The sequence below is a fragment of the Mya arenaria genome, chromosome 5 (genome assembly GCF_026914265.1).
Source record: "Mya arenaria isolate MELC-2E11 chromosome 5, ASM2691426v1".
Taxonomy (NCBI): Eukaryota; Metazoa; Mollusca; class Bivalvia; order Myida; family Myidae; genus Mya; species Mya arenaria.
Genome location: NC_069126.1, coordinates 21,246,630 through 21,318,718, shown reverse-complemented (window position 1 = coordinate 21,318,718; position 72,089 = coordinate 21,246,630). Strand labels below are relative to the sequence as shown.

Genomic DNA, 72,089 nt, shown 5'->3' with positions numbered 1-72,089 from the left:
TGGCAAGGTTCGCGTACATAAGTCGGTTCTGGAACCCGGTTTGAACAGGTTTAAAAGTGTGGTTTACTCAAGGGCCATCAACACTCGACAACCAGACCAGTTTGAACCGGTTCAGTCAGTTACAAGAGCTTTAAGTGCGCACCAAAGTTGCGCACATTAGCCAAGTTTGCGTACGTTGGTGCCAAATAAAACAGGTTTTGGAAACCGGTTGGAACCGGTTGAAATCGTGGTTCACTCGAGGGCCACCCACATCCGACAACCGAACCGGTTTGAACCGGTTCAGTGGAGCTCGAGGGCGTACAAGTGCGTACCAAAGAGCTCTATTTTGGGACCCAAACACGCAACCTTGGTGCTCCATGTCATCAATAAATACTACAAAAGATTGAAACCGGTTTTGTTGTCGAGTGTGGAAGGCCCTCGAGTGAACCACACTTTTAAACCGGTTCAAACCTGTTTCCAAAACCGATTTTATTGGTCACCATTGCCGCTCGTGTAAGATAGGTTAATCCCGACCCTCGCGCAGGGTGTTCAGCGAAAACTCGGTAAACCTCGTTGCCGCAAAACACTCTACGTTCGGATTGGAATGAACCTATCTTACACTCTCGGCCATGGAAGAAACTTATAATATTTAGGCTTACTCATTAATACCTAGACAATGTTTTTTAACTGGTTGTTATCATTAATAATTTATCGCGAAAAGCATAACTAAATAATGTTTTATTCAATTATCACAGCTATGAAAGCCTTTTTTTATGAAAGTATCTTTTAAAAAATATATCTTTGGGGGTGTGATCCAAAAATTGAGTTATCTTACTTATTTCAACTTAAATAGAGAACAAACGTGTTAAGAAATATGTAACAAACAGAAAATACATAAATAAAACTAATAGCATATAAATAATGATTGCACAAAAGAATATTACAAACAAGAGTTATAGTATTGTAACTAGAATTGGAAAACATCTCAGTGAGATTACAGAAAATAGTTTTATTTGTTTGTTACAAAAATAACATAACCCAAAATAGTTAAAAAAATATGTTGCAAAATATAAAAAAAAATGTGTTGTTTAGATTTAAATGGAAAAACTGCTTTCAACGATGACTTTCAAAATCTTTCAAATACCTTTAAGCATTTGAAATGATATATGAATTTGACAAACATCATGTTAGCAGTTTAATAAGTTTATTACCTTTGTTGACAGCTTTTAACACCCCCCCCCCCCTCCACCCCCGTTTGATAAAAATGGATATATCGAAATAGCAAACGTAGCACGACGGAAAGTATATTCAAAATTTAGCACACAAAAAGTTAAAATCAAATTTCCATGCCAAGTGACTTTCTTAAAGGCCCATTACATTTTGTAGTGTCAACTTATCAATGTGTTTTAATATACAAATGACTAAGTCTCTTTACCCATTTGAAAAAAAATTAACACACAATATTATAAATGTAATGCATTTATCGCAATTGAAATTAACATTCAACAGAACCGAAAGTATATTTTAGCGCCTATATAGCATATACAAATGAAAGGTCGAGTCAATGATTCTGCTTGATATTTCCATACATTCACACACATTTCTGTTTAATAAAGCCTGGTATGGACGTCGGGGTTTTAAACTACATTATCTGAGACTCTATCATAATTTTATACACACTTTTATTTTTCTCTAAATTATAAAGCCCCAAAACATTCTGGGCCTTTAAAGTATGAACTTGATTACCTATCAAATAAGAATCGAGCCAAATGTCACAACTGACAGCTGAGCTTGTTAAGCACTATTTTATATCTAAACATGCATATTAGGATTAAAAGCCGTAAGTAACTATTCGTATATTGACTGTACCAGCAAATAGAGCAGACGGCAATTTCTTATAAAATATATATATATGAAAGCAATTTGAATGATTAAAATGAAAATTGTATTTTATACACAAAATACCTTAATGAGGCTTATATGTAAATATGACACTGCGATGAATAGAACAAGTTGAGGAAACAGTCAAAATTTATATTACTTTATGTAGACTTATCTGGATTAATGTTTGCAATACAAGAACAAACTTGGCTAACAAATGACATTGGTCACACATAAGACATACAAAAACCCACTATCGACAAACATCGAGAGTAATGGAACGGGTCGATATAATCAATATCATATGCTCCTTCAGGAACACAACTGTCACCCAGGTTTGCAGGGATGAAGTTGGCAGATGAACAGATACCAGGTCTGTTAAAAAAAAAACATTCTTCGATGAACCGAAAGTTCTATATTGGTAAGATAACAAGGTTATTTAGGTTGACAAGTTGGTAATGGATTTTCGGTTATCAGGCATCGAACACTCCATGTTACCGATGAAGCTGTGCAGCTCATGTTGTTTAAAGTTTGTAAACTCCCTGACATAAATAGCTAAGGAGTTTATAGGAGTTGCGTGCCGTCTCACAGTCTTATTGCACATGCAACACAAAAACAATGCAATAAAACTCATGAAATGTTGCATGTAACCTAATTTATTTTCGACATACTACACAAAACATCGAATCGACAGACAAAGAACGAAGATGACATATAACCATCTTTTGAATTAAATAGACAAAAAAGAAAGGCCATTTTCAGAAAATACTTGTGCTGTCCAGTGTTTGTTTAGCATATATGTATTATTTATATGTACGATTGTTACGAGTTGAATTTGTGGAGGTAAGTCGTTGGAGAACGTTCATGGTGGTAAACACGACCATAAATAAGAAATTTCATTACAGTAATCGAGAAATTGATTTTTTACTAGCATAGCTGCAATATGATCCCCTGTTATTGATTCCATGTTTTTGATTTCCTCTTCAATGTCGCGGTTTCCCCAATCATTCGAGAAAAAGATAACAGTTACATGTGTATATGGAAAGTATGATCGGCGAACTTTAAAAGTTAAAAAACATAAACAAACACGATCATAGAATGACAAGACAGCTTCTGTCCGTAAACATTATCTGTAGTGTATTTTGGTAAAGGACGCGTGTAAAATTGTCATTAAAGATGTTGTTAAGCTGTATGTTGTGGTGGACCTGTCAGAATGTGTTGGGCAACGCTGCTTCCATGATATTGGTTAATACAACAACAACTTTTAATGCATTCAGGCAATAATGCCTATAGCATACAAACAGTTTAAGAGCAAACAGGTAAAATTTAGCGGAAGCATAAAAATAAAATGAGAACAAAAAATAAATGATTGTTAGTCAGTAGTAGTGAACTATTTTGCAATTAATAGTAAATCTAGAATGCTTATACAACCCATAAATGAATCAACAATTTCACAGTTTAAGCTTTAAACAATAAGGTGTGAGCTTCGATGCTACAGTTCTATTTTAAATAAAGAAAATCAAAGAAAATCATGTATTTATCACCTTTGAAACTGATAATTGAAAAATCTAAATAATTCCCATCAATGTCTTTGATCGTTATGTTAAACGTATTTGAGGTTAAAACTCTCATTATATCATATTCTGGCGGATCCGTGGTCTAGTGGTAACACACTTGACTATCAATCCAGGGGTCGCGGGTTAGATTCCCCGTCGCATCACTAAACAAAATATTAATCGTCTTCCGGGAGGGCCGTTTAAATGGGGGTCCCGTGTGACAGTAATATACACTATTGCACGTTATTAAAATCAGGGTAGCTTTAACAAGGGTTACATTCTGTCTGTGCCTTTTGCTCCAAAAATCTAAAATGACTAACAGTCTTAAAGGGACTATGCACCAGATTGGGACCAAAAAAGTTTTTTTCTGTAACGAATCTCAGGACAATTATTTAATAAAATGTTTTACTCTTTGATAGCATAATGGTAAAACAATGACCAAAATGTAAAAAAACGAGTCGGAGACCGGGTTCGAACCGTTGTCGCCAAAACTGCAGTCCACTGTTGTATCCACTGTGCTTGGAATATTTAAGATTATTATATACCTAACTTGGTAATATCACGTGATAACATCGACTAGCCAACCACGCACAGTGAATTAATTCTACTAGGTAGATATACCTAGTATTCTTTTTTAATGGAAAAATACGAAAGAACTGTGAAAATAAACTAATTGTTAACTATGTGGTACTTCAGTTAGTAAGTTTCAATGCACTGTACACATCGATACCAAGTTTATGTCAGTTTTCGACAATTTCCTTTTTTTTTTCGCTATTTCATCATACGGGGTACAGCCCCTTTAACGGAGCTCTTGCCGAATGGGCAAGGCCCGAGTGCGAGTATAAATAAGCTTAAACACCACCAACATTATATCATTATATCTATCACTATATTAATTACATGAAAGGTTAAAATCTACTATAACTATTCAAAACATATTTTGAAACTCCACAGAATAGTTTATCATTAAAGTAACCCATTTGAACTTTTTTTCCGTATCCAATTTATATTGCATGTAACTGATATTGAAAGTTGTACCATGCTTTTTTGAAAACCCTGCGGTATACAACATTGTGATACTATCTGTCAATCACAAACGTGCATTCAATTTAGAAAAAGGAAGTTAAATTCAGTCTCGATGTAAACAGGAAATATATCTACTTCTCCACACAATGATAAAGAGTGAACATTTTAAGAACAAATATGGAACTGTTATCGTAGTTTCATCATGCGGTTAAACAAAATGATCACATTTATATCATACAGAAGTTTGAGAAACTGTTTTGAAATTGAATGAAAATGTTGGAAGCAAGAACGTTGTTTCTTTTTCTGCTTCATACATTATTTTGTACAAATTCATGCCTACAGACACATTGTGAAATCAGAGACAGTAGAATATATGTGTGTATAGACGGAATACCATCAGATCCTTGTGGATATACTTATATAATTGTAAATTTTACATCATACCATGAATCGTACACGATAGCAAATGAAACTTTTTTGGGTGATACATGGCTTGAAGTTGAGCGGTTTGAAATAACGAAGTCGCCAGCAATTCATACATCAATTGAGATAAGGCCTCATGCGTTTACAAAACTTGAAAAATTACAACATTTAAGTTTACATTTATTCACATCAGTTGTAAATATATTCAATGACTCGTTCACCGGTCTTATCAGCCTGAGAACACTGGATCTAACAGAATGGCAAAGGTTCGACGATCAGCTACTGCATGATATGTTTTCATCTAACGAATCATTTCCCAAATTACAAACACTTCTTCTTACTAATTCAGGAATTCAGTCCACGGTCTTTAATTTCGACGATGTGTTATTGGAACAATTATTTGTGCGGCCGTTGAAAACATTATATTTGCAAGCAATTAAAGCTAATATTGACCTGTACGTATTTTCGCGAGTTTGTGGAAGTTTAGAATATGTTAATGTGTCAGAATCAATACTTCGGATATATGACAGAGAGAGGGTACAATATGCCGGTGTGTGCGATCATTTAAAGGTTTTAGACGTCAGTGGCATGCATGTTAAGTCGATGTATTGCTTTACAAATGTTTACGAAAATGCACACTTTACTGTAAACGAGTCTCATTTGAAAAACTTTTCACCAATTCGTAATGTGGAAAATGTCACTTACGACCGCTTGTGTACATTTACTAGTAGTGTTAGTTTCATAAGTATAACAGCTGACGTAAACATCACTTTACATGTGAAGTCTATTCGATCTCGTTACAACAGTTTTGACATTTTCGATGTTGCATTGAGCATGAATAATTGTCCTCTTGAGCAGATAGATTTGGCTGAAAACGGAATTTCATTCTTAAGCCCAAAGTTTGTTTCACAATGCACACGTATTACGGAAGTCAATTTGGCTGGAAATCGTTTATCAAAAATGTCAGAATACAACACTACACAATTCATTCAACTGTTCATGCTACTTTCTAATTTGTCAGTTATAAACTTAGCAGGAAATGGTTTGAACGTATTGCATGAAGGTTTGTTCTCAAGTAACAAAATGCTAGCATATCTTGACCTGTCTCAAAATGAGTTTAAAGTATTTGCGCTCTCATTAACAAATCTTAAAAATTTAGCCCTGCTCTCTTTGTCATCGAATAATCTCAACCTGAAATATGCAACAACAAGATTGTATCTTACTGAATACCTGAATAACTCGAAATCAAATAAACTTATGTTAGCCGACAATCCATTTGCATGTTATGATTGTGACGATTTAGAGGGAATTAAATGGCTAGTCCAAAATATGAAATCTATAGTCGACAGTGACAGTGTTCATTGCTCAGCAGATAGTGCAAAAGTTCAATTAGTTAAAAACGAAACGGTTGCTGAGTTGGAAGACATCTGCAAAAGACCATTCCGGCAAAAAATGATCACTATAATACTGTGCTGTTCCTCGTTCCTTGTACTTATTTTGTCTTTATATTTGGCAAAGAAGAGCTTTCAACGTTATAACCAGCACAGAAAGCAAAAGCAAGACGAATGCCGTCTATTACATGAAGCTGAACTAGAAAACGAGACGGCAAGTGTTTTGAAGCAAGAACAACACGCCAATACATTCGCAGTATTTCTAAGTTTTAGTGGTAATGACAAGGATTTTGTCAAAACATTCATCTTTGAATCCCTTAATGAAAAGTTGAAGTCACGTGTGGGGACTGACCGGGATTTAGTATTCTTCAGCGAGATTCATATGGAATTTGGCAAATTAACAAACGTGATAAAGGATGGATTAAGAAAATGTAAATCAATGCTGTTTATTCTCTCAGACTCATCGTGCAGTTATACTGTTTTGTGGCAAAATAGATACTTGTGATGATATTGTTGTTGATATTAAAGTGTAAAATCTCGATATACTCGTGTGAGCTCCAATAGCTATACACTGATCAACTTTTCTCATTGGTCAGTTTTCAATTTTTAATATTTTTGAAGATTGATAAAGCAAATTAAACCGAACTCAATGATGAAGATGACATGGCCGTTTTTATAGCATAAATGACTATTTTGATGTATCCACCAAATATATTGAGTTATAACCCCTTTTGTTCCTAACAGAATTTTTGTTCATTTCAGATAAATTCTTTGTACATTCAAGTACAGAATAGCATATTAGGATAAAAAAAACAGTTTGTCTACCACTAGGGTAGTTTGAACAGAAAACGGTGTCAAGGTATCTTAATGTTAAATTACATCCATTGAAAATAAAAGGAAATTAACCCTTAAATTAGTGTTCAATCAGTCTAAATTTGCAGCCGTTTTAATGATGAAGCATATTTTTAATAATTGCAATCGGAGTCTTAATTCGGCTAAAATGGCGAGGCATTAAAAAGGGAACCAGCAACGACATTGCGGCGGGTCTAGGACTTGCACAGTATTTTTATCGATGGTCTTACGATAATCGTAACCTTTGGATGTTCGATAACCGGATATGTGCACCGTTTTTGAAACTATTTTTTTAGATCAAAACGATGTAAGTCTAGATGATATTTAAACCGTTAGCTTGCTCACCATTTATTTTCATTTTTTCTGCCACGAAAGTTATTTTGAAATGAGTTTGAATCATGGTCAAATCCTCATGTACTGTTTACACTACACATGTTCACATTCAATCTGTTTACTTCCATGATTGGTAAATTTTGTCTACCTGATTTATTGTCTTGTCCCAAGAAGCTAAAAATATTATGAAACTGCTTAGTTGAATCACTTTTCTGCTCTCAGGGTGCCTAGACTTCCTTTTCATGAAATACAATTGATCATTATCTCCTGTAAGGCATAAAGTCAAACTGTTTTACCATATTATATTAATCAACCTGGTTTCACGTTCAAATTCAGGATAGTATATACGATCTGCATGTCTTAAACACACAATTCAGACAATTTTGCCAAATTCATTCTATCCAAGAAAATGCCATTCCCGATTTGTTATTGTTGATAAGTTATCGACTTTCGTTTCCGCTGTGAATGATGAAATTTGCCAGTTCATTTGAAGATTTTACTTCTTGCAAACAACGCTTATATGTTTTTCACAAACAGGTATTAACAATTTTGATCATGAAATTGGATTCATATATTTAATATTTTTTTTGTAACTTTTCAAGAAACTCTACGAAAAAAATAGTCAGTCTCTAAAATTCTAAAAAATATAAAGGTACATTTTTGGCATTTCGGAAAGAAGAGGTGCGATAAATCCGATGAACAACTGATCAATTTGTTTTTGCCTAATTATGCCCCCTTCGAAGGGTATATTGCTTTGCACATGTCGGTCGGTCGGTCGGTCGGTATGTCGGTCCGTCGGTAGACCAAAGCTTGTCCGAGTGATAACTCAACAATTCCTGGACGTATGGTCATTAAACTTGACATGAAGGTTGGGCCTAAAAAGTAGATGACCCCTATTGATTTAAGGGCTCATCGGGTCAAAGGTCAATAACTCAACAAAGCATGCACCCATGGCCCTCAAACTTGACTTGGAGGTTGGGCCTGACCTGTAGATGACCCCTATTGTTTTTGGGGTCATCGGGTCAAAGATCAAGGACACAGTGACCTTGAATGGTTAAGGTTGTCCAAGTGATTACTCGACAATGCCTGCACCCATGGCCCTCAGACTTGACTTGGAGGTTGGACCTGACCAGTATATAACCCCTATTGATTTTAGGGATCAAAGGTCAAGGTCACAGTGACCTTGAAAGCAAACTCGACAATTCCTGGACCTATGGTCATCAAACTTTACATGGAGGTCGCGCCTGACCAGTAGATGACCCCTCTTCACTTTTGGGGTCATCGGGCCAAGGTCAAGGTCACAGTAACTTTTAACGCAAAAAAGTTAACACATTTTCTCCCAGTGATATCTCAACAATGCTTCAAACTTGACTTGGAGTTGAGTCTGACCTGAAGATAACCCCTTATGATTTTAGGGGTCATCGGTCCAAAGGTCAATGTCATAGTGACCTTGAACGAAAAAACCTGTCTGTGCGATAACTTGTCAATGCTTGCACCCATGGCCCTCAAACTTAACATTTAGATTTTTGGTGACCAGCTGATGACTCCTATGCATTTTGAGGTCAAAGGTCATGGTCATAACACACTATATCCTCACACTTTGAATGGTCATAACGTTAAAACTGCATCAACAACATCCAATGTCAGTGACAAATCAGCTGTCATTTCGGTCCATGCATATTTCATTCAATTGTTCATATAATCCTGACAACATAGCGCTCGAGGGGGGAGGGGGGCATAATGTTTGACAAACATATCTTGTTGATAATTGTAGTAAGTAATAGGATAAAGCCATACAGACTTTTTTAACCCCTCAGCATGAACTCGTGTTACACTGACCGTTCCAGTGCGGTTATCATTTATCGGTAAAGCTATTTTGGTGCAACTGTGGTTGGTGTCTGTTTTTTTTGTATTTGGCTATGTGATGTTTATACCTGTATGTCTCCAGTTCATTGTCGTTTTGGCCCCTACGTTGTGACACTAAACAGGGTTTATTATTGATTTTTGACAACTTGGTTTGTTTGCAATGTATTATTGAAGGCTTTCATCCGTACCTGAATTCGTATTTTAACCGTAAACTGTGCCCCGTATCTGAAAGTAACGCGAGCCCTGAGATCCTCGTTATTCGATCGTCAGCTGCTTGTAGGCATTTTACCCTTTACCTCAAATACTACATAGTACACTATTCCATAAGTTAAAGTTATGAATGGATTCCGATCGTAAGCAAATATTATTCACACAAAACATATTAAGATACCTGATTCACGAAAAAAACTCATTTTTCTTCTAAATTTACTAATTAGAAGATAACAATGTATTCATTATTCAACATAACTAACAGTAAGGCCACTACTTTTATATAAATTGGTTTACAAAACCGGCGGGTCTAATTTCCCGAAAAGTACAAAAAAATAAAATGAAATTCACTTTTTTTTCCAAATTATTTTCCCGACCGTATTGATTTTGGTGCGAAACGAAAGAAAAAAACGAATAGATAAGAGTAAGAATGCAGTAGATCTCGACTGGTTTGTTGTTTTTTGTTATTTACAAAATTGGTAATTATTTCACTTTATTGACATTTTCCAATATCGAAATTACTGAAACAATGTTTAGAAAATGTAATGTATTGTTTTTATACAGTGCAATTTTGTGTATTTTAATGCGTAAAATTTGCCTTCTCTTTTTTCAATTTAATATTAGTCAGTTTTTAAGTGTTCTGCATTCACTTTTGCTTTAGCATACCCTTAAAGCTAAACAAATGTCTTGCTGAGTGATATTCAATGTATCTTTGATAAAAAGTGTAGTTTATACATGTAAACATGTTTTATAGTCAATTTCATTGATGTTTTATATGCACAGTATGTAAGATTTAAACTGTGTTTAATAGAACTTTGAAACTTTGAGTGTATTAAAACATGCATTAATACCAATTTAAAATTTGAAAATGTCAAGTAAATGATATAAATTTTCAATGTTTTTATGTTGTTCTCTGATTTTCACCCTTTAAGAGTATGTTTTTTGACTTTTTTCCTATTTTTTTTTTCGACCACCCGGTGGACATTTTTCCAAAAAATTCTTGTAAACCAAAAAAATAAAAAGGAGTGAGCTGAACAAACTACAGAAACAAGCTCAGTAGCAAAAAGTTTAATCATAAGCCCGGTTTAATGACACTGGGTAAACACCAAAGACATAGAACACAAAAACAAAACAGCGTGGTTTTCAGTGCCAAAATACATCACAGCTTTAAATTACAAGATTTATTCATAAAGTGTATCTTCTTTGCAAGAGGTGATACCCATTTCACACACGTCCCAACACAAAGTCAAATTAACTTGCATTGACTTGAAATTGTGTGGAGTTTCTCAATACACAGAGATATTGACATTGTGTCTTTGAAGACATTTATTCGCCGAAACAAACAATTCATGTACATACGTTTTAAACTTTATTAACTCATTGGAATGAATAAATATAGTACAATATAGTAAAAGTTTTATTGACTTCATTTTCATAACGGCTAGAAAACGCCAACGGCAACGACAACATGCACGCACGCACAAACAAGACACCAATTCTACAATACAAACTACAGTGAAGAGCCCAGGTCATAACCTCGTTTAAGACACAAGTATCAATGCAAAGCCCAAAAATAGACTCAATAAGACAAATTATTGTAACAGCTTATAATGTGCCGATGAGAGACGATACTCCAAAATCGATTGAGATGGTTAACATCGGTGACTTTCGATATTAGTTTTGTCTAATCGATCATAGAATAATAATTTAAGAGCTGTTATTCCTTTATTGTTGTACCCTTTCAGTATACATGCGAAAAGCTACACAAACAAGCTCAGTAGCAAAAGTTTAAACATAAACCCGGTTTAATGGCAGAACCAAAACAATTAATTTCACTAAATTTATCGACGATTTCAATACAATTGTAAGTAATGTAGTTAGTCAGCGCTAGATTGATAATTACAAGAGACACATAGAACATGCATAATAAACATGTAGTAATAAAACACTGATAAATATGCAGATTGAAATAATTTGTACATGCATAATACTTGATTAATAATACATCGCTGGTCGGTTTTCAGCCTGCGATTATCAATAGTAAATGAATGTTTAACAATCACATGAAAAAGTATATCAACCAAGTTCAAAGAATTAGAATGTACATACAGGCATACTAACAATTTCTAGTAGAAATATATTAACAACAAATCAATTCAAAATAACGATGCACTTGAAGTATCACATTAGTACAAGTTATAGTTAAACATAAAACCCGACGAAAGAAATAAAAGCAGGAGAACATATAACGTAAGTCGAGCCTTAGCACAAACACTGCTTTTTGAAATTAGAAGTGTTACAATATTGTTAACCTGAACATTAGTTTCTCAAGTTTACCGAATTAATTCTTTATATTTGTGTTCACGCATATCCTATTCGCATTAACCATGTCCCAATAATTAACACTATAAATAAGATGACTCTATAATGTACAAATATTTTTCTCCTTTCATATATTATATACATACATTTGATAACTTTTAATTTCCCGCGTTTGCACGAAGAATAGCCGAGCATACAGCGTCTAATTGGTAAGAGCCCGTCTTATCTTTGGTCAAGATGATTCTTGGGTTGTGTCTAAAATAATCTCTTATTTCAGGATCCATTATATCTTCACGAATATTTTCCTTAACCAATAATATCACAGGTATTGGTATTTGTCGAGCTAACCGGAATTCAAATAAGCAGTCATCATCACCAGGCCTGCTTGATGTTTCAGAAAGAAGAAACAACATTGATTTACATTTTTGCATTCCTATTTTTGTCTGGTCCTTTTTAATACCGGTTCCAGTACGTTCTTCGCCGAGGTATACTAAATTCAAGTCAGTGTCTACACGCGTTTTTAACTTTTCAACCAAGGCTTCATAAAGGTTATCTTTTACAAACTTGTCATCATTTTCACTAAAACTTAGAAATACTGCAAATGTTTTGTCTTTATCGATTTGGTTGAGAAAAGTAATTCCCTCGATTTCTTCCTGTAGCTGACTGTACCTCCGATACCGATGCAAAATCGTCTTTGTCGAATATAAAGAAACGGCAAATAACACGAAACTTGAACTAACAACTATAATTATAATAACCATTCGCCGGTATGGTCTCTTACATATGTCTTCAATTTCAGCAACCGTTTCCTCAGTAACTAGTGTAGAGTTTCCACTTTCTCCTCTGCACTGTACAATATCACTGTCGATTATTGATTTAATGTGTTGGACAATCCATTGTATTCCCTCCAAATCTCCACAATTGGAGCATGTGAATGGATTGTCGGCCAAAAGAAGGTTATTTGATTCCGAGCTATTAAGGTATTCAGAAAGATGAAGTCTTGTTGTCGTATCTTTCAAGTTGAGATAGTTGGATGCCAATGAAAACATCAATAAGTTCTTGAAGTTTGTCAATGAGTTTGAAAATGATCTAAATTCATTGTTAGATAAGTCCAAATATGTCAGCTTTTCGTTACTCGCAAACAAACCTTTCGGTAATATTTTCAAACCATTTCCAGATAAGTTAATAACCGACAGATTTAAAAGTGAGTTGAACAGTTGAATGAATTGTAAAGTGTTGTATTCTGACATTTTTGATAAACGATTTCTAGCCAAATTGACTTCTGTAATACGTGTGCATGGTGAAACTAACTTTGGACTTATGAATGAAATCCCATTTTCAGCAATATCTATCCGCTCAACCGGACAGTCGTTCCATTTTAGCGCGACATCTATTCTATCAAGAGTGTTATACCGTGATCTGAAATATTTGATATTCGAAATTAAGTCTGCAGCAATTGTTATGTTTATTAAACTAACACCACTGGAATATTTACACACACGATCGTAAGTGACATTTTCCACTTGTTTAAATGGTGTAAAATCTCGCAGGTCCTTCTCTGTAACAGCAATGTGTATATTGTAGTAAACATTCGTAAAGCAAAATCCCGACTTGATATGCACCCCACTGAGGTCTATAATCTTTAAGTTTTGACAAACGCCAGCATATTGAAATTGCCTTGTAGCATTTTTCCTTAGTCTTGAATCTGACACATTTATGTATTCTAATCGTTCACAAACTCCGGAAAAAGTGTACAAGTCGAAATAAACTTGGATTGACTGTATAAATAATTGTTTTATCTTCCGAGAAAATAAATTGAACAGAAACTGCTCATTCAAGTTAAAGACCGTCGACTGAACTCCTGATTTTGTAAGAACAAGCGTCTCTAAGTTAGGAAAGGTTTCGTTCGATGAAAACATATTATGCATTAGCTCATCGTCGAACATTTGCCATTCTGTTAGATCCAGTTTTCTCAGGCTGATAAGACCGGTGAACGAGTCATTGAAAATATTAACAACTGATGTGAATAAATGTAGACACAAAGTGTTTAATTTTTCAAGTTTTGTAAATGCTTGAGGCATAATATCAATTGTTGTGTGAATTGTTTTTGCCTTGGTTATTTCCAGGCTCTCAACTTCTTTCCATGTGGCAGCTCTGAATAATTCATTGCTGATTCTAAACAAATCGTGGAATGATGTAAAATTCACAATGATTTCAGTATTTCCACCAGGGTCAGTAGGTAAATCATTCAAACAAACAAGTTTCCCATCGTCCCTTTGTTCACAATTGTTTTGTCTGAGGCGTACACTCCTCAAAGGAAACACCAGTAACACATAAACAAATAATTCTTTTATTTTTAACATCTTCATATTACTTTTAACTAAATAGTTTCCCAAAAGTCTTTGAAACAGTGACGTTATGGCACACAGAAAATATGACTTATTATCACTTTTAGTTTAAAGATTATTCAACTTGGCAAAGAAGTTTAACAAATTTGAACGCTATCACTTGGAGTCCAAATTCCAACTTCCTTCTTTTTAGACTAAATATTCTGAATCCCGGTTTAAATCTGTTATCAATATTTATTTAAAGTTGATGTTCGTCAATCGATGGTCGAAAATAAGATAGCACTATCTATTCCGTTATACATTGAAAAGGTCATGGACAAACCTAGCATTGAAGTCTGCCCAGGGCGTAGCTAGATCAGAATTAGTTTTCCGGCCCAGTTTGACAGGAACTCCACCGCAATATTTCTAATGCAGGATGAGCTTAGGTGCGTTTTCCACTATATCTTGGACTTACAAACATCACACCTAAAATAAATTTTTGAGAACACTCATGTGAAATACTGTTTTATATACATACCTGAAGCACATTTCCCAGACTATTTCGGTATTATGTTGCCATTTAAACCTTTTGCTAACTGAGCTTGTTTCTGTAGTTTTTCGCATAAATATTGAAATGCAATTTCGATTTGTAAAAAATATACCGTATTTGAAAATCGTGTGCTAGTCCGGCGCTATAATGTATACGTGGAGCTACGACAGTGCTGTTTACTTGTTTACCATGTACCATGCTCCATGCTAAATGATAATCTTACACTTAAACACGCTACACACAAAATTAAAGAGAAGGCTGAAATGAAGAAAAAAATGTTTATAATATTACCTATAGCATATACAATTGCATACGCTGTGCTATCAGCCTGTCTAGAATCACATTGCTCAATGACCAACAAACACTAAAATGCTGTTTTCATATCCAACAGCTTAATGCACTTAAACAATTGTTTATCTATATAATAGCATAGTTATGTCCAAGGGTAGATAATCAATCTTAGACATTTAGACAACTGATAACGAACACAAAAACCCGTTGATTGTTGATAATCCGACAAATAAATGCTCAAAGTGACGAAGTTGGGCTATTGTGATTGAACTTTCTCACTTGCGTTTGCTTGTTAAAACTGGCATCAACAGTTTTGCCGACTCTTTATGGCACTTTGTCAGAATGTGTATAAATATATCACTATAAAATACCCGTTTTAGAAATGAATTCTGAATATTTTAAATGAAGAAAAAGGTAAATCTTATCAAAGTATGCATTCACCTGAGGAAACCTAACAAATTAAAACAAATAATAATAAACTAATAGGTTTATATCTAATCTCTCTAAAACTTAGTGACGTGTAAGTAGGAGGTCACTTCGAATTCCCTTCTGTAACATGTTCCTGTACATTTTCATTACAAGGATCATTTGGAAATATTGGTATGCTCACTCATCAAGGCGATATGCTTAACCGGTGGAGCTGCGTGGCCCCTCCATTTCATTTATGGAAGGCTCTTTATGCAACTTATGGCTCCTGTTCTTCACATGAACGCGAAACACAAAACCAACGTTCGTTTTGCAGAGGTCCAAGGCCGATGCCACCCCAGAGCTTGAATCATGCATTTTTGTGTACATGTAAGTGTAAACAACACATGGAAAATGACTTAACATTTAACTTACTGTGAACTAATGTGTTGGTTGTCAATTGTTATACTCTTTTTCGGGGACGTTCAGCCAAATTCCCTTACTACATCATCTTCTTCGGCCTCTCATTCTGCAGCGTCAACTGAGGTAGCTTTACTATAGGTTTTTACTATAGGCAGAGCTTTTACGGTAAACATACATCCTGTATGCTGACTTACTGTGTTTTTACATGGCTCACTTTAACCACTGTATCATCTAATGTAAATTTCCCTTTTCTTATAAACAGGCCAACTGACCCAGAGTTGCAGTTAACGAAAAAAATGTTTATGCTAAACGATGAAACAAGTGTGAAGTTATGGCCATGCTAATTTCTTTTATCGAAATCAATAAATAACATTGCTAGTAAAACACGCGTACTCAAGAAGCCGTCCCACCTTCTCTTATGTGCGAATCTAACACTAATTAAGCAAATTCTGAATTATCTTATTCTATTTACATTATCATGCACCTTCAATACCCTTTTCCACTGGCTCTGATGTTCTGATGTTCTATCACAGCGGGACTTTAATAGTATACTTCATGATGTAATTGACTCAGTAAAAGTTCTGAAGCCGTTAACGGTTATCGTTTTTATTATTCTCTTCACTCCGGTAAAGTAATGGACCGTTCGAAGATGTCTCATGTTTGAGCTTTTCATAATAAGTCTGATTCCAAAGATGTGTGTATATAAGGTCCCATATCCCTGTCCAAGTCCCATAATGATTTAGTGGTGTAAACGTAGTTTTTTACTCCCAGAATGATAAAAAATGCGTTTATCACAATAACAATATGCACAAAACATATTTCAAACTAAAAATATGGTTATTCTCATTCTTACGCATACACTTTACATTTAGTGCTGCCCCTTTTTTATTCAAAACTGCTGCAGATTTGACCGTTAAGAATAAAGTATTGTGTCACAAGACATTATCAACACTATTTCCTACGATGTTGCAAAAATAACTGGCCAGAAAATTCGTTGTGTTGATGAAACAATTAATCTTGATAGAAGTATATTTTGTTTGCATATTCCATTTTGGTAGACTTGAATTATTTAACAGTCAGACCTTCTATCAAGGAATTTAGTAAGGTACCCTTCCATAGTTTAGTGTTTGTCTGCGTTATAAAATGGTTTAAATATTAAGAACAACAACACGAAATAGGCAAATGAAACTAACACATACTTAACGACGATATAGACACCATATTTGTGACGGTATCTACGCCATATTTAAGATGGTATATACACCATATTTGTGACGGTATAAACACCATATTTGTGACGGTATAAAGACCATATTTGTGACGGTATAAACACAATATTTGTGAAAATATTTACACCATATCTGTGAAAATATCTACACCATATCTGTGACGGTATCTATACCATATTTATGACGGTATCTACACACAATTAAATAATGTTAGGCAATCAATTTAAGGAAACTCATAATAAGACTTTAATGATTGCATTTCATTAAACAACAGCATGTAAATGAAATTCATTGTGATTAATAATTAAAATGTGTTCAAAACGTGCAAACTATGTGCCATGTAAAATACTAAATGGGAAATATCAGGACCATATGTCTTCCCCAGAACCTGAGTTGGGGTAAATCTACAATGTGCAATATGTAAACAAAAACGAAGACAAGAATTTCGAGCATATTTTGGCAAATTACAAACCATTTAATTTCAAATATAAAAATTCAAATTATCCAATATACTAATCGTTTTTAACCATTCTTTGATCAAGTGCCGTGTTAGATTTCTTCTGATATATTATGAAAATGAAAGCTTTTACCACAAGACATTGATAATTGGATAATAAAAGTGTTGTGTTAAGTTAAACTTTCAATGAATACGAATATAATAGGCCCGTTCTTGAAGACATTTATATGTCAAGATGTATACGAGAAATACATTTGTTTCCAAAAAAACTGAAAATGAACTCGTAAAGCAATAGGCGAGGTGTTACTAATCGATCATCCACATGCTTACAGTTCGTGTATCGCACGCTTTGGTGGCTAAACAAAACCAATTGAAATTTGTTTGACCAGATTGTACGGATTTAGTTAAAAGTAATTTAAGTAAGATTTTGAACCGTGTATTTATGTCAAAACAGAAGTTGTTTAAATTATAAATTCTGAACCCCGTGACCAAACGTTAAGAAAAAATCAAAATAATGGATCTTTGATTGCATCAACACACTATTTGGAGAGACATGAAGATGATTTACTTTTATTTTTGGTAACTTACAATGTTGTTTGGTACATGTTTACTTGAAGTAGTGTTGTGTATTTAAGAAGATGCGACGTTGTTGTCTTAAGTTAAATATCGGTTTGGCATTGCACCTTGCGCATCTGAACAGAGATATCGATAATTGTTTATCCAATGGGTTTGTCGCTGTTACTTCCAATGAATTATTCCCTTCGAAATCTGGAAATATTTTCGTTTCATGTATAACTCAAAAGATAACCCTCTGCTGTAACATTAAGGAAATCAGTATATTTAATACGTAATGGATATTCCGATATTTGATAAAGAAGTTTAAAAACCCCATTTAAACATAATTTTCATACTACCTGTGTTCGGTGTGTGTTATTTAAGCAATATGAGAATCATTTCTATACATATAGGAAAATAGGTAAATCCCCTCCCTTGCGCGTATTATATTAATGTCAACTTGGTTGAGGTAATAAATCCGTCATATACAATTGAGTCGCAATCACAAATGATCTTTTACGTAGATTTCCTTCTCGGATATAAGAAGCAGACTATCAGCATATGTATAAGTGTCTCGTTATCGTGCATTAATGCATTTTAGAGATGATATATTTGTATGGAAAATATTAATGAGTGTTGACGCTCTTTAAAAAAATATTTGTAGTAGTGTGTCTTCCTGTAAGACCAATGTCCTCTCCTTTATTTACATCTACTTTGCTTTATTAGCTTTTTATGTCCAATATGTCTGAAATTACCATGCTTTGCTTTAGTGTTTTACCAGTTTCATATGATATTTTGTTATACTTGATGTTTAATTTTATAGTTGAGTAATACAGGCCCCGATTTCACGAAACTTCTTAAGCTTAACAGGCTTAAGTAGCTTATTTCAATTACCGAAAACACATACTTAAATTGAATTTTGATGAATAAAAAATGGTGTATTGTGATAATCATAAAAATAAGTTATATTTAAAGTGTAAAAACTCTTAAAGAAGTTAATATTACGCAATTTATTAAAACCCCAAAATAATGAGAGTAGCTTAATCCTGTTATTTGGGTCTTAGATATTTCGAGAAATTGGGGCCAGTATATTTGTTCTAGATGTGCATATATGTTGTAATTGCAAGCGGAGAAAACATCCCGCAATTATCACGATTATTTGACAAGGGAGCAGCACTCCTCACTAGAACTCTCCCTGTTTAAGTGTCGCTGTGAAAAACTAGTATACGGTTTGGTTTGCCGGTTAGCGCAGAGTTTGCGCACTCGCTTCTTACCAAGACGCCCCGGGTTCGATTCCCGGCCTGGGCTCATGTAAGTTTGGTTAGTGGTCACCAAGACAAGTTGGATTTCTCCGGGTACTCCGGTTTCCCACACAACACAAGACCACACGCTCGCGTAACTCGTGCCAACGAGAAAGACTGAGAATAAGATATCATAGCTTTCTTCACAATCGTTGTGAAATACATAATGTTTAAACTAAGGCAATACATTATGATTATGCTACTAACTTTAATGCGAGTTAATTTTGATACTGTTATAAAAATATTACAAATATTAACAAGAGCTTTCTATTACAATGTATCTAACAACATATTTGCATCCTCATTACATTGAACAATTTTTCATTCTTGGTTTGTGTTTTTTTTTTCGTTCTTGGCGATGTTATATTATGTTGTTAATAATTTCTTTTATGTTAATTATGTATACTGACATGCTCTTTGTACAAATCTGGAAATATTCATTTAGATACATACGATATCCGAGATTAAACTACGTAAATATATTGAAATATTTTTACGACTTTGTCAGTCGGGAGTTTCAGTTCTTATCTTCTTACTATTTGCAGTTCGTTCTATTGGCCGTATACCTTCTGCCTCTAAATCCCATTCCCTACAAGTTTCAAGTTAACAAATACAATCCATTTGCATTATGATATAAGAAAAGGTAAAACCTTAAAATGTTAGAAAATGATTATTTAGTTTACAAAAGAGAACAAACCCAAAAACAGAAAATAAATAGACTATTTCTGAAATTTAAATTTGATTTCCGTCAAAAATTGATTTAACTAAAACGTCCGCACCCTTGCGAAACTTTGTCCTATATAACATATTTATGTAGTTTTGAAATAAACATGTTTATCGTTCTATGTGATCTGAAATATGATTGTAAAGAGCTCATAATATTGAACACAAATTAAGAATCCGCAATTAAACATCAACGTATGATAAAAATTGGAAAGGAAAACGTAGAGCTGAGGTTTCTGACGTTTCATTAGCGTTGTTGGAGTTGATTTGTCTCCATTCCTACCCACACATATGCAAAACAGCACATCAACGGATTTTATAAGCTTTACGAAATAATTGATCAACTAATCATAAAGGCGCTCTCATTTATCGTTTGTCAGTACCAAATTGCTGGTTATAGGGAGATATAAACATAATAGCCCTCAGTTTAACTGCGTATTTAGACTACGAAAGAGGAAGTGTTAAAGTTTCTTGACCCCCACCGAGATCGGATTTCAAACTCTCTTCGCTGATTCGCTGGTTTCTTTATCCTGGTGTCTTCTAGTTATGCATGCAATTTACTGACTTCTAAAACCTACACTGTCGGAACACGTACATCACTACGCCTTTTACTCGCTTGTTCAAATATATTTTTAATTTGCAGTGCAGATGGGAATAGCTTGATAGTGGAATTAAAATACCATATCAAGTAACGTAACATTGACATTTATAGGACATAGCTGACAATGAGTTTACAAGATTTATAATCTCATTAACAAAATTGAAAAAAATACCCACCTTATTATTGCCCTTAATTGCATTCATAATCTCAACATGAACGAAACACTTGGTAAAGCTTTTGAGAGCTGGAAATTCATTTGTCCTTCAATTCCATTCTTACTTGAACAAACTTTATTAGACTCTCCAAGTCAAAATCACTTATCTATGGCATATCGTGTGAAAATAAAGTTCAGAATGTTAAAAAAGGCCTAATGGAAATCTTCACCCAATTCTTGATGCGTATTAAGCCGCCCAAACTAATTTTTTTTCTATTTAAGCATGAAATATAGACTCGCGTTATCCTACTATCATTCAATCATGGAATTGAACCTCTGGCTAAAAATACAACCATTCAAGTATAAAATTGAGACCGACACAATTCTACTACCACCCGAGCATGGAATTGAGCCTCACTTTATACTACTATCATTCGAGAATGGAATCGAGCATCATGCAATATTTCTACCATTTAAATATGGAATTAAGGCTCACGCTATACTACTACCATTCGAACATGGAATTGAGCCTCACGCAAATCAACTATCATTCGAGTATGGAACTGGACATCTCGTTATTCTGCTTCCAATCATGCATATAATTTAGCATCATACAATTATACTTCCATATACCACTTTCATACAAGCATGGAGTTTGGCCTCAAGTGATACTACTACCTTTCAAGTATTGTATGGAGCCTGACGCTGTACTACTACAAGGCAAGCATGTAATTGAATCTCATGCCATACTAAATCCATTAAAACATAGAAATGGACATGACGTTATACCATATCCATTCAAGCATGCAGACTCATACTATACATACTATTCTCTTTCGAAAATGAACTTAAACCTTATGGAATACTTCTACCATTTAAGCATGGAATAGAGACTCACGCCATATATTACTACCGCCATAGCACGGAATTGCCATACACGCTATACTACTTCCATTAAAGCATGGAATTTAGACTCGCACTACACTTTCATCATTCAATCATGGAATTTAGACGCACTATACCACTTCCATTCATGCATTAAATTGAGACTCACTCTATTCTACTACTGTTCGATTATGGAATTGAGAATTACGCTATACAAATTCAATTCGAGCCTGGAATTGAGACTTACGCTATATTGCTCTTATTCGAGTATAGAGTTTAGCTTCATGTTAAACTACTACCATTCATGCATGGACTTGTTTTTTTGCGCTATAATATAACCATTCAGATATGGAATCGAGCCTCACGGTATTCTATAGCCCTTTAAGTATGAACTTAAGCCACACGCAATAATACTACAATTCAATGCTGGAACTGAACATGATGCTAATCAAATTCCATTCAGGCATGGACTGTAGCCTTACGGTATTCTGCTACCATTCAAATATTGAATCGAACCTCACGCCATATTTCTTCGATTCAAGCATGGAATCAAATCTCATGTTATACTTCTACCGTTTAAGTATGGAATTAAGACCAACACAATGGTACTTCCATTCAAACACGGATTTAACTTTGCGCTATACTTCTATCATTCAAGCATTGAAATGAGCCTCGCATTTCGTTAAAAAGAAAAAAGAAGACGAAAGCCGTTTATAACATGACGTAATTATGAAACTTGGAACTAGCAGCATACTCTCAGCATATGTATAAATGTCTTGTTATCGTGTATAAGTACATTATAGAGTTGATATATTTGTATGGAAAATATTAAAAAGTGTTACCGCACTTTAAACGATGGGTTTTATAGTATTGTGTCTTTCAGTAAAACCATTGTCTTCTTTATTTTACCTCTACATTACTTTTTTTGATTTTTATGTCACAAAAGCGTCTGAAGCAACCATAATGTGTCGAAGTGTTTATGAGTGATACTGATGTGTTTAGAAAAAAAACCCAATACAGTTGCTTATGATGATGTTGTATTAGATGATAAAATTTATATTAAATTTTGCGTATTGCAGTACATTTAATATGGATTCTCTTTTGAAAGAAAACATATCTATTAATTGCAATCAGAGTAAACATCCCTCAATTGTCCCGAAAAATTGACAATGGAGCTGGTAAGAGCAGATCAGCATTTTTCACTAGAATTCTCCCGGTCTAGGCTTTCGCTGTGAAAAATTCACATCTTAATATTTGTGGATGTACTTGTGACAAAGTTGGATTACTTAAAACTGTAGACAATGATATTTTTATCATTTTGTAAATCTCATTTATTATATTAAAAAATGTTGCTGTTGCAAATGCTTAAAGCACTAGGTATCATATATATATATATTTATATATAAACCATGTTACAATGTTTGAAATAAAGTTTGGAAATTAATATTTTTCAGCATTCGAAATGTCATAGACTATCATCCAAGTGCAGCTGATATCTGCAAAGCAAATGCCCCATTAGAGGATGCAGTGGGTGATTGCGAAGTGCCGAGCACATCTGGTTTCGTGCCCTCCAAAGGTATGGGGTTTTTTATATTGCAGTACAAACATTTTAATAAGAAAAGTTGTGTTATCTACTGTTTCATACAAAGTAATTTGTGCGAGTACTTGTATAACTTAGAAACTAAACCCTTTATGCCTAATGAGTTATCAAGTGAGTACTGTAACTTAGTTGTAACTTTTATGTTTATGATCCTTTATAATTATGTTCTTTAAATATGCACTGACTACTACTTCCACTACTACCTTCTATGCATCCATTTGTTCTCTCTGAGTGCAGATGTTGTTTCTTGTGAATCCTTGATGAAAAAATCTTTAGAACCGGTGTTAAATAGGACAAGTCTGCATTTTACATTAATCTTTAATGTTAAATAATGATAATTTGACATCTTCAATATTACAATCTTGTACAACATTTGTATCAACAAAAGTAATTCTAATTTCCAAAAAACCCTGTTTATTAAACTCATACTTTAGCAATGACTTCATTTAAATAATAGATATCCTCCAGTATACTTGTAAAATGTTTGTTGTTCGGGATCAGGTAAAATGTCGAGACGAAAGAGAAAAAGTGATGCTGGGGACCAGCTGTTTCAGCTTGAAGAAAAGAGGTTAACAGCAGAGACAGCAGCATTTTCTGCCCAAGAGCACTATTGGAGAGAGAAGAACAGAAGGGAGGAGGAGTTGCATCTTGTTACACTAAATCTTCGCAAACATCAACTTAAGGAATTTCAATAATTTAAAATAAATCAGATGTATAAATTCATCCAAATTATAAAAATACTAAAGCACTCTTTCTCCAAAATAAGATTTACCATAATATTTAATAATATTGTTTTAAAGATATACCACAATTAATGATACTGTTTAGATATTACAAAAAGGATGAATATATGTCAAATGTTAAGATATTACAAAAAGGATGAATACATGTCAAACATTGGTTCTAAAGAAGGATACCAAGTTTAATTTGAAAGAAATGAGCATAAAACATACTATTTTTACCTTATGAGACTATAGTAGATCACAATAAATCTTTAAGCATTCACTATTCATTTTTTAAAGAAATGAGCTGCTATCAAATACATGGTTAAAATGTTGTAATCACTATTTAATATTTTCCATAAATGCATGATTAAGTAAGTAGTTAATGGTTTCTCAGTCAAAGAATTTGTTTGTTAAATATAAGTATGTACTGATTTTGAATAAGAGTGTTACTTTAATATTACAAAAAGGATAATTAAATGTCAAAATCAATGGTTATTATGAAGAAAACAGAGTTGTATTTGAATGAATGAGAATAAAAAAAAATGGTATTTGTACCTTATGATACAATAGCAGTCATAATTAAATCTTTTAGCACTCACCAATCATTTAAAACAGTGCTTTCTTCTATTTATAAGATACATGGTTACAATCATGTTATTTGGAAAGATATGTTAGTCTGTTGATGCTGTTGTAATACTTTACCTATACTTATAACAGTCATTGAAGTTAGACTTTCGGATGAACAAGCACGAATTCTTATACTTTTGTTTGGCATCAAATTTTTTAACAAGCCCTGCTATATAAATTTATGAATTTGAGCAAGCCAAAAAAAACTATTTTACAAATGCAGGGCTTATGGACTTGTGTTAATTTCGACCACTATTAAAACTGCAATGTATTTAATAATTTACAAAATATGTAACTTGTTTTGAATACTTATTAAATAACTATGCTTTCTTTTTAAAAAATGGAAAGAAAATTTCATCCTCTAATTGCATCCTCTTTTTTCCTGAGCTCTGTTAAATTTGAATGTTAAATGGGATTTTATATTCATGAGCAATTTTAATTAAGGTTCATTTAAGTTTCTTGCAGTGTCATACAGTGATATTCCTAAAATCAACTACTTACGTTAATAATATACGATAATCTAGTAATCTACTAAGTATAATTGTGTTTTACTTCTTGCTAAAAACAAGTCAGTCGTCCTAACATATATTTTGAAATAAGAACTAGATAAGCACAAAGAATTTCCATTGCTACTCGCTCTGAAGTTGTAAAGATACCTTTCGTGAATTTCAAGTATGTGAGTCACTCCTATAAGATAATTGGATCAAAATTTCACAGAGAATATTTATGGGTATGTAATACATCATGAAGCCTACTCATTTTGATGTAAATTTGATGAAGTATATACATTTTGCCTATGATCTTGTTCTATTGTTGTTACTAGTTTTAAATGTACATTTGCACACTTCATAATAGTTGTTGAGTTTGCAATTATTTGATGCAATAGGCCATACCAAGTTGTTACACTTGTTCATACTTAACATTTACTTCAAAAATTACCCGACTTCATTTACCAAAGTCTGACAGATGACAGTTCTTTAAAATAACTCATCTAGAAATTCATGCTGTGTTCAAATCGCTTTTGTGAAATTGTTTATTGTTTATAACAGTTTAAAAAATTATATCAATTGTTGGCCATGATAAACTGATCTATGTATATGTTTCTACATTTTGTTGATATTACTTCAAAGCTTTCTTTACAATTTCGTTCATATCAGAGGGAGGAATTGCATATATAACAACTTTCATGCAAATTTGTGATATCTTATTCTGTGATACTAAATACTGTCATATATGATATGTATATAAATAAGTCTTTTTACAGATGTTGTTTTGTTTTTATTTCTACTCATATACCATTAAGCAATGCATTCTGTATTCCTTGAATAAGTAATAAATAAAAATCCATCTCAAATAGAAGTTAAAAAAGTATGAAGAGTTATGTTTTTTTTTGTCCCATTTCATTTCAGAATGGCTATTTAAATTTTTCTTAAACTATAAAAGAATTAACATATTAAAACTTATTGAAAGACTACAGAATGTGTCATCCATCCACATGTACCTTCTGATCATAGGTCAAATTTTACACAGACTAAAATAGTTTTTTTAAGGCTATTACAACTACATTTATGACTTGCACCATGTTACATGAGTTCAATACTCAGGAGGTAAAATATTCATGACATCATTTTATTTTTGCACATGTTTTATAATGAATACAGTTTTCACTCCATATGTGGCAGAGACAAGAATTAAGTAATGGTTCAAGACAAATGCATAAAACATTTATTTTTTAACTTCAATATAAAAATCTTCAATCAAACTCTGTCAGCAGTGTTATATAACTGTTTTTCCCCAAATTGGCTTGTTCATTCTGTGGGAGTGCAGCTTTAAAGTTTCAATGTAATACATCAAGAATTAGATGAGAAAATGGTGCTATTGGCACCAGCGTGAGAATGATAACATTTCCATATCTACAGAGACAAGCTTTAACTTAACAAGAGATGTTTGTCAAACATTATGACCTTTGTCATGATGACCCCTCAAATCAATATAAATCTTGTACTGGTCAGGCCCAGCCTCCATGTCAAGTGTGATGGCCATAGGTCTAGGCATTGTTGATTAATCACTCGGACAAGCTTTAAAATCCTTAAATTTATTGCCACTGTGACGTTGACCGAATGGCCCCCTAAATCAATAGGGGTCATCTACTGGTCAGACCATATCTTTATGTCAAGTTTGATGACCATACTTCAAGTAATTGACGGACTGACCAACATGTGCAAAGCAATATACTCCTCTTCTTCGAAGGGGGGGCATAAAATATAAAATTCGACTAATAATATAAGATCACTAGTAAGAATAATTTTGAAGGTGCTTGATGTTTTAATACCAGTTTGCATTATTGCAAACAATATAAAACCATACAGATTTTTAAAAATAACGTTGGGCCACAATGTCTCTATATCGAAGTCCATTTTCGTTTGCTGGGATAACATCTGCCTGAGGCTGGTCAATGTCTGTAGCATCGTGCATGTTTGCCATGATGTCTCTATGTTCAATGCCATAGTTATGAAGAAAAACACAGGCTATGATCACTTGGCATGCCATCTCTGGTTCCAAACGAAGACCATACGACAAGCATGGGAATCGTCTTTTCAGCACTCCAAAAGACCTCTCCACTGTTACCCTTGTTCTAACCAGTGCTTCATTATACCTGAAAACATTAAACTGCCTTAAAATGGAAGTTTGACTGCTATAAATAACACACTTATTTATTTTTTCATATACTTCTATGTCTTTTCGTAATAAAGATATAAATCTCAAGTAATTCTGCTGCAGATTAAATGGTACATAATTGATTTTTTGAGAATAACAGAAAAAACTTTGGTTATTGTAGATACCTTTTTCAGAAAATATGATTAGTTTTATATTTCATAACCGATTGCATAAAAATACAGGTATTGACACAAAAAAATAAACAATAGCTGTCACAGAAACAGCGCGCTCTACTATTCCGCCGCTTTTCAGTGTAAAGATTGAAAAGTTTTGGCGAAACATGCATGGATCACTGTTAGATAAGATTTCAATGCAATACACGATGTGCTGAGATATTAACATAAATGTGGTTACATGCAAAATTTTAACCAGATTTTTTAAGTGTAATAATAAAGGGCCATTATTTGCAAAATACAGTTATCTAACTTGGTTATTCAATTAGATTGGGTGGTTGAATACCATTGTATAAAGTCTCAATGCAATACATCAAGTTGTTGCTGAGATATTATCCTATGTGTGCTAACATGCAAGACCTTAACCAGAATTTCTAAGTCGCATAACAAAGGGGTAAAAATTATATAATATGAAAGATAGAGTTATCTTACTTGATTAAATAAGAAGGTTAAATGGTTGGGAGCCTGTGTGTAAAGTTTCAATGCAATACATGATGTATTCGCTGAGGTATTGACTTAAAATTGGTTACATGCAAAACCTTAACCAGAATTTCTAATTTTAATAATAAAGGGCAATTATTCTGCATTAAATGCAAACTAGAGTTATCTAAGTTGATTAATTTAGTAGGTTGGATCATTGAGTACCATTGAATAAAGTCTCAATGCAATACCTCAAGTAGTTGCTGAGATATTAACCTATTGGTGCTTGCACGCAAAACCTTAACCAGAATTTCTAAGTCAAATAATAAAGGCCTATTATTTGCATTAAATGCAAACTATTGTTATCTAACTTGGTTAATAAGGTAGGTTGGATGGTTGAGTAACATTGTATCAAGTCTCAATGCAATACCTCAAGTAGTTGCTGAGAAATTAATCTATGTATGCTTGCACGCAAAACCTTAACCAGAATTTTTAAGTCAAATAATAAAGGCCTATTATTTGCATATCTAGTAAATGCAAACTAGAGTTATCTAACTTGTTTAATTAAGTAGGTTGGATGGTTGAGTATCATTGTATAAAGTCTCAATGCAATACCTCAAGTAGTTGCTGAGATATTTACCTATGTGTGCTTGCACCAAAAACCTTAACCAAGGGGTGACGCCGAAGATTGGGTGAGTAGTATAGCTCTCCTTATTCTTCGAATAGTTGAGCTAAAAATAAGCATTTATAATCTACATAAAAGTAGTGTATGTGAAGTACCTTTCTTGAGGTCCTGTTCTTGGATTCAGGTATGGTGTGAGAAGGTATGGCTTACAGTCATACCCACTGTCTCCCAGTATGTACCCATTATGTTGGCCTACAATACAACATCAAGCAAATTATAACAAATGGTCAGTGTTCTGTTTCCAAGATTGATTTTAAAATATTGCAAATTAATACTGTTATTTCATAATCTATAAATCCACCTTTCGTGTGTGTGTGTGTATATATGTGTGTGTGTGTCTTTAGACCTTGCGTTATGAGGCAGCCAGGGATCGAACCAATGACCTCCCGCTCCATAGGCGGATGCATAACCACTAGGCCACGGAGACAGTTAATCAAGATTGGATAAAAGAAAATTGTCTTAGACAAAATAAAAAAATATTGACCAGACATTTTAATGAACGGCCTAAGTTTATCATATAACATCATAATACCTCTTGAAAAGGTTAGAACGTTAAACAAAACAAAAATCACTCCAGGTACCTTGCTCTAATTCTGAAGCAAGGCGTGACTCTTTGAATATTCTGGAGTCGTGGACACTTCCTGGCCACTTGGCAACAACATTCATAAAACGAAGCTTTGCATCACAAACCATCTGAAATAGTGCACATACAACAGTAGTAAAACTTGTCTTCAAAGCTGCACCCTCAGAAATTGATCTTTTGGTAAACCGTCTTCAAATCTTATAGAGAAAAAATATAATTTGAGGTCAAATATGTAATGCTATGGACAGGTGCCTCACCCGTATGGAAGAAATTTATGAATAATACATGAAAGACCTTAGTACAATAAAACACACTTTGGTTGTCCGGTATGCGACTTGCTTCTCATCTGGTCAACCCTGGCTCGATTTCCCAGCTTGGGTGCATGACTGCATCATGCCAGTGCATCAGTGTGAGATAGATTAGTGGATACCAAGTAAGACAATTGTATTCTCCAGGTACTCCGGACTCCCAAACAACATAAGACCACACTCTCTCATAAAATCCTGCCAGCGAGAATGAATAATATAATGCTTATTAATTAGTTTTAAAATCATGTTAAAATGAATAAGTTTAAACTATAACAAACTCATCACAACTTCCTTCCATGTACCTGTACATTGATCGAATGATACCCTTTCCTGTTTACATAATCGGCTTCAAACTCATGAGGGGCTCGTACACGTACTTGAGTACCGTCTATCAAACCAATGACATTAGGAAATCCTGAAATTTTAGTAGGTTATTTAGAATAACATTATATTTACATCATTTTTATTAATACTTAATAGGTACTGTACATGGTGTGTTTGCGGGATAAGAACCAGCTACCTGTTACACTCTGCTGATTTAATAAAGAGTCATGCTAATGTTTATTCAGTTGTGGATTTGAGTGCATTTTTCCATGTTTCTTTATACTAGAAATAACCACGGAGTGAGCAGTCTGCTTGGTGTGGAGCTCTGATCATAGCAACAATATCAGCTAACCCGTCAGTTGGTTCTTACCCACATACATGCATCACTTTGATAAATACTAATGTACACATCCTTTAGAATTTTTCAGAGTGCTGTCAAGAAATGTGGATGGAATAGTTAACAAGTTATTTACTTTACACCAATTCCGGGGATAGAACATTTACAATGGCATATCAATCTCATTTACTTTCATCTTGAGCAATGTGTTCCAATACAATTAGAAAAGAATAGCATCTAAATGCTAGAAACATGATTGGTTTGTCAGAATAATTGAAATCAAATTGAACAAAATGAAATAAAATGTTTTGCAATCATCACTGGCTAAGTTTTTTAGATGTATACACTACACACGATATTTTTGTGTTTTACAGTTAGCTTAATCGACTAATAAATGATGGAAAAATACTTCCTTAGGTATAAAATGTTAAAAATCGTTCGACAATGTTTGACAGCGTCCGTTTGACAGCGTAAAAATTAAATACAGTATGGATTTTGATAAACGACAGTGCGGATTTAGGCAGGTGCGTGTTTACACAATTACGTCAATGGTATCTGTGTAAAACACATGAGGACACAAGGTTAGCCTAAGGTACAGTACGGATTGTAGTATTGCCAGATAAACGACAGTACGGATTTCAGCAGGTGCTTGGATGGTCTATTTACGTCATAGATATTTGTGTAAATAGAAAAATTTGCCTTTGCAGCAAAGTATTAAGGTTGACAATGTTTATCATAAATTTCTCTTGTCAAAATGAACTCAATTTTGATTGTGTTTTATATAAAATAATAATGTAAGTAGTTGCCACATTTTCCCATGATTATTTTATGAAATAATTAGGGTAAATCAAACAATTAAGAAGTAAAGGAAGATCTACACTGTACTTTATCTTTGATTTAGATTTAGCTAATACAGTATAATTTAGTATTTTAGTACTCCATATAAACAGCTGCTTCTGAGTCTTTAACGGTTTTTGAATAGGCGAAAGTTCCCTATAATCGCATTATTGTGCCTAGTATTTTAGAAGGTGTAAACAAAGGTCCATTGCTTTAATTTTAATACCTATCAATCCTTTATTTATGTTCATCATGAAAAGCATCCAACTTTGACACTGAAATTTAAGACATCCATTACGTTTTGAAGTATTTTGACTGTAAATCATATGACTGTAGCAATCATTGCTTTGGAACACGTTCAAAAGCACTGTAGTTTTTCAAATGACCATATATCTCTATGCTGGTGGTCATAGCTGGGGGACACGTTCTAAAGCATTGTAGTTTAACAGTAAACCATATATCTTTATACTGGTGGTCATAGCTGGGGGACACGTTCTAAAGCACTGTAGTTTATCAAATGACCATATGTCTTTATACTGGTGGTCATAGCTGGGGGACAAGTTCTAAAGCACTGTAGTTTATCAAATGACCATATATCTTTATACTGGTGGTCATAGCTGGGGGACACGTTCTAAAGCACTGTAGTTTATCAAATGACCATATATCTTTATACTGGTGATCGAAGCTGGGGGACACGTTCTAAAGCACTGTAGTTTATCAAATGACCATATATCTTTATACAGGTAGTCATAGCTCGGGGACACGTTCTAAAGCACTGTAGTTTATCAAATCACCATATATCTTTATACTGGTGATCATAGCTGGGGGACACATTTTAAAGCACTGTTGTTTATCAAATGACCATATATCTTTATTCTGGTAGTAATAGCTAGGGGACACGTTCTAAAGCACTGTAGTTTATCAAATGACCATATATCTCTATACTGGTGATCATAGCTGGGGAACACGTTCTAAAGCACTGTAGTTTATCAAATGACCATATATCTTTATACTGGTAGTAATAGCTCGGGGACACGTTCTAAAGCACTGTAGTTTATCAAATGACCATATATCTCTATACTGGTGGTCATAGCTTGGGGACATGTTCTAAAGCACTGTAGTTTATCAAATGACCATATATCTCTATACTGGTGGTCATAGCTGGGGGACAGGTTCTAAAGCACTGTAGTTTATCAAATGACCATATATCTTTATACTGGTGATCATAGCTGGGTACACGTTCTAAAGCACTGTAGTTTATCAGTTGACCATATATCTTTATACTGGTAGTCATAGCTGGGGGACACGTTCTAAAGCACTGTAGTTTATCAAATGACCATATATCTTTATACTGGTGATCATAGCTGGGTGACACGTTCTAAAGCACTGTAGTTTATCAAATGACCATATATCTCTATGCTGGTGGTCATAGCTGGGGAACACGTTCTAAAGCACTGTAGTTTATCAAATGACCATATATCTTTATACTGGTAGTAATAGCTGTGGGACAGGTTCTAAAGCACTGTAGTTTATCAAATGACCACATATCTTTATGCTGGTGATCATAGCTGGGGGACACGTTCTAAAGCACTGTAGTTTATCAAATGACCATATATCTTTATACTGGTGATCATAGCTGGGGGACAGGTTCTAAAGCACTGTAGTTTATCAAATGACCATATATCTCTATACTGGTGGTCATAGCTGGGGAACACGTTCTAAAGCACTGTAGTTTATCAAATCACCATATATCTTTATACAGGTGGTCATAGCTGGGGGACACGTTCTAAAGCACTGTAGTTTATCAAATGACCATATATCTCTATACTGGTGGTCATAGCTGGGAGACACATTCTAAAGCACTGTAGTTTATCAAATGACCATATATCTTTATACAGGTGGTCATAGCTGGGGAACACGTTCTAAAGCACTGTAGTTTATCAAATGACCATATATCTCTATGCTGGTGGTCATAGCTGGGGGACACGTTCTAAAGCACTGTAGTTTATCAAATGACCATATATCTTTATACTGGTAGTCATAGTTAGGGGACACGTTCTAAAGCACTGTAGTTTATCAAATGACCATATATCTCTATACTGGTGGTCATAGCTGGGGGACACGTTCTAAAGCACTGTAGTTTATCAAATGACCATATATCTTTATACTGGTGATCATAGCTGGGTACACGTTCTAAAGCACTGTAGTTTATCAAATGACCATATATCTTTATACTGGTGATCATAGCTGGGTACACGTTCTAAAGCACTGTAGTTTATCAAATGACCATATATCTCTATACTGGTGATCATAGCTGGGGGACAGGTTCTAAAGCACTGTAGTTTATCAAATGACCATATATCTCTATGCTGGTGGTCATAGCTGGGGGACACGTTCTGAAGCACTGTAGTTTATCAAATGACCATATATCTTTATACTGGTAGTCATAGCTGGGAGACACATTCTAAAGCACTGTAGTTTATCAAATGACCATATATCTCTATGCTGGTGGTCATAGCTGGGGGACACGTTCTAAAGCACTGTAGTTTATCAAATGACCATATATCTCTATACTGGTAGTAATAGCTTGGGGACACATAATTTGTTAAGTGTTAAATCATAAGGAAAGGAGTGTTAAAACAAAAATAGCAAAAGCTGGAACCATTTAGCAAAATAATGTTGAAGACCACAATTTCAAACGTGTATTCAAAATTAATTACGGCTCATGTGTTGTTTGATTGGTTGATTGACAATGTATCATGTGATATAATGAATGTTTCCTTAAGGGGCCAACATATCCACCATTTTTGTTAAAGTCCCGGTGGCTGTGTTGACTAGCCGGCTGTTTTTTTTACTGTTTACTTGTTTTTTCCTGGCGTGGGTTTGAACCCAACAAAAACCAAAATAAATTTTTATGCACTGGATTTGTTTCTGCATTATTCATAACATAAAAAAATGATAAAAATAGTTTTTTTCAGATGCATTACCGGGAAAACTAATATTTGGTCCAAAAACAAAAGCGAGTCACTTTTAAGTACTGCATTCAGTTTACTTGGTATATGCCTTCCAGATGCGTAGTCAGGCTTTACTGAATGTTACGCACGAAAGGGGGATGGTGTTGAAGGAGGAATATCCCTGTAGCTGTAGGGGGGCTCCCCAAGGAAAAAAAATGAAATATAGAACTAACATGTTGGGCACTGATGTGTATTTGGAGGGATTTATAGGTTCGGGGCTGCCGACCTTGTAGTAACCAAGTGATTGATTTAGGCTCAGTAAGCTATCCAACACAGAGAAAAAATGCTTACTATAGCTGATCTTCCCTTTATTCTGATATCAATATTTAGCTTAGCCCTTGAATTTGATGCCATTTTTTGCCATATTTATTTTTTCATTTTTCAAATTGATGTTACACACATGCGTAAGTGCATAATGCTGGCTACGCCCCAGCCTTCAATGCTTCATATGAGTAGTTATGGCGGTGACAGCTGATGTGAAGTTCTAAATCTTAAGCAATGCAGTTTATCAACTGATCACCTGGAATCATGACTTGAAATTGGATGTTCACCTGGATACACTTGAGGAGCAAAGAGGTCATGTTATGTTTGGAAAACTATGAAAAAAAAGTTGTTTGATTTGAAGTCTACAGATAAAACTCAGGATCTATACAAGTGTAAGAAATGTGGTTAGAATCAGTAAAGACTTAAAAGAAAGTCTTCACTGGATGTGTTAAGAAATAGGTAAGTTTTGGTTTAATGAAGACATTGAATTAGAGAAAAAAGGTCACATTGGATTAAGAAAGTGATCTACAAGAATAGGTTTATGTGAAGAAAACTACTAGCTCGACAATTGGATTCACCTGAGGAGTTACAAGAACATTGGATTAAGAAGATATACAAAAATAGGTTGGATTATGTGAAGCAACTACTAGTTAAACGGAATTGGATTCACCTGAGGAATTACAAGAAACTATATGATAAAGGTCTTTTTTACTGTGCTTTGAAAAAAGTTCATCTGAAATGGGCCAAAGTTGAAGAGAAGATTGAAAAAATATGAAAGAATTGTGTGGATTTTAGATGACATGATTGAGTCTGTGACAAAAAACACTTCCATTGTTGGTAGTTTTCTATGCTTGGTGAAATTGAGAAATAATTTTTCATACAAGTATGGTTACTTATCTGCATGGAAAAATCAACATAAGCGGAACTTATGTGAACTGTGCCACAAATTAATTCTCCTGAAAGTACACAGTAACTATTATACACTTTTGTTTGCAAATCACCCTAGAATACATAGATCAAGGGTCTGAAGCACAAACCATCCATGTTCAGTTTGCATTGATCTCCCCTTCACCAGGGCTTTAAAGTATGCTTGCAACAACTGCATGGTTACAAAGGGAAATCTTTAAAGAGTTGATCATGACTACCTGGGTTATCTTTTAAAAGTTGATCATTACTACCTGGGATATCTTTGAAGAGGGGATCATGAATATCTGGGATATTTTTTAAGAGTTGATCATGACTACCTGGGATATCTGTGAAGAGGGGATCATGACTACCTGGGATATCTTTTAGAGGTGATCATGAATATCTGGGATATCTTTTAATAGTTGATAATGACTACCTGGGATATCTTTGAAGAGGTGATCATGACTACCTGGGATATCTTTGAAGAGGTGATCATGAATATCTGGGATATTTTTAAAGAGTTGATCATGACTACCTAGGATATCTTTGAAGAGGTGATCATGAATACCTGAGATATTTTTGAAGAGGTGATGATCATGAATATCTGGGATATTTTTAAAGAGTTGATCATGACTACCTAGGATATCTTTAAAGAGGTGTTCATGAATACCTGAGATATCTTTGAAGAGTTGATCATGACTGCCTGGGATATCTTTGTGAAGAGGTGATCATGACTACCTGGGATAGATATCTTTGAAGAGGTGATCATGAATAACTGGGATATCTTTGAAGAGGTGATCATGAATACCTGGGATATCTTTTAAGAGGTGACCATGCATACCTGGGATAACTTGAAAGAGTTTATCGTGACTACCTTTACCTAGGATATCTTTGAAGAGTTCATCATGACTACCTGAAGGTGGTATAAATTAACCATCTGCTTTTTGCAAAATGGAAAAATGATTTTAATCATGCCTTAATACATGTAACAGATACTTTTTCATGCTTCCTGTTGACCTTATAAGGATTGTAGTAATCACTTCATACAAGAAATCAACATTTTTAAATACTTTATTTGAAATCATAGTATGAAAATAAAATAAATCCATTCAAACAAGTGCTGACACAGCAATTTGACAAATGTTCTGGACAGGGTTTACTTTACACAGAAAGCCAATTGTTCAATGTTCTGTTTGCATACATAAAAGCCCATATTAGGGAGAAACATTTACAGATGTGCATCATGATGAACCCACTGGTTCAATGGAATTTTAAAAGTTTGAAGGCAAAAGCTGTTACATTTGAGATGAACAGTTACCTTAAATGGAGCTTTAAGCAAAAATCTTAGCAATACACAATCTAATATAAAAGTAAGGTAAAAAAAGTTCTTAGTTTCAGCTAACTTCTAAAATAAATAGGGTTGGTCAGTATGCTTTTTTTCTAAAAAAAACAAGAGTCTTGCCCATGAGTGCCTATGCTCTAGTGGCATGGCTCATGTGGTTATTTTTGATCCAGAGCATGTATGTATGAGTAATAGCCAACAAACATATTGTTCACGTTTTGTGTTTGAGTTAGCTTAAATGTTGCACATTTAACATCTGAGAACAGAAAGTGTTGTAAGCAGATTAGTTGCATGAACTACTAGTATTCTAATATGTGCCAAGTAAAGGTCATCTGAGGAGAATAAAATTTGCTACAAAACTGTACTATTGGTCAAATTTTCATTTCTGTAGCTTTAAAAGGACAAAATGGATGGTGGCCCCGGCCCAGGGCACATAATTTCAACTGTTTTGCAAGACGGTCTACATATAATGCTCCACAACAAATATCAAAGATATGAGCCTTGTGGTTTGAAACAAGAAGATTTTGAAAATATTTCTTAAAAAACTTGTGACCCCTGGGGGCAGTGCCAGTTTTGACCCTAGGGGCATAATTTGAACAACCATGGTAGCAGACCAATAAAATAATCCTTATTCAAAATAACAAGGGTCTGCATAGTTGTTTCAGACATAAAGATTTTCAAACATTTCCCAATTTAGTATACCAAACCAGTGAACCCAGTGGCGTGGCCAATAATGACCCCAGGGGCCTAATTTGAACAATTTTTCACATGAATTTGTGACTTTACATGTAAACTTGTCTAAAAATAGACTTCGCTCATGTAGACTTGGCTAAAAATAGCATATTTTTTTTACTTTTGAGGCCCATAATCTAGGTATGCATGGGCAGATCTGGTTTTCGAAAGGAACCAAGCTCTAATTGATATCTTAATACTGTACAAGTTTCATCTATATACAATTAAAACTGAAGACTGTACCATGTTCACAAGCAATTGTTTACAGTCGCACAGACGTTCAAGGCCCATAATATAGACATGCATGGGCAGATCTGACTGGTTTTCGAAAGGAACCGAGCTCTATTGGATATCTAAATACTGTTTTATTGAGATACAATCATAACTAAAGACTGTATGGTGTTCACAAGCAATTGTTTACAGGCGCTAGGAAGCACATACTACGTACACATTACCATCACATCAGATATTCTGATCTTTGGCCAGTAAAGCTAAAATTAAAACCGTGATAATGTACCAAAACTACCTATATCAGGGTATATCACTATTGTATTCTTTTTAGGATATACAAGAGCTGTCATGGGGCAGTGCCCTCAACTATATGCTGCTTTGTCTTAGAAATGAATACAATAATGATAAAGGTAATATGCAATAAAGAGACAAAATAAAAATTAAGCATGAAATGCTGCAATGCAAAAAAAACAACAAGTTTTCAATGATTGACAGACAAACCTAATTAATTAAGCCTTTGTTGTGCGATTAAGTTTTAATATTTTTTGTTTTAGTGACCTTGATCCTATGGGCCCCGAAAGCAATTCTATAATACTTTGTATACTAAGTTTGTAGATGTATTTGATGCTGCCCTCCTCCTGGCCTGCCAACACAATGACACAGTCATGTCATTTTTATAACCAGGTTTCACTTTACAGGTTAACAAGAGCTGTCGTAAAACAGTGCGCTCTACTACGCCTCTTGGAACTGGACGTAAATACAATAATAGTGTGATATGTGCCTGTAAAAAGCAATAAAACAATCAAATAAAAAAAGTGAATAAGAATCACAATGTGACAAAACAAGGTTTGATTTGGTTAAGATTATAAAAATGTGCCTGTCAAAATAAAAAAATAACAAGACGCCAATGCGGCAACGCCGCATAAAGCTTGATTTTTTATTTGACAATGCAATTTTGCAAACCTAGGATTTGAGCTTATGACCTAGTATTTTTAACCAAAAAGACCCATATTTATATTTATCGGAGATATCATTCATACAAATAACCTGATCAACAGAAACTATTCCATTTGTGTGAGGAAAAACGAACATTTTATAAATACATCAGCTTTTCCAATAAGATCTGTCCCAGATACCTAGTTTTTGACCCTAGATGACACACTTTATCATCTAAGATTTCATGTACACAAATATTTTTAAAGTTAATTAAAATTTAAATTTTTGAAAAATAAGGTTAGATCTGAAATTCATGATTGGGATGTGTGTTTATAAAATAACAATTGAATTTAGTTATTAACTGATATGGATAGCTTTGGTAAGCATAGATTTTTTTTATGACATCAGGAAAGTATTTCCTAAGATTTGACCTAGTGACCTAGTTTTTGATCTGAGGTGACCTATATTCACAAATGATTAAGACAACATGTAGACAAATATTCTGATCAAGTTTAAAAAAGATTTGACTAAAATTAATGAATTTTTATGACTGTGAGATTCTTTCTTCTAAAATCTGACCTTGTGACCTAGGTTTTGACCGGGGAGGACCCATATTATAGAACTTTTAAGATATTATGCAGACAAATATTCTGACCAAGTTTCATAAAGATTTGACAAAAATTGTTCAATTTATGATGTGGAATGATTTTCCTAAGATTTGACCTAGTGACCTAGAATTTGACCCGGGATGACCCATATTAAAAAACTTTCAAGATAGTATGCAGACAAATATTCTGACCAAGTTTCATAAAGATATGAAAAAAATGTTGAATTTACGACATGGAAATATTTTCTCTAAGATGTGACCTAGTGACCTAGAATTTGACCAGGGATGACCCATATTCATACATCTTCAACATGCCGACAAATAGTCTGACCAAGTTTGATTACCATTGGATAAAAACTCTTGATTTTATTACATAAAATGAAAACTTTAACGCAGAATTGTTAATGATAGTATAGCCCACCTATTCTTCGAATAGTCGAGCTAAAAATGAACAAATAATAATTTGCAATGCTAATAAGCTCTTGCTCAACTTCATCATGTCCCTTTCACATATGAGTTGGACTGATATATCAATCACTAAATATTAATGGTCCTAGGTCAAAGAATTCAAGGGTCATTGTGCAGAATAACCACTGTTAGCCATTACCTTCACCTTCGACCAAAAAACTCCGAAAACAATACTTGTCATGTTCTGGTCAAATATAACCTACCATTAATGTTTCATGGTGTGAAGTCAACCTACAAAATGTATTTTCAAATTATTAAAAAATATAAATGTGTCTGTTTGAAATATAAATGTGTCTGTTTGAAAACATATGCTAAAACATATGCCCATTTGTTTTTACAATAGTGGCATAATACATATAAAATACAATAAATCAATGACACAATGCAGCACAAAAGAGGTCTTTTATATCACAGATTCTCTGCAAGCCAAGGTAGGGTAATTCCATCCAAAGAGCATGCAAACTGACAACAGCCTGTTGAAGAGATTTTCCTGAGGAACAATCCTGGGTATTCATTCCCTTCCTTCTGTCAGAGTAGAGACGTTTCAAACTGACAGCCTGCAATTTTAATGTACATATTTGAAAACTGTTTATATTCACAGTGACTTTTTATAATTTTTTTTACATAAAGTGATGTTACATAAAATGTTGCCCATATACAATAAAATGATTAAACAGACTATCATAAACAATAAGTCTACAAGTACGGTATAAGGCCTTAAAGGGACTGTACACCAGATTGGCACTAAAAAAGTTTTTTTTCTGTAACATATCTCAGGACAATTATTTAATAGAATGTGTTACGCTTTTATGTCATAATTGTAAAAAAAGTACAAACATGTAAAAAAAAATGTGTCACCGAAATTGAAGTCCAGTGTTGTATCAACTGTGCTACGAAGGCTTACTTCAATCAAGTGGTATATTAAAGCTATACACCTAACTTGGTTATATCATGTGATAACATCGACTAGCCAATCACGCATAAGAAATTAATTCTACTAGGTAGACATACCCAGTAATCTTTTTGAATGGAAAAATATGAAATAACTGCTAAACTTAATAAACTTGCAATTTGATCATCTGGTGCACACTGTTGCTTTAACCGCAATTAAAAAAACAACACATTCATGAAACAAATTATATAATTTACTTTGCCTGTATATAATTATTTTAAACTATATTTATTTATTTTTTTAATTATTTTTCGTTTTAAATACAGAAATGCTTATGCTGAGGACTTGGAAAGTTCTATTCTTACACATGGAAGTGGTGCAGAATGTATCCATTAATAGGCACGGCCGCAGATGTAATTCTGTAGATGTTTTCATGGCTGCTACTGATATCATGGACTCAACGGCATGGTCAACTGTTGGTCCAGGCAGCGATATATCTGCCATCTCTGTGGAAGGCTCTGGATGAAGGGCGGCAAAGGTCCATGACCAACTCCTAATAGCAAAATGAATTATTATTCAGAGTATGAGATGCACTATTTATTGAACATGTAAATGTACATGGGTATATCATTTTTGTTCTCACTCATCTACTCAATACTCTTTAAATCGTTGTTTATATTTCAATCCTGTACTTGTGTATAGACCTGTACTTGTTCATAGACATTTCCTTTAGGCCTGGCGGAAACAATAAATGTCTTATCATACAAAATTACAAACACAAAGCACAGTCTTACCAGTTGGCGTTTCAACACAGTTTGTTCTTCAACATTCCAGAAGCAAGCACGTGTAGACAGACACCAAGCACACACTTTAGGGTGATAGTGGTGGTGGTCATTTTGTGCTATTGTGCATCTAATAGCTTGTTAACTGCTACAGGTCTTTTTAGGCCAAATCTAAAAAAAATGAACATTTGTCAATTGACCTACAGTGCATGAGAAAGTCACCTTTATAGAGTTATATGGTAAGAGAATTTAATAAAAAAAACAGAGCTTTTAAGGTAAAGTCCAGTCAAAATCTCTAATATAAATGTGTATGGTCAGTGGAATAAGAACACAGCTGAAGACAATATACTTCCTGCCATATAAACCAGTGTTAGGTATAGATATGTACCGGAGTATATACAGTCATCTGTTAAACTACAGTGGTTTAGAACATGTCCCAAAACTATGATAACTAGTATAGAGATATATGGTCATTTGATAAACTACAGTGCTTTAGAACATGTCACCCAGCTATGACTACCTGTATAAAGATATATGGTCATTTGATAAACTACAGTGCTTTAGAACGTGTTCCCGAGCTATGACTACCAGTATAAAGATATATGGTCATTTGATAAACTACAGTGCTTTAGAACGTGTCCCAAAGCTATGACTACCAGTATAAAGATATATGGTCATTTGATAATCTACAGTGCTTTAGAATGTGTCCCCCACCTATGATCACCAGTATAAAGATATATGGTCATTTGATAAACTACAGTGCTTTAGAACGTGTCCCCCAGCTATGACTACCTGTATAAAGATATATGGTCATTTTATAAACTACAGTGCTTTAAAACGTGTCCCCGAGCTATGACTACCTGTTAAAAGATATATGGTTATTTGATAAACTACAGTGCTTTGGAACGTGTCCCAAAGCTATTACTACCTGTATAAAGATATATGGTCATTTGATAAACTACAGTGCTTTAGAACGTGTCCCCCAGCTATGACTACTAGTATAAAGATATATGGTCATTTGATAAACTACAGTGCTTTAGAACGTGTCCCACAGCTATGAATACCTGTATAAAGATATATGGTGATTTGATAAACTACAGTGCTTTAGAACGTGTCCCCCAGCTATGACTACCAGTATAAAGATATATGGTCATTTGATAAACTACAGTGCTTTAGAACGTATCCCAAAGCTATTACTACCAGTATAAAGATATATGGTCATTTGATAATCTACAGTGCTTTAGAATGTGTCCCCCACCTATGATCACCAGTATAAAGATATATTGTCATTTGATAAACTACAGTGCTTTAGAACGTGTCCCAAAGCTATTACTACCAGTATAACGATATATGGTCATTTGATAAACTACAGTGCTTTAGAACGTGTCCTCGAGCTATGACTACCTATATAAAGATATATGGTCATTTGATAAACTACAGTGCTTTAGAATGTGTCCCAATACTATTACTACCAGTATAAAGATATATGGTCATTTGATAAACTACAATGCTTTAGAACGTGTCCCCGAGCTATTACTACCTGTATAAAGATATATGGTCATTTGATAAACTACAGTGCTTTAGAACGTGTCCCCGAGCTATGACTACCTGTTAAAAGATATATGGTCATTTGATAAACTACAGTGCTTTAGAACGTGTCCCAAAGCTATTACCACCTGTATAAAGATATATGGTGATTTGATAAACTACAGTGCTTTAGAACGTGTCCCCCAGCTATGACTACCAGTATAAAGATATATGGTCATTTGATAAACTACAGTGCTGTAGAACATGAGGCCCAACTAGGACTTCCATTATAAAGCCAATTGTCATTTGTTTAACTTGTTTAGGTTAGTTTAGGTTAAATGTCAATAAATTTTGTAAAGGTCAAAATTCAGCTCATTCCCACCAAATCACTGTGAAATGGATGTGCTTTGCTGAAAAAATTTATTTGCAAGCATCAATAGTTAAATAATGCATAAAATTATGGAAATTCCAAAATTCTTCGTACTAGAGTCAGGCACAAATTATCTTGCATTTCCAGCTCCTGGATTTTCCTTAAAGCCTCTTCCAGGGTTTTACAAACCAGCAATTTTGTTCGCTGTGGTGTACTCATGTGTTTTACACAGATATCAATGACGTAATTGTGTAAACACGCACCTGCCTAAATCCGTACTGTCGTTTATCAAAATCCATACTGTATTTAATTTTTACGAGGACACAATGCTGGTTTGTAAAACCTTGAGAGAGAGAGAGAGAGAGAGAGAGAGAGAGAGAGAGATAGAGAGAGAGATAGATAGATAGATAGATAGATAGATAGATAGATAGATAGATAGATAGATAGATAGATAGATAGATAGATAGATCCAGGAGCTGGAAATGCAAGATTATTTGTGCCTGACTCTAGTACGAAGAACTTTGGGAAGACGAAGAACATTGGGAAGACGAAGAACTTTGGGAAGACGGTATTAAATATTTCCATAATTTTATGCATTATTTAACTAGTGATGCTTGCAATTTTTTTTCCAGCGAAGCACATCCATTTTACTGATTTAGGTGTATACCATGCAAACCCATGACAACACTGACAGCTTAAAACACTGATTGATTTTTTTGCTTTAAAAACATTTTGAGTAGTCGCTCTAATTACTTGAGACCAGAGATGCTCGACAGGTTCTAAAGCAGTGTAGTTAAACAAATGACAATTGGCTTTATACTGGTAGTCATAGCTGGGGCTCACGTTCTAAAGCACTGTAGGTTATCAAATGACCATATATCTCCATACTGGTAGTCATAGCTGGGGGACACGTTCTAAAGCACTGTAGTTTATCATATAACCATATATCTTGATACAGGTAGTCATAGATCGGGGACACGTTCTAAAGCACTGTAGTTTATCAAATGACCATATATCTTTATACAGGTAGTCATAGCTCTGGGACACATTCTAAAGCACTGTAGTTTATCAAATGACCATATATCTTTATACAGGTATTCATAGCTCAGGGACACATTCTTAAGCACTGTAGTTTATCAAATGACCATATATCTTTATACAGGTAGTCATAGCTCAGGGACACATTCTAAAGCACTGTAGTTTATCAAATGACCATATATCTTTATACTGGTGATCATAGCTGGGGGACACGTTTTAGAGCACTGTAGTTTATCAAATGACCATATGTCTTTATACTGGTAGTAATAGCTAGGGGACACGTTCTAGAGCACTGTAGTTTATCATATGACCATATATCTTTATACTGGTAGTCATAGCTCGGGGACACGTTCTAGAGCACTGTAGTTTATCAAATGACCATATGTCTTTATACTGGTAGTCATAGCTCGGGGACACGTTCTAAAGCACTGTAGTTTATCAAATGACCATATGTCTTTATACTGGTGATCATAGCTGGGGGACACGTACGTTCTAGAGCACTGTAGTTTATCAAATGACCATATGTCTTTATACTGGTAGTCATAGCTGGGGGACACGTTCTAAAGCACTGTAGTTTATCAAATGACCATATATCTTTATACTGGTGATCATAGCTGGGGGACACGTTCTAAAGCACTGTAGTTTATCAAATGACCATATGTCTTTATACTGGTAGTAATAGCTGGGGGACACGTTCTAGAGCACTGTAGTTTATCAAATGACCATATATCTTTATACTGGTAGTCATAGCTCGGGGACACGTTCTAGAGCACTGTAGTTTATCAAATGACCATATGTCTTTATACTGGTAGTCATAGCTCGGGGACACGTTCTAAAGCACTGTAGTTTATCAAATGACCATATGTCTTTATACTGGTGATCATAGCTGGGGGACACGTACGTTCTAGAGCACTGTAGTTTATCAAATGACCATATGTCTTTATACTGGTAGTCATAGCTCTGGGACACGTTCTAAAGCACTGTACTTTATCAAATGACCATATATCTTTATACTGGTGATCATAGCTGGGGGACACGTTCTAAAGCACTGTAGTTTATCAGTTGACCATATATCTTTATACTGGTAGTAATAGCTGGGGGACACGTTCTAGAGCACTGTAGTTTATCAAATGACTATATGTCTTTATACTGGTAGTCATAGCTCGGGGACACGTTCTAAAGCACTGTAGTTTATCAAATGACCAGATATCTCTATACTGGTGATCATAGCTCGGGGACACGTTCTAAAGCACTGTAGTTTATCAAATTACCATATATCTTTATACAGGTAGTCATAGCTCGGGGACACGTTCTAAAGCACTGTAGTTTATCAAATGACCATATATCTTTATACTGGTAGTTATAGCTGGGGGACATGTTCTAAAGCACTGTAGTTTATCAAATGACCATATATCTTTATACAGGTAGTCATAGCTCGGGGACACGTTCTAGAGCACTGTAGTTTATCATATGACCATATATCTTTATACTGGTAGTCATAGCTCGGGGACATGTTCTAAAGCACTGTAGTTTATCAAATGACCATACATGTATATCTTTATACAGGTAGTCATAGCTCGGGGACACGTTCTAGAGCACTGTAGTTTATCAAATGACCATATATCTTTATACAGGTAGTCATAGCTCGGGGACACGTTCTAAAGCACTGTAGTTTATCAAATGACAATAAATCTTTATACTGGTAGTCATAGCTGGGGGACACGTTCTAGAGCACTGTAGTTTATCAAATGACCATATATCTTTATAGAGGTAGTCATAGCTCGGGGACAAGTTCTAGAGCACTGTAGTTTATCAAATAACCATATATCTTTATACTGGTAGTAATAGCTGGGGGACACGTTCTAGAGCACTGTAGTTTATCAAATGACCATATGTCTTTATACTGGTGATCATAGCTGGGGGACACGTTCTAGAGCACTGTAGTTTATCAAATGACAATCTAGAGCACTGTAGTTTATCAAATGACCATATGTCTTTATACTGGTAGTAATAGCTGGGGGACACGTTCTAGAGCACTGTAGTTTATCAAATGACCATATGTCTTTATACTGGTGATCATAGCTGGGGGACACGTTCTAGAGCACTGTAGTTTATCAAATGACCATATGTCTTTATACTGGTAGTAATAGCTGGGGGACACGTTCTAAAGCACTGTAGTTTATCAAATGACCATATATCTTTATAGAGGTAGTCATACCTCGGGGACAAGTTCTAGAGCACTGTAGTTTATCAAATAACCATATGTCTTTATACTGGTAGTAATAGCTGGGGGACACGTTCTAGAGCACTGTAGTTTATCAAATGACCATATGTCTTTATACTGGTAGTCATAGCTCTGGGACACGTTCTAAAGCACTGTAGTTTATCAAATGACCATATATCTTTATACTGGTAGTAATAGCTGGGGGACACGTTCTAGAGCACTGTAGTTTATCAAATGACCATATGTCTTTATACTGGTGATCATAGCTGGGGGACACGTTCTAGAGCACTGTAGTTTATCAAATGACCATATGTCTTTATACTGGTAGTCATAGCTCTGGGACACGTTCTAAAGCACTGTACTTTATCAAATGACCATATATCTTTATACTGGTAGTAATAGCTGGGGGACACGTTCTAGAGCACTGTAGTTTATCAAATGACCATATGTCTTTATACTGGTGATCATAGCTGGGGGACACGTTTTAGAGCACTGTAGTTTATCAAATGACCATATGTCTTTATACTGGTAGTCATAGCTCGGGGACACGTTCTAAAGCACTGTAGTTTATCAAATGACCAGATATCTTTATACTGGTGATCATAGCTGGGGGACACGTTCTAAAGCACTGTAGTTTATCAAATGACCATATGTCTTTATACTGGTAGTAATAGCTGGGGGACACGTTCTAGAGCACTGTAGTTTATCAAATGACCATATGTCTTTATACTGGTAGTCATAGCTCGGGGACACGTTCTAGAGCACTGTAGTTTATCAAATGACCATATGTCTTTATACTGGTAGTCATAGCTGGGGGACACGTTCTAGAGCACTGTAGTTTATCAAATGACCATATGTCTTTATACTGGTGATCATAGCTGGGGGACACGTACGTTCTAGAGCACTGTAGTTTATCAAATGACCATATGTCTTTATACTGGTAGTCATAGCTCTGGGACACGTTCTAAAGCACTGTAGTTTATCAAATGACCATATATCTTTATACTGGTGATCATAGCTGGGGGACACGTTCTAAAGCACTGTAGTTTATCAAATGACCATATGTCTTTATACTGGTAGTAATAGCTGGGGGACACGTTCTAGAGCACTGTAGTTTATCAAATGACCATATATCTTTATACTGGTAGTCATAGCTCGGGGACACGTTCTAGAGCACTGTAGTTTATCAAATGACCATATGTCTTTATACTGGTAGTCATAGCTCGGGGACACGTTCTAAAGCACTGTAGTTTATCATATGACCATATGTCTTTATACTGGTGATCATAGCTGGGGGACACGTTCTAGAGCACTGTAGTTTATCAAATGACCATATGTCTTTATACTGGTAGTCATAGCTCTGGGACACGTTCTAAAGCACTGTACTTTATCAAATGACCATATATCTTTATACTGGTGATCATAGCTGGGGGACACGTTCTAAAGCACTGTAGTTTATCAGTTGACCATATATCTTTATACTGGTAGTAATAGCTGGGGGACACGTTCTAGAGCACTGTAGTTTATCAAATGACTATATGTCTTTATACTGGTAGTCATAGCTCGGGGACACGTTCTAAAGCACTGTAGTTTATCAAATGACCAGATATCTCTATACTGGTGATCATAGCTCGGGGACACGTTCTAAAGCACTGTAGTTTATCAAATTACCATATATCTTTATACAGGTAGTCATAGCTCGGGGACACGTTCTAAAGCACTGTAGTTTATCAAATGACCATATATCTTTATACTGGTAGTTATAGCTGGGGGACATGTTCTAAAGCACTGTAGTTTATCAAATGACCATATATCTTTATACAGGTAGTCATAGCTGGGGGACACGTTCTAGAGCACTGTAGTTTATCAAATGACCATATATCTTTATACTGGTAGTCATAGCTCGGGGACATGTTCTAAAGCACTGTAGTTTATCAAATGACCATATATCTTTATACAGGTAGTCATAGCTCGGGGACACGTTCTAGAGCACTGTAGTTTATTAAATGACCATATATCTTTATACAGGTAGTCATAGCTCGGGGACACGTTTTAAAGCACTGTAGTTTATCAAATGACAATATATCTTTATACTGGTAGTCATAGCTGGGGGACACGTTCTAGAGCACTCTAGTTTATCAAATGACCATATATTTTTATAGAGGTAGTCATAGCTCGGGGACAAGTTCTAGAGCACTGTAGTTTATAAAATAACCATATATCTTTATACTGGTAGTAATAGCTGGGGGACACGTTCTAGAGCACTGTAGTTTATCAAATGACCATATGTCTTTATACTGGTGATCATTGCTGGGGGACACGTTCTAGAGCACTGTAGTTTATCAAATGACAATCTAGAGCACTGTAGTTTATCAAATGACCATATGTCTTTATACTGGTGATCATAGCTGGGGGACACGTTCTAGAGCACTCTAGTTTATCAAATGACCATATATTTTTATAGAGGTAGTCATAGCTCGGGGACAAGTTCTAGAGCACTGTAGTTTATCAAATAACCATATATCTTTATACTGGTAGTAATAGCTGGGGGACACGTTCTAGAGCACTGTAGTTTATCAAATGACCATATGTCTTTATACTGGTGATTATAGCTGGGGGACACGTTCTAGAGCACTGTAGTTTATCAAATGACCATATGTCTTTATACTGGTAGTCATAGCTGGGGGACACGTTCTAAAGCACTGTAGTTTATCAAATGACCATATATCTTTATACTGGTAGTAATAGCTGGGGGACACGTTCTAGAGCACTGTAGTTTATCAAATGACCATATGTCTTTATACTGGTGATCATAGCTGGGGGATACGTACGTTCTAGAGCACTGTAGTTTATCAAATGACCATATGTCTTTATACTGGTAGTCATAGCTCTGGGACACGTTCTAAAGCACTGTACTTTATCAAATGACCATATATCTTTATACTGGTAGTAATAGCTGGGGGACACGTTCTAAAGCACTGTAGTTTATCAGTTGACCATATATCTTTATACTGGTAGTAATAGCTGGGGGACACGTTCTAGAGCACTGTAGTTTATCAAATGACCATATGTCTTTATACTGGTAGTCATAGCTCGGGGACACGTTCTAAAGCACTGTAGTTTATCAAGTGACCAGATATCTTTATACTGGTGATCATAGCTGGGGGACACGTTCTAAAGCACTGTAGTTTATCAAATGACCATATGTCTTTATACTGGTAGTAATAGCTGGGGGACACGTTCTAGAGCACTGTAGTTTATCAAATGACCATATATCTTTATACTGGTAGTCATAGCTCGGGGACACGTTCTAGAGCACTGTAGTTTATCAAATGACCATATATCTTTATACTGGTAGTCATAGCTGGGGGACACGTTCTAGAGCACTGTAGTTTATCAAATGACCATATATCTTTATACTGGTAGTAATAGCTGGGGGACACGTTCTAGAGCACTGTAGTTTATCAAATGACCATATATCTTTATACTGGTAGTCATAGCTCGGGGACACGTTCTAGAGCACTGTAGTTTATCAAATGACCATTTATCTCTATACTAGTTATCATAGCTTTGGGACACGTTATAAAGCACTGTAGTTTAACAGATGACTATATATACCCCGGTACATATCTATACATAACACTGGTTGATAGGACCGTTTTTTAATAAAATTTTCTTACCATATATCTCTATAAAGGTGACTTTTTCATGCACTGAGGGTCAATTGACAGATGTTCATTTTTTTTAGATTTGGCCTAAAAAGACCTGTAGCAGTTAACAAGCTATTAGATGCACAATAGCGCAAAATGACCACCACCACTATCACCATAAAGTGTGTGCTTGGTGTCTGTCTACACGTGCTTGCTTCTGGAATGTTGAAGAACAAACTGTGTTGAAACGCCAACTGGTAAGACTGTGCTTTGTGTTTGTAATTTTGTATAATATATTGTTTCTGCCAGGCCTAAAGTAAATGTCTATGAACAAGTACAGGTCTATACACAAGTACAGGATTGAAATATAAACAATGATTTAAAGAGCATTGAGTTGATGAGTGAGAACAAAAATGATATACCCATGTACATTTACATGTTTAATAAATAATGCATCTCATACTCTGAATAATAATTCATTTTGCTATTAGGAGCTGGTCATGGACCTTTGCCGCCCTTCATCCAGAGCCTTCCACAGCGACAGCAGATACATCGTTGCCTGGACCAACAGTTGACCATGCCGTCCATGATATCAGTAGCAGCCATGAAAACATCTACAGAATTACATCTGCCTATTAATGGATACATTCTGCACCACTTCCATGTGTAAGAATAAAACTTTCCAAATCCTCAGCATCAGCATTTCTGTATTTAAAACTAAAAATAATTATATTTTTTTTAAATAAAAATATAGTTTTAAATAATTATATACAGACAAAGTAAATTATATCATTTGTTTCATGAATGTGTTTTTTTTTAAAATGCTGTTAAAGCAACTGTGCACCAGATGATCAAATTGCAAGAAAAGAAGAAAATTGTCGAAAACTGACATAAACTGACATGACTGGTATTAATGTGTACAATGCATTGAAACTTACTATTAAACTGAAACTTGTACCACATAGTTTACAATTTCTTAAGTTTAGCAGTTATTTAGTATTTTTCCATTCATTTTACTGGGTATGTCTACCTAGTAGAATTAATTTCTTATGCGTGATTGGCTAGTCGATGTTATCACATGATGTTACCAAGTTAGGTTTATAGCTTTAATATACTTCTTGATTGAAGTAAGCCTTCGTAGCATAGTTGATACAACACTGGACTTCAATTTTGGCAACATATTTTTTTTTACATTTGTACATAAAAGCATAACACATTCTATTAAATAATTATCTGAGATATGTTACAGAAAAAAACTTTTAGTGCCAATCTGGTGTACAGTCCCTTTAAGGCCTTATACTTGTAGACTTATTGCTTATGATAGTCTGTTTAATCATTTTATTGTATATGGGCAACATTTTATGTAACATTACTTTATGTAAAAAAGTTTAATAAAAGGTCACTGTGAATATAAACAGTTTTCAAATATGTACATTAAAATTGCAGGCTGTCAGTTTGAAACGTCTCTACTCTGACAGAAGGAAGGGAATGAATCCCCAGGATTGTTCCTCAGGAAAATCTCTTCAACAGGCTGTTGTCAGTTTGCATGCTCTTTGGATGGAATTACCCTAGCTTGGCTTGCAGAGAATCTGTGATATAAAAGACCTCTTTTGTGCTGCATTGTGTCATTGATTTATTGACCTTAAAGATATTTTATATGTATTATGCCACTATTGTAAAAACAAATGGGCATATGTTTTAGCATATGTTTGCAAACAGACACATTACAAGGCTTCCATTAAGAATTTGAAACTGGAAGTATAAACTTCCTGACCATCAATATTGGAAGTTTTTCACTGAAATTTGGAAATTTAAGTTTCCCAGAATACACCTTTTTTTCAAGTATTTTTTTTTAATAGTAATACTGTTAAAAATCAAATAATTTAAACCTATATCTTGCCAAATTCATAGTTCTATTTATGTTTTAATAATTCATTTTACTTCAAGACTGTTTGAAATTGTGAGCATAAAATAATAATATTGACACCAGGTTTTGCTATTTTGAACTTTCAAGCCTTTGACTTTGGAAGTTTTCTTCAAAATTATGGAAGTTCTTGTACTTCTGAAGAATTAAGTTTGGAAGTTTTAACCCATTTCTAGGGAGTAATTTACTTTCAAACTTCCTTTAACGGATGCCCTGCATTATATTTTTGAATAACTTGAAAATACATTTTATAAGTTGACTTCATACCATGAAACATTAATGGTAGGTTATATTAGACCAGAACATGACAAATATTGTTTTCGGAGTTTGTTGGTCGAAGGTGAAGGTCATGGCAAACAGTGGTTATTCTGCACAATGACCCTTGAATTCTTTGACCTAGGACCATTAATATTTAGTGATTGATATATCTGTCCAACTCATATGTGAAAGGGACATGATGAAATTGAGCAAGAGCTTATTAGCATTGCAAATTATTATTTGTGCATTTTTAGCCTGGCTAAATGATGAATAGGTGGGCTATACTATCGTTAACAATTCTGCATTAAAGTTTTAATTTTATGTAATAAAATCAAGAGTTTTGATCCAATTCAATGGTAATCAAACTTGGTCAGACTATTTGTCGGCATGTTATCTTGAAGATATATGGATATCTGGTCAAATTCTAGGTCACTCTGTCAAATCTTAGGAAAATCATTCCACATCATAAATTGAACAATTTTTGTCAACTCTTTATGAAACTTGGTCAGAATATTTGTCTGCATAATATCTTAAAAGTTCTATAATATGGGTGACCTCAGATCAAAAACTAGGTCACTAGGTCAAATCTTAGGAAATATGTTCCTGATGTCATAAAAAAAATCTATGCTTACCAAAGCTATCCATATCAGTTAATAACAAAATTCAATTGTTATTTTATAAACACACATCCCAATCATGAATTTCAGATCTAACCATATTTTTCAAAAAAATAAATTTTAATTAACTTTAAAAATATTTGTGTACATGAAATCTTCGATGATAAAGTGTGTCATCTAGGGTCAAAAACTAGGTCTCTGGGACAGATCTTATTGGAAAAGCTGATGTATTTATAAAATGTTCGTTTTTCCTCACACAAATGGAATAGTTTCTGTTGATCAGGTTATTTGTATGAATGATATCTCCGATAAATATAAGTATGGGTCTTTTTGGTTAGAAATACTAGGTCACTAGCTCAAATTCTAGGTTTGCAAAATTGCATTGTCAAATAAAAAATCCAGCTTTATGTGGCGTTGCCGCATTTGTGTCTTGTTATTTTTTTATTTTGACAGGCACATTTTTATAATCTTAACCAAATCAAACCTTGTTTTGTCACATTGTGATTCTTGTTCACTTTTATTATTTGATTGTTTTATTGCTTTTTACAGGCACATATCACACTATTATTGTATTCACGTCCAATTCCAAGAGGCGTAGTAGAGTGCACTGTTTTACGACAGCTCTTGTTAACCTGTAAAGTGAAACCTGGTTATAAAAATTACATGACTGTGTCATTGTGTTGGCTGGCCAGGAGGAGGGCAGCATCAAATACATCTACAAACTTAGTATACAAAGTATTATAGAGACCTCTCATGGAATTGCTTTTGGGGCCCATAGGATCAAGGTCACTAAAACAAAAAAAAACTATTGAAAATTATTCGCACACCAAAGGCTTAATTAATTAGGTTTGTCTGTCAATCATTGAAAACTGGTTTTTTTTGCATTGCAGCATTTCTTGCTTAATTCTTATTTTGTCTCTTTATTGCATATTACCTTTATCATTATTGTATTCATTTCTAAGACAAAGCAGCATATAGTTGAGGGCACTGCCCCATGACAGCTCTTGTATATCCTAAAAAGAATACAATAGTGATATACCCTGATATAGGTAGTTTTGGTACATAATCACGGTTTAAAGTTTAGCTTTACTGGCCAAAGATCAGAAGATCTGATGTGATGGTAATGTGCACGTAGTATGTGATTCCGAGCGCCTGTAAACAATTGTTTGTGAACACCATACAGTCTTTAGTTATGATTGTATCTCAATAAAATAGTATTTAGATATCCAATAGAGCTCGGTTCCTTTCGAAAACCAGTCAGATCTGCCCATGCATGCCTGGATTATGGGCCTTGAACGTCTGTGCGTCTGTAAACAATTGCTTGTGAACATGATACAGTCTTCAGTTTTAATTGTATATAGATGAAACTTGTACAGTATTAAGATATCAATTAGAGCTTGGTTCCTTTCGAAAACCAGATCCGCCTGTGCATGCCTAGATTATGGGCCTCAAAAGTTAAAAAAATGCTATTTTTAGCCAAGTCTACATGAGCGAAGTCTATTGTTAGACAAGTTTACATGTAAAGTCACAAATTCATGCGAAAAATTGTTCAAATTAGGCCCCTGGGGTCATTATTGGCCACGCCACTGGGTTCACAGGTTTGGTATACTTAAATTGGGAAATGTTTGAATATCTTTGTCTGAAACAACTGTGCAGACCCTTGTTATTTTGATTAAGGATTATTTTAGTGGTCTGCTACCATGGTTGTTCAAATTATGCCCCTAGGGTCAAAACTGGCACTGCCCCCCGGGTCCAAGTTTTTTAAGAAATATTTTCAAAATCTTCTTGTTTCAAACCACAAGGCTCATATCTTTGATATTTGTTGTGTCCAGAGCATATAATATTATGTAGACCGTCTAGCAAAACAGTTGAAATTATGTGCCCAGGGCCAGGGCCAAAGCTGGCCCCATCCCTTTTGTCCTTTTAAAGCTACAAAAATGAAATTTTGACCAATAGTACAGTTTAGTAGCAAATTTTATTCTTCTCAGATGACCTTTACTTGACACATATTAGAATACTAGTAGTTCATGCAACTAATATGCTTACAACACTTCCTGTTCTCAGATGTTGAATGACTGTGCAATGTTTTAAGCTAACCCAAAGACAAAACGTGAACAATATGTTTGTTGGCTATGAACAATATGTTTGTTGGCTATTACTCATACATACATGCTCTGGATTAAAAATAACCACATGAGCCATGCCAGAAGAGCATAGGCACTCATGGGCCTCTTGTTTTTTTTTAGAAAAAAAAGCATACTGACCAACCCTATTTATTTTAGAGAAGTTAGCTGAAACTAACAAACTAACAACTGTTTTTACCTTACTTTTATATTAGATAGTGTATTACTAAGATTTTTGCTTAAAGCTCCATTTAAGGTAACTGTTCATCTCAAATGTAATAGCTTTTGCCTTCAAACTTTTAAAAGTTCATTGAACCAGTGGGTTCATCAAGATGTATATCTGTAAATGTTTCTCCCTAATATGGGCTTTTATGTATGCAAACAGAACATTGAACAATTGGCTTTCTGTGTAAAGTAAACCCTGTCCAGAACATTTGTCAAATTGCTGTGTCAGCACTTGTTTAAATGGATTTATTTTATTTTCATATTATGATTTCAAATAAAGTATTTAAAAATGTTGATTTCTTGTATAAAGTGATTACTACAATCCTTATAAGGTCAACAGGAAGCTTGAAAAAGTATCTGTTACATGATTAAAGGCATTTTTCCGTTTTGCAAAAAGCAGATTGTTAATTTATACCATCTTCAGGTAGTCATGATGTACTCTTCAAAGATGTCCCAGGTAAAGGTAGTCACGATAAACTCTTTCAAGTTATCCCAGGTATGCATGGTCACCTCTTAAAAGATATCCCAGGTATTCATGATCACCTCTTCAAAGATATCCCAGATATTCATGATCACCTCTTCAAAGATATCCCAGTTATTCATGATCACCTCTTCAAAGATATCTATCCCAGGTAGTCATGATCACCTCTTCAAAGATATCCCAGGTAGTCATGATCAACTCTTCAAAGATATCTATCCCAGGTAGTCAGGATCACCTCTTCAAAGATATCCCAGGTAGTCATGATCAACTCTTCAAAGGTATCTCAGGTATTCATGATCACCTCTTTAAAGATATCCTAGGTAGTCATGATCAACCCTTTAAAAATATCCCAGGTAGTCATGATCACCTCTTCAAAAATATCTCAGGTAGGCATGATCACCTCTTCAAAGATATCCCAGTTATTCATGATCACCTCTTCAAAGATATCTATCCCAGGTAGTCATGATCACCTCTTCAAAGATATCCCAGGTAGTCATGATCAACTCTTCAAAGGTATCTCAGGTATTCATGATCACCTCTTTAAAGATATCCTAGGTAGTCATGATCAACTCTTTAAAAATATCCCAGATATTCATGATCACCTCTTCAAAGATATCTATCCCAGGTAGTCATGATCACCTCTTCAAAGATATCCCAGGTAGTCATGATCAACTCTTCAAAGATATCTCTGGTATTCATGATCACCTCTTCAAAGATATCCCAGGTAGTCATGATCACCTCTTCAAAGATATCCCAGATATTCATGATCACCTCTAAAAGATATACCAGGTAGTCATGATCCCCTCTTCAAAGATATCCCAGGTAGTCATGATCAACTCTTAAAAGATAACCCAGATATTCATGATCCCCTCTTCAAAGATGTCCCAGGTAGTCATGACCAACTTTTAAAAGATTACCCAGGTAGTCATGATCAACTCTTTTAAGATTTCCCTTTATAACCATGCAGTTGTTGCAAGCATACTTTAAAGCCCTGGTCAAGGGGAGATCAATGCAAACTGAACATGGATGGTTTGTGTGGAAATGAGCCCACTTTATTGGTAGAAAGTTCTATGTGATTAGTTAAACAACATGTCAAATTGCAGATGATGTTAGCAGAATGATGCATGAAGTTAAATGACAGGCCATAGCTGTCAGACTTGAAAGGAAATTCACTTGGTGGTTTAAGCGTGAACAAAAGCCAAGATCAATCAATGCTTCAGACCCTTGATCTATGTATTTTAGCGTGATTTGTAGGGATGCAAACGAATATTCGAATATTCGAATATTCGATCAAACGTTTGGTATTCGAATGTCAAAATCGGTATTCGAATATTCGATGTTTTTTTTGTTGAATAATAATAATAATAAATATTTTGCCTACAACTATGTTGTTGTATTTAAGATTCGTTTGTCTTGTTTAAACAACGATTGGCCCATAATGCCAGAGGTGTGAATGTGATGACAATACACTAAACACGCGGCATGTATCATTTAGGGACATATCGTCGGGTCCCCGTGTTTTTACAATAACTAGCTTAATGTAAAAACTAGGGATGCAAACGAATATTCGAATATTCGAATATTCGATCGAACGTTTGGTATTCGAATGCCAAAATCAGTATTCGAATATTTGATGTTTTTGTTGAAATAATAAATTAATAAACTTTTTGCCTACAACTGTCATCTTCGTCTGTCTTGTTTTTACAACGATGGACCCGTAATGCCAGAGGTGTAAACATATGACACTATACACACGCCATATCGGATATGTCGTCGGGAACTATAAACAGTCCCCGTAAATTTGCATTTACTGGCTGTTAGACAAGTGACATCAAACACATTCCAATTATTTTGTGAACATTTAAGATCGGCCTTTATACCAATGTGTTGTCTTTCCCTGCGAATCAAGCTTGGCGATATGCGCAAATCGCCTTGATGATTCGAAGGACATGTGATAGTTATTTGCTTTAAACTGTTTTCCATGTTTCGTTACAACGCTCTTGCGTTGAAAAATAATTGTATGGTTTAACGTTTAAGGATATATGTCCTGTATTGTTGAACAATATATTAGTCAAAATCGACGTGCGGCCATGGTTGGTGTCGTTTTCTCTAAAAATATTTCGTAAACATCAATCCCAGAACGAGGCTGCAAGTACCACGTTGGCGCATATCGTCATTTAGCCGGGAAAAAACGAAACTCCCGATCTTATTTTGCATTGTTTACAAAAGTGAACGCAGAGGAATTGATATAGTTTATTTTTTTGTTTAAAATATAATTATGGCTTTTTCTTGGGATATATTCTGAAAATGGGGAAATTCAGAGGCTAATTTGTGGAACAATAAGTGTCCGTCGCGTGTACCGAATACGACAAAGAAGGGTAACAGGGCCCTAGCTATTACGTTATTGAATACTAGTTTTCTACAATTCTTAAAGGATCATTTTGGTATTCGAATATTCGAATATTCGAATATTCGATCGAAAGAATTACCGAATATTCGAATATAAATTTTGCCATTCGTTTGCATCCCTAGTGATTTGCAAACAAAAGTGTATAATAGTTACTGTGTACTTTCAGAAGAATTAATTTGTGACACAGTTCACATAAGTTCCGCTTATGTTGATTGTTCCATGCAGATAAGTAACCATACTTGTATGAAAAATTATTTCTCAATTTCACCAAGCATAGAAAACTACCTACAATGGAAGTGTTTTTGTCACAGACTCAATCATGTCATCTAAAATCCACACAATTCTTTCATATTATTTCAATCGTCTCTTCAACTTTGGCCCATTTCAGATGAATTTTTTTCAAAGCACAGTAAAAAAGACCTTCATCATAATTATAGTTTCTTGTAATTCCTCAGGTGAATCCAATTCTGTTTATCTAGTAGTTTCTTCACATAATCCAACCTATTTTTGTAGATTTTCTTAATCCAATGTTCTTGTAACTCCTCAGGTGAATCCAATTGTTGAGCTAGTAGTTTTCTTCACATAAACCTTTTCTTGTAGATCACTTTCTTAATCCAATGTGACCTTTTTTCTCTAATTCCATTTTTATGTCTCTTCACTAAACCAAAAGTTACTTATTTCTTAACACATCCAGTGAAGACTTTCTTTTAAGTCTTTACCAATTCTAACCACATTTCTTACACTTGTATAGATCCTGAGTTTTATCTGTAGACTTCAAATCAAACAACTTTTTTTTTCATAGTTTTTCAAACTTAACATCTCTTTGCTCCTCAAGTGTATCCAGGTGAAAATCCAATCCAATGATTCCAGGTGATCAGTTGATAAACTGCATTGCTTAAGATTTAGAACTTCACATCAGCTGTCACCGCCATAACTACCCATATGAAACATTGAAGGCTGGGCGTAGCCAGCGTTATGCACTTACGCATGTGTGTAACATCAATTTGAAAAATGAAAAAATAAATACGGGAAAAAATGGCATCAAATTCAAGGGCTAAGCTAAATATTGATATCAGAATAAAGGGAAGATCAGCTATAGTAATCATTGTTTCTCTGTGTTGGATAGCTTACTGAGCCTAAATCAATCACTTGGTTACTACAAAGTCGGCGACCCCGAACCTATAAATCCCTCCAAATACACATCAGTGCCCAACATGTTAGTTCCATACTTCATTTTTCTCCCTGGGGAGCTCCCCTGCGGCTACAGCGATATTCCTCCTTCAACACCATCCCCCTTTCGTGCGTAACAGTGAAGGCATATACCAAGTAAACTTAATGCAGTACTTAAAAGTGACTCGCTTTTGTTTTTGGACCAAATATTAGTTTTCCCGGTAATGCATCTGAAAAAACTATTTTTATCATTATTTTATGTTATCAATAATGCAGAAAAAAATCCAGTGCATAATTATTTTTTTTTGGTTTTTGTGGGGTTCAAACCCACGCCAGGAAAAACCAAGTAAACAGTAAAAAAACAGCTGGCTAGTCAACACAGCCACCGGGACTTTAACAAAAATGGTGGATATGTTTGCCCCTTAAGGAAACATTCATTATATCCCATGATAATGTCAAACAGCCAATCAAGCAACACTACAGCTGTAATTAATTTTGAATACATGTTTGAAATTGTGGTCTTCAACATTATTTTGCTAAAGGGTTCCAGCTTTTGCTATTTTTGTTTTAACACTCCTTATGATTTGACACACTTTGCATTTAACAAATTATGAGCTTGTCACTTTTAAACATGTCCCCTAGCAAAAGTCACCAGTTGCCTAACTACAGCACTTTAAAATGTGTCAATCAACTATGAACATAAGTAAAAATGGTCATTTGGTAAACTACAGTGCTTAGGCCTAAAAAAAATACATTTGGTTCGGGTTACCCGACCCTACCTACGGAATAGGCGCCGACCCTACCGTTTTTATAGTCAGTTTGAAAAAAAAATGAAAAACTAAAAAAAAAAAAAAAAAAAAAAAATTTCGTTTTTTTTTTTAATTGCTTTTTAATATCAAGTTTAAACCTTAAATGCTTGTACAGAAGATAGCTTTAACACCATTCTCCAATGATGAAAATTATATTCTTATATAAAACCTAATAAAAAATAAAAATAAAAAAAAATAAAAAGCCTACCTACCCTACCTATTTTTTTTAAGGATGTAACCCTAACCAAACAATTTTTTTTTTAGGCCTTAAGAATTTGTCCCCCAACCATGATCACCAGTATTTAGATATATATATGGACATTTGTTAAACTACAGTGCTTTAGAACGTGTCCCCCACCTATGATCACTAGTACAGCTAAGTATGGTCATTTGATAAACTACAGTGCTCTAGAACGTGTCCCCCAGCTATGATCACCAGTATAAAGATATATGGTCATTTGATAAACTACAGTGCTCTAGAACGTGTCCCCCAGCTATGATCACCAGTATAAAGATATATGGTCAACTGATAAACTACAGTGCTTTAGAACGTGTCACCCAGCTATGATCACCAGTATAAAGATATATGGTCATTTGATAAACAACAGTGCTCTAAAACGTGTCCCCGAGCTATGATCACCAGTATAAAGATATATGGTCAACTGATAAACTACAGTGCTTTAGAACGTGTCACCCAGCTATGATCACCAGTATAAAGATATATGGTCAACTGATAAACTACAGTGCTTTAGAACGTGTCACCCAGCTATGATCACCAGTATAAAGATATATGGTCATTTGATAAACTACAGTGCTCTAGAACGTGTCCCCCAGCTATGATCACCAGTATAAAGATATATGGTCATTTGATAAACTACAGTGCTTTAGAACGTGTCACCCAGCTATGATCACCAGTATAAAGATATATGGTCAACTGATAAACTACAGTGCTTTAGAACGTGTCACCCAGCTATGATCACCAGTATAAAGATATATGGTCATTTGATAAACTACAGCGCTCTAGAACGTGTCCCCCAGCTATGATCACCAGTATAAAGATATATGGTCAACTGATAAACTACAGTGCTCTAGAACGTGTCCCCCAGCTATGATCACCAGTATAAAGATATATGGTCAACTGATAAACTACAGTGCTTTAGAACGTGTCACCCAGCTAAGATCACCAGTATAAAGATATATGGTCAACTGATAAACTACAGTGCTTTAGAACGTGTCACCCAGCTATGATCACCAGTATAAAGATATATGGTCGACTGATAAACTACAGTGCTTTAGAACGTGTCCCCCTGCTATGATCACTACAGCCATATGATTTACAGTCAAAATACTTCAAAATGTAATGGATGTCTTAAATTTCAGTGTTAATGTTGGATGCTTTTCATGATAAACATAAATATAGGATTGATAGGTATTAAAATTCAAACAATGGACTTTTTGTTTACCCCTTCTAAAATACTAGCCACAATAATGCAAGTATAGGAAACTTTCGCCTATTCAAAAACCGTTAAAGACTCTAAAGCGGCTGTTTATATGGAGTACTAAAATACTAGCTTAGAAATCTAAATCAAAGATGGGCCCCTCAAAGATGAAGTACAGTGTAGATCTTCCATTATTTCTTAATTGTTTGATTTACCCTAATTATTTCATAAAATAATCATGGGAAAATGTGGCAACTACTTACATTATTATTTTATATAAACACAATCAAAGTTGAGTTCATTTTGACAAGAGAAAATTATGATAAACATTGTCAATACTTTGCTGCAAAGGCAAATGTAATGTCTATTTTCTATTTACACAAATATCTATGACGTAAATAGACCATCCAAGCACCTGCTGAAATCCGTACTGTCGTTTATCTGGCAATACTACAATCCGCACTGTACCTTAGGGTAACCGTTTGACAGCTGCTTCACTTCCGCCACTTCCGGTCCGGTGGTTATAGGAACTACCGAATTTTATATTCACAGGAAGGAAATACATCGATCATGTTATTATAAATAAATAAGTGTATGTTCTTACCCGCAAGTGCATAAAATTCCGCCTTGCACACACCGACATCTCTCCGAAATGACACGACCCTCTTGGCAAGCCCAGCCATAATTATAATAACCCTACGCACTGCGCGACACACAGATGAAGCCGAAAGTCCATGAACATCGCCGATTACGGTGTAATGGGAACTACTGGCCACAAAGTGGAGTGTTACTAATACACTCAGAAGAGGGGGTAGGGGACAAGAACGCAGAGTTGCCCTCTCCAACAAAGGAAACATCAGTGTCACCAGCGTAATAATACTCTCCGACCTAAATCGGTAGCGCCGAAACACCTCCTCTGGCGAAACCACCTCCAACGGGTTTAATCTGTCCCTAAACAGGCGCGGAATAGTAATTCCGGCCGCTCTCTCACGCAGACGCTGCAATCTTCTGTGAAAGTCGGCCATTTTTAAATCGCTTATCCGAGATTTAATCCTATTAATTATTAGGATTAAAATAACGGGATTAAGCTCATTAGATGATCCAGATAATGTTTCGTGAAACCCAAAAATTAACAAGATCATCTTAATCCCGTTTTTGATCGCGATCAGCCGCTAATCCCGGGATCATCTTTTTCGAGAAATCGGCCCCTGGCTTTTGCTAGTGAAATTAAATCACTGCTTTAAAAAGTTTCTGATTTGTATAGTTTAAACAATGAATTGACGATGATAAAGCTATAGTATTACAGAAAGATCATTCTTTGGAAGTTTACTGAAACTGAAACGATAGTTTTCATGCTCCAGCGTATTGTCTCATATTAACATTTTCCGTGATTGTCAAAAACCATGTCATTGACGTTGACGAGGCCATTTAAGGGTAACTGATGGATTTTTACCATGCCTGTGGCGAGAAACTGGGATGTAAATTATTGAACAAGGAATTAAACAGCACGGGCATCCGTTCTTTGAATATCTAAGCGAATATTGTGTTGTATGTGTTGAACGGTAGAGTATCGAACATTGAGTTAACACATACATCTGGAAGAAGAAATCTGGCTGTGGACTAGTTATGCATTGCACAGAAAATGTACTGAAATGTGCAGGTTAGTCAAAGTTATAATGATGCAATACCGTAATCTTTGGTAAAAGCGCGCGCACTTCTTTGATCTCGTATTACAAGGGAAATTTTAGGATAACATTTTTAGACCACAGCCCACCACCGGAATACTCGAGATAAGCAGTTGGCAACAACCAAATTCATTGACAATTTTAGAATGATTTCGTACTGGTTAATAGTTTCGAAACATTTAAGACCCACTCGAAATGTACCAGAGACACATGATAAGAAAAAGTGAATGCCACTCTGTCTGATGGTATTATATATGTATTGTTAGAAAGACATTATTTGCTTTCATTGATAATTGTAAATAGCGGTTCAGAAAAATTCCTCGCTTTAAAGGTGAAACTGAAAAGTACACAATTGTAAAACGACTGCATTTCTTGTTATGCCTTTAATGCTTAAGTGTCGCTATTATGTGATTTCTTATACATTGTACAGTTATAAATCTACTTTTGATTCTGAATAACATTGTATGCTTGAACTATATTGACAACATGATTACTTACCAACGCCATGATCAATCAAAACATTCTGATTATTCTACACATTCTGTGAAATTAAAGGCCGGAAATGAAAAACACATGTTAAATGACATTCGGAACTCCTCGGCCATCTTATCGAAAACAACCTCGGATGTATGCAGGTACATCAGTTGAAGTAGTTCGTAAAATTTTGAATTTTATCATTAATTAAATATAGTGTTTTAGAGTTGTATTTATTGATCTAAGTTTAATTTGATTGCCATTAAATTGTATTATTGCAAACATAATTAAGAATCCCAAGAGTAATGTCACTAAGTTTAACTGCTAAATAAAATTACTACGCGATCTACTTGCAGCGGACTTAAACGTACCACTTTTTGAGAATGTAAACCGTCCAAATACATCCGAGGTTGTTTTTTAAAAAAAATGGCCGAGGAGCTCCGAATGGTTAAATGATAGTAAAAACAGGTTAAGGGGATCGTGAGGTTAACTACAACTAAAAGTCAAGCCAATTTACAATTAATGCATTTATTTAACTTAGAGACATGGTTTATATGTCCCTAATAGGCTTTAATGTGAGTTATTTTCAATATTGTAATAAGAACTATGAGATTGATCAACAAGAGCTTTCAATTATCTTACAACATAATACGTCATCGTTACATTGGTTTATATGTCCGTGATAAGCTTTAAGGCTGCATTCTCACAGATATACCGTTTTTACATATTTTTTTTTTAATTTTGTGTCTTAATAAGAGCAAATTTTGCATAAATATCTGCAAAACAATGATAAAAGATTGCTGTCAAAAGATCAGATTGCAGATTTTCATATTTGTGTTCGAAAATTAACTTTTACTAACAGTTTAAGAAAATTGCATAAAACATCCATTTTTGAACTTAAATATAAAAACCTGCGATCTATTTTTTGCAGCAGTTATATAACTGGTTTCCATGCATTTTTGCAAATATTGGCTCATTTCAAGACAAAAAAAAACTTGTCAAACGTTCAATCTGTGATAATGCACCTTTAATGCGAGTTTATTTTAATACTGTAATAAGAAATATAAGAAAGATTAACAAGAGCTTTCTGTTATCTTACAACATACTACATCCTCGTTAGACTGAGCAGTTTTTTTTCTTTCTTTGTATTTTTTTTTTTCGTTCTTTCTTTTTTCAATCATGTAAGTCCACCTGACACGAGAATGTTTTAATATTGATTGAATGCGATGTTACGTTATATTGTATTATATAAATTATGTATACTGACATGCTCTATGTACAAATCTGGACCCCCCTCTCAGTTCTTCTTATATTCTGTTTTATATTCATTTAGATACATACTATGACCGAGATTTAACTGCGTTGATATATTATAAGTATCTATCATGTGTTTCCGGTACGGATAGAAAAATCCGACCCGAGAGCACGTGCGTAAGCCGGTAACGATGCTTGCCGAGGTACCGGCCACGCAGCGTGCCCGAGGGTCGGATTTTTCTATCCGGACCGGAAAAACATGATTGATAAGTTTTCTCGTATATCTAAAATTATCAATTTGTGTAAAAATGACGTTGAAAACGAACTTTTGTACAATTACATCAAAAAGCGTGTGCGAAGTTGTTTACTGACGTCATAGAACGCAGTAACTAAAATAGCCTTTTTTACGATTATTTATTTTCAATTTTAATTAAAAGTCCTGTAAACATATACATTTGATTGTGCTTTATTGAAATGGCATAATTTATTTTTCATAAACCATACAATAAATGAAATAAGAAGTGGCGCGGTTGTTGCGCGCGACTCATCTTACATGGGGTATGTAAGATGGGGTTTTCCAGCACTGGTCACATGACCGGATATACACATCCGTTATGCAAGAATGATATATCTTTACTACTTTAATCAACTGTCGTGTTAAATTTCTTCTGATATATTTTGAAAATGAAAGCAATCACCACAAGGCATTGATGATTGAATGACATTCATGGAAAGTATCGAACATTCAGTCACAGTTGCGTTTAGTTTAACATCCCATGAATAGGAATATGATAAGCTCGTTTTTGTTTTTGAAAACATTAATGTGTCAAGATTTATCCGAGAAAATTAGCAACACCTGATTCGAATATACTAAATATGATTTCGTTATTGAATCGGCGAGGGTTTCCAAATCCATCGTCCACATACTTACAATTCGTGTATCGCAAGTATTTTAAGTAAGATTTTGAACCGTGTATTCATGTCAAAACAGAAGTTGTTTAATTTAACAATTCTGAACCCCGTGACCAAACGTTATGAAAAATCAAAACAAGGGGTCTTTGATGCCATCAATACATTATTTGGAAATACATGGAGACGATTTACCTTTATTTTCGGAGACTGATTATGTGGTTTGGTAACATATCTTTATTTGTCTGGTTTTATATCTTCATGGAGTAAATGAACAAGACACTATTTAGTGTTGGCTTTTAAGGATATGCGACGTTGTCTGTCTTTATTTAAATATCGGTTTGGCATTGCACCTTGCGCATCTGAACATAGATATCGATAATTGTTTATCTAGTGGGTTTGTCGCTGTTATTTCCAATGAATTATTGCATTCGAAGTCTGGAATATTTTCGTTTCATCTATAACTTACAAAGTTTGCCCTATGCTTTAACTTTTGGTAGAATAAGTAAATTTGATTCGTATTGGATATTCAGATAATTGATAAGGAAGTTCAAAACATTTAAACTTACCTTAGTTTTCAAAACATTTAACCATACCTAAGATTTCAAAAGAAACTACTTGTGTTCAGTATTGATTATTTAAGCAATTAGAGAAATTATTTCTGTACATACATGCTGCAATGTTAAGCGACTTACGACTCTTCAGTTGGGTAAAGTGAATAGTTATAACAAAATGTTGAATATAAATACTATATGTATTTTTGTATCATTTGTATTGTTAAAACATTCGAACGTTCATGGAATGTGTGTTAGTCAAGATGATGGGAGGTTTTCCTGTACAAATGGAATACTACCTGACCCTCATGGAAATAAGATTATCACTGTGAAATTTACATCGAATATAAAGTTTACAATTAGTAATGGATCGTTCGAGAGCGAAACATGGAAACAAGTTGAACGCTTGGAACTTACGAAGTCACCAGGAGTAAGAGTTACAGTGTATTTAATGTCCTATGCGTTCGCACAACTAATCCAATTGAAGACGTTGTGTTTAAATATAATGACAGACGTTCAAAAGGACTCGTTTGTCGGTCTCATTAACCTGACGATATTAAATCTTACAGATACGCTACGGATGACCGCTTCAGATCTTCGTGATATCTTTGCATCGAATGATTCTTTGCCAAATTTAAAGACGCTTGTTTTGGATAAGGCGGGAGATTTGTCGACTGTCTTTAGTTTTAACAGTGCTTTAATAACAACTTTGTCCCGCCGGCCAATTAAATCATTATATTTGCAGTCAATAGGCGTTGTTTATGACATTCGCGCATTATCGGGAGCATGTGGAAGCTTAGAATACATCAACATGACTGATTCAAGAGTTAGTAAATATGACGGACACCGTTATCAGTACGATGGCATATGTGAAAAGCTGAAAGTAATAGATATAAGTGGAATGGAAATTGGATCAACGACGTGGTTCATTACCAATCGTTTGGAGAATTTACATTTCAATTTAACAAATATGAGGGACGTCACACCCTTTCGTAATGTAGAAAGTATCATCTACGATCGATTCTGTAAATCCTGTAGTGAGTTAAGTTTAATAAATTTAATAAATGTTTCCTTTGGCATCGATTTTGGAATTTTAAACTGGAAATACTTCAGGACACGGTATAACAACTTTGATGTACTTGATGTCACACTGCAATGGACCGATTGTCTACTTGAACGGTTAGATATAGCAGAAAATGGAATTTCTTTTCTTAACCCTAATTTAATGTCATCTTGCACACAATTAGCTGAAGTTAACTTGGCTGGAAATCGTTTATCTAAGATGTCGGAAAACAACACTACGCAGTTTCTTCGTCTGTTTAAAGCTCTTTTAAATCTGTCAGTTCTTAATCTAGCTGGGAATGGTTTGAAAGTGCTTCCGAAACTTGTATTTTCCAATAACGAAAAGTTGTCATATCTTGACTTGTCTGACAATGAGTTTACTGCATTTTCTCTCCCGTTGACGCACTTAAAGAATTTAGTGGTGCTTTCATTGACATCCAATAATCTGAACTTGAAAGATAAATCGACAAAATGGAATTTTTCAGGATACCTCAATAAATCAGAATCAAATAAACTTCTTTTGGCCGGCAATCCTATCAAATGCTCAAAGTGTGACGATTTGATTGCAATAAATTGGATTGTACAAAACATGAGGAACATTGTCGACAGCAGCATCATTTATTGCTCAGGAAAAAGAGGAAAGGCTACACTAGTCGAAAACGCAACAGTTGCTGAGCTCGAAGACATTTGTAGCAGCATATACTGGCAACAGATGCTCATTATTATAGTATGCAGTTCATCGTTCGTTTTACTTATTGTTTCTGGATGTGTGACCAAGAAGCTTCTAAAATGTTATCAGCAGCACAAACAGCAAAAAGAAGACGAATGTCGTTTATTACATGACGTAATTATAGAAAACGAGATGGTTAGTGTTCTAAAACAAGAAGAAGACGTCGATACATTCGCAGTTTTTTTAAATTTTAGTGGAAATGACAAAGATTTTGTAAAAACGTACATTTATGAATCCCTTAATGAAAAGTTGAAAAGTCGTGTTGGAACGGAACGAGATTTAGTTTATTTTAGTGAAATGCATATGGGAGTTGGCAAATTAAGAAACGTGATAAGGGATGGAATACTTAAATGTAAATCAATGTTGTTTATTCTCTCAGAAGGTTCCTGCAGGCCCGATGATGATAATTGGTGTTTATTTGAGTTCAATACAGCAATGGAATTACAAATACCTGTGATACTAATGGTGAAAGAACATGTTCCCGAAGATAAAATGGATCCCGATATAAGAGAATATTTTAAAAGCAACTCAAGAATCATGTGGGTCAAAGATGAGAAGGACACTTACCAAATGGAGAGTAGCTTGGAAGCTGTTTGTTCAGCCATTCTTCGTTCAACGACCGAAACTGTTTATTAGATTGTATAACATACAAGAAAGGGAATTGGACCAAAATAGGTACACCCTTTCTCTTGTGCGTGCTTTATTAATGACAACGTGTTTGAGGTGATATATCTGTCATATACAATTGAGTAACGAATTATTATTTACGCTTCTTAGAGATAACCAGCATGTGTATCAATGTCTTGTTTACCGTGCATTTGTACATTATAGAGATGATATATAATGATGGATACTATTATAGAGTGTTACCGTTCTTTAAACAATATGTGTTTTAGTATTGTGTCTTCTAGTAAGACCATTGTCTTCTCCTATATTTTACGTCTACATTACTTTTTTATTCATTTTGTTTTTTATGTCACCAATGTGTCTGAAGTTACCATGCTTTGTTTTAGTGTTTAACTGTTTATAATGATTATGTCATACTTGATGATTAATTTTATATTTGTGTATTGCAGTACATTTATTCTAGATGTCCACATATATTGTAATAGCAAGCGGAGAAAACATCCCTTAATTATCCCGAGAATTTGACAAGGGATCAGCACTTTTTACTAGAATTCTCCCTGTCTAAGTGTCGCTGTGAAAATTTTGTACCGTAATTGTAGTGGCCAATCAGAGCCCAGTATTGATAAACCCGCCTGTGTATGATAAGCCCACCTCTGGCTAACAGTTGCATGCATGTTGATAGTTCAGTTATTGATTAGAATCAAGATCGTGTGCGTATCTGTATGTATGTAATAAAAATATATTAAACCATCCCGTTTTGGGTCTGTTATATACATTACACTGACAACATTACAGTAATATTTGTGGATACTAATGACAATGTTGAATTACTTAGCGCTGTAGACAATTGATTTTCATCATTTTGTGAATCTCATTTATTTTATCAAAACAAAAGTTATTTCACTGTGATACCACTTAACAAGTATCTGATGAATTTGGTTTAAACAATGAATTTACAATGATAATGCTATAGTAGTGCATTATAGAAAGATCATACGACGGAAGCGTACTATAAAAAGAACGATTTTGTTCATGCTTAAACTAGAATCGGCAGCTGGAGAACATGCTTACCTTTTGTCTCAGATTAACCTTTTCCGTGATTATAAGGCTATGATAAATGGCGCGGACTCTTACTCCAGTATAATGTTTTAGTCGGATTTTTCAATGCCTGTGGCGGTAAACCAGGATGTAAATAATTTTATAATGCATAAAACAGCATCCGTTCTGAGAATATCTAAGCGAATTGTGTGTTTTGCCGTCGGACAACTTGAGATGAGGAGATAACGACAATAACAGAAGGCAAGCTTAAGTTGAAACGAAATTTGATGAGAATTCAAGGCTGTATACCTACTGAGTTATCGTTTCTAAACATTATAGACCCGATCGAATATGCCAGAGAAACATGATAAGATTGACAAAGTATATGCCACTCTGTTCAATGTTATCTTAAATAAAATGAGTTAAAATTCCTGTGTAAAACATACTGAGAGAAACGAAATAAGACGCCATACTAATGCAGAATTATCAGGTCTATGGAATGAAACGAGACGAAAAGAGTCAAAAGTTCTTGTTTAGTTATAGCCTAGGATGATTCGTTAAGATTATATCCGTTCAAAGAATATACATTTATAATTGGTCGGACAAGTGGGAGTTTGATCACTCAAAAACTAGTTAAAATAAACGTGAACACGTGTAAATTTCAAGATCATGGCAAATGTAGTCTTAGAAGAAAACAAGAAATGATTTTCTTTGACTGACAACTGTACAAAGCGGTTCAGAAATACTCATAGTTTTAATGGTGAAACTGAATAGTACACAATTGTAAAACGACTGCATTTTCGCATTCTTTGTTATCCCTTTAACTATAGAATGTCTATATTATGCCATAATATATAATCACTTTTCATTCTGAATAACATTGTATGTTTAAACTATATTGCCAACATGATTTATTACTAACGTCAATACATTCTGATTATGATGCACATTTTAATGCGAGTTAATTTCGATACTGTTATAAGAAATATTACATAGATTAACAAGAACTTTCTATTACAAAGTATCTAACAACATATTTATATTCTCCTTACATTGAACAGTTTTTCTTTCTTTGGTTTGTGTTTGTTTTTACGTTCTTTGCGATGTTACATTATATTGATATTAATTTGTTTTATGTTAATTGTGTTTACTGACATGCTCTATGAACAAATCTGGAAAATCCCCAGTTCCTCTTATATTCTGTATAAATATTCATTTAGAGACACACGATGTCGGAGATTAAACTACGTTGATATATTGACATACTTTCACGACTTTTCTTATCTTATTGCTATATGCAGTTCGTTTCGTTTTAAGTTAACAAATACAATCCATTTGCTGCATTATGAGATAAGAAAGAGTAAAACGTTAAGATGTTAGAAAATTATTCCTTAGTTTACAAAAGAGAAAACACGTAAAAACAGAAAACTTATACATTATTTCTGAAAATTGAATTTGATTTCCGTCAAAAATTGATTTTACCAAAATAAAGCATTCGTCCGCACCCTTGTGATACTGTGTCCTTGATAACACATTTGTGTTGTTTTGAAATGAACATGTAAATCGCACCGTTTTGAAGTGAACTATAAATATGATTGTATTGAAAAGAAAAAGAAAATAATCCGCAATTAATATCAAAGTATGAAGAAAATTGAAAAGGAAAACGAATAGCTGAGGTCTCTGAAGTTTTGTTAACGTTATGCTTTTGCTGTTGATTTGTCTCAATTCCTGCCCACACATATGCAAATTAGCACAATTGCGGATTTTATAAGCTTTACGAATAATATTATCTACAAGTCATAAAGGCATTCTCATTTATTATTTGTCAATACCAAATTGCTGGTTATAGGAAGATATAAACATAATGGCACCTAGTTTTTACTGCGTATTCACTATTTAGACTACGAAAGAGGAAGTGTTAAAGTTTCTTTACCCCTTTATCATCACATTGTTCACACAATCCCACCGAAATCGGATTTCACGCGCTCTTCCTCATAAATGGGTTTGTGTCTTTATCCTGGTGTCTTCTAACTATGCATACAATTTACTGACATCTCAAATCTACACTGTCGGAACACGTACAGCACCACGTACTTTATTCGCCGGTTCAAATAGCTTTTTAATTTGTCAGTTTGCAATCCATTGTATAATATATTCAAGTAACGTAGTATTGACATTTATAGGATATAACTGAAAATGAGTTTACAAGATTTATAATCTCATTAACAAAACTGAAAAAA

The 72,089-nt window shown here is 34.5% G+C and overlaps 1 protein-coding gene and 2 long non-coding RNA genes across 3 annotated transcripts; 1 reads left to right on the top strand and 2 right to left on the bottom strand.

Annotated features, from left to right (window-relative positions):
* Positions 1-26,400: 26,400 nt before the first annotated feature.
* LOC128233860 (putative nuclease HARBI1) lies at positions 26,401-62,815 on the bottom strand. Its single transcript, XM_052947728.1, has 5 exons — positions 62,121-62,815; positions 29,882-29,994; positions 29,270-29,381; positions 28,784-28,880; positions 26,401-27,348 (listed from the first exon to the last, which is right to left on the bottom strand). The coding sequence occupies exons 1-5, from the start codon at positions 62,656-62,658 to the stop codon at positions 27,066-27,068; spliced, it is 1,143 nt and encodes a 380-aa protein (XP_052803688.1). The 5' UTR covers positions 62,659-62,815; the 3' UTR covers positions 26,401-27,065.
* LOC128233864 (uncharacterized) lies at positions 39,117-43,303 on the bottom strand. Its single transcript, XR_008260797.1, has 4 exons — positions 43,263-43,303; positions 41,264-41,422; positions 40,835-41,022; positions 39,117-40,134 (listed from the first exon to the last, which is right to left on the bottom strand). It is a non-coding gene; the product is annotated as an uncharacterized LOC128233864 (long non-coding RNA).
* Positions 43,626-55,157, top strand: LOC128233866 (uncharacterized). Its single transcript, XR_008260799.1, has 4 exons — positions 43,626-43,716; positions 50,159-50,317; positions 50,552-50,726; positions 51,507-55,157. It is a non-coding gene; the product is annotated as an uncharacterized LOC128233866 (long non-coding RNA).
* Positions 62,816-72,089: the final 9,274 nt, after the last annotated feature.

Excerpts from the sequence above, each read along its gene's own strand:
- LOC128233860 (XM_052947728.1), bottom strand. The coding sequence starts at position 62,658 with ATGATCTTGTTAATTTTTGGGTTTCACGAAACATTATCTGGATCATCT. Across the intron at positions 29,995-62,120 it reads GGAATTTTATGCACTTGCGG|GATTTCCTAATGTCATTGGT; the intron begins GTAAGAACATAC and ends CTAAAATTTCAG. Across the intron at positions 28,881-29,269 it reads TGCTTCAGAATTAGAGCAAG|GCCAACATAATGGGTACATA; the intron begins GTACCTGGAGTG and ends GTTGTATTGTAG.